The sequence below is a fragment of the Osmia bicornis genome, chromosome 12, assembly GCF_907164935.1.
Source record: "Osmia bicornis bicornis chromosome 12, iOsmBic2.1, whole genome shotgun sequence".
Classification (NCBI taxonomy): Eukaryota; Metazoa; Arthropoda; class Insecta; order Hymenoptera; family Megachilidae; genus Osmia; species Osmia bicornis.
Window position 1 is genome coordinate 7416257 of NC_060227.1, and position 70144 is coordinate 7486400.

The 70144-nt window shown below is 42.9% G+C and overlaps 6 protein-coding genes across 16 annotated transcripts; 3 read left to right on the top strand and 3 right to left on the bottom strand.

Moving 5' to 3' along the window:
- The first annotated feature begins 9731 nt into the window (after nucleotides 1–9731).
- On the top strand, nucleotides 9732–29128 carry LOC114878025 (MDS1 and EVI1 complex locus protein EVI1-A-like). Its single transcript, XM_029191361.2, has 2 exons — nucleotides 9732–11011; nucleotides 23529–29128. The coding sequence occupies exon 2, from the start codon at nucleotides 23581–23583 to the stop codon at nucleotides 24925–24927; it is 1347 nt and encodes a 448-aa protein (XP_029047194.1). The 5' UTR covers nucleotides 9732–11011; nucleotides 23529–23580; the 3' UTR covers nucleotides 24928–29128.
- A 1450-nt stretch (nucleotides 29129–30578) lies between these two features.
- On the bottom strand, nucleotides 30579–34293 carry LOC114878024 (polypeptide N-acetylgalactosaminyltransferase 3-like). 2 transcript variants are annotated; one of them, XM_029191360.2, is made up of 12 exons: nucleotides 34220–34293; nucleotides 33616–33942; nucleotides 33125–33418; nucleotides 32885–32994; nucleotides 32642–32822; nucleotides 32409–32578; nucleotides 32167–32334; nucleotides 31979–32078; nucleotides 31501–31910; nucleotides 31295–31437; nucleotides 30953–31219; nucleotides 30579–30892 (listed from the first exon to the last, which is right to left on the bottom strand). In XM_029191360.2, exons 3-12 carry the CDS (start codon nucleotides 33259–33261, stop codon nucleotides 30764–30766), a joined length of 1815 nt encoding a protein of 604 aa, XP_029047193.1. In that variant the 5' UTR covers nucleotides 33262–33418; nucleotides 33616–33942; nucleotides 34220–34293; the 3' UTR covers nucleotides 30579–30763. The 2 variants fall into 2 exon arrangements, with proteins under 2 accessions (XP_029047193.1, XP_029047192.1); XM_029191359.2 differs by having other exon boundaries at nucleotides 34062–34245.
- Nucleotides 34287–39916, top strand: LOC114878022 (protein transport protein Sec31A). 7 transcript variants are annotated; one of them, XM_029191351.2, is made up of 15 exons: nucleotides 34287–34371; nucleotides 34492–34583; nucleotides 34893–35105; nucleotides 35184–35604; nucleotides 35675–35920; nucleotides 35992–36285; nucleotides 36388–36756; nucleotides 36843–36960; nucleotides 37046–37351; nucleotides 37433–38562; nucleotides 38691–38786; nucleotides 39089–39163; nucleotides 39233–39484; nucleotides 39550–39621; nucleotides 39692–39916. In XM_029191351.2, exons 3-15 carry the CDS (start codon nucleotides 34903–34905, stop codon nucleotides 39878–39880), a joined length of 3771 nt encoding a protein of 1256 aa, XP_029047184.2. In that variant the 5' UTR covers nucleotides 34287–34371; nucleotides 34492–34583; nucleotides 34893–34902; the 3' UTR covers nucleotides 39881–39916. The 7 variants fall into 7 exon arrangements, with proteins under 7 accessions (XP_029047184.2, XP_046144277.1, XP_029047182.2 ...); XM_029191349.2 differs by having other exon boundaries at nucleotides 34325–34415; XM_029191350.2 differs by having other exon boundaries at nucleotides 34327–34415; nucleotides 34492–34542.
- Nucleotides 39917–40306: 390 nt separating this feature from the next.
- Nucleotides 40307–42860, bottom strand: LOC114878023 (integrator complex subunit 10). Of its 3 annotated transcripts, none has more exons than XM_029191356.2 (8): nucleotides 42592–42860; nucleotides 42444–42511; nucleotides 42117–42360; nucleotides 41539–42046; nucleotides 41144–41460; nucleotides 40899–41063; nucleotides 40566–40824; nucleotides 40307–40497 (listed from the first exon to the last, which is right to left on the bottom strand). In XM_029191356.2, exons 1-8 carry the CDS (start codon nucleotides 42745–42747, stop codon nucleotides 40331–40333), a joined length of 1884 nt encoding a protein of 627 aa, XP_029047189.1. In that variant the 5' UTR covers nucleotides 42748–42860; the 3' UTR covers nucleotides 40307–40330. The 3 variants fall into 3 exon arrangements, with proteins under 3 accessions (XP_029047189.1, XP_029047190.1, XP_029047191.1); XM_029191357.2 differs by having other exon boundaries at nucleotides 42117–42343; nucleotides 42592–42614; XM_029191358.2 differs by lacking the exon at nucleotides 42592–42860 and having other exon boundaries at nucleotides 42117–42353.
- Nucleotides 42861–42952: 92 nt separating this feature from the next.
- On the top strand, nucleotides 42953–48284 carry LOC114878026 (PHAF1 protein CG7083). Of its 2 annotated transcripts, none has more exons than XM_029191362.2 (8): nucleotides 42953–43607; nucleotides 44135–44217; nucleotides 44303–44530; nucleotides 44610–44822; nucleotides 44909–45058; nucleotides 45154–45318; nucleotides 45391–45567; nucleotides 45697–48284. In XM_029191362.2, the coding sequence occupies exons 1-8, from the start codon at nucleotides 43544–43546 to the stop codon at nucleotides 45892–45894; spliced, it is 1278 nt and encodes a 425-aa protein (XP_029047195.1). In that variant the 5' UTR covers nucleotides 42953–43543; the 3' UTR covers nucleotides 45895–48284. The 2 variants fall into 2 exon arrangements, with proteins under 2 accessions (XP_029047195.1, XP_029047196.1); XM_029191363.2 differs by lacking the exon at nucleotides 42953–43607 and adding an exon at nucleotides 43620–44018.
- A 1421-nt stretch (nucleotides 48285–49705) lies between these two features.
- On the bottom strand, nucleotides 49706–51124 carry LOC114878029 (dual specificity protein phosphatase CDC14A-like). The gene is made up of 6 exons (XM_046288165.1): nucleotides 51058–51124; nucleotides 50791–50992; nucleotides 50479–50726; nucleotides 50143–50404; nucleotides 49952–50081; nucleotides 49706–49888 (listed from the first exon to the last, which is right to left on the bottom strand). Exons 1-6 carry the CDS (start codon nucleotides 51122–51124, stop codon nucleotides 49706–49708), a joined length of 1092 nt encoding a protein of 363 aa, XP_046144121.1.
- Nucleotides 51125–70144: the final 19020 nt, after the last annotated feature.

Consider the following 70144-nt stretch of genomic DNA (forward strand, 5'->3'; position numbering starts at 1 on the left):
ATATTACTATCGAATAAGATATTGTATTTCTTTCTGCCACTAAAGTCAAAGGAAACGTATGCATCGCGGGGTTAAAAGGCAGCTCTGGTATCGATATTCCACTCGAGAATCGATGTCAATGCACGAGCTCGGGTTCGAACATTAATTTATCGCGGCACGCGATTACTTTCTCGGCTCGTTGTTTATTCGCCGCTGAAAGTCGCGGCTCGTCGACGCCTCACCGAATAAATTCCGACCGTGTAGGCAGAAGCCAGTTTCAATTGTCGCCTCTTCTCGACCGGTCAACGAACGACGAGGAAAGTCGACGAAATTGCAGTGAGAAGGAGAGAAAGGAGAAGCATGGACGAAGCTCTGGCAGAGTGCGACGTGTTGCGATCCAATTAAGCCCGACGACGAATTCGCGAATAAATCTCTCCGAGAAAACAGCCACTTTCTGCTCGCCGCGTATAATAATTCGGCACTGTCGGTCAGCTTCTTGTTAACGATTTCACGTCCTGCACCCACCTACGTCTCTGTTGTTCGTGAAATTGCCGGAGTCTTTGGGTGTAACGACCGTCGTGAATGTGGAACGACATAAGATTTGCGAATAAATCTTCGGTATTTTTGACGAAATATATCTCTGTATATCTCAAACGAAGTTCTTGACTCAAGGGATATCTCAAAAACGTGCTAATTACCCGGAACTGCGATTCACCCTAATTACTTGGAATTGGTCACAGGTGCCATTGAGTAGCAGAGCTCGAGACAAATTCCTTTATTTAAATGAAATTAAAAGGAATTGGAAAGATGCCGATAAGTTGGTAGCGAGGTTTGCGATCGAGGATCGAGAGGCAACGGTGGATCTGGATGCCTGCATCCGCGAGCGACGTGGAGCGAATAGTAGGGCGTGGGGTGGCTGACTACTCCTCGGGTCTAGATCGGTGCCGCAAGGTGGTCTCAGGTGGGGAGTTAACGGCGCAGTGTCGGCAGGAAAGGGAGGGAGCGACGACTTAGAAAGTGAAACTGAAAACGCCAAGTCGGATGCGAGAGGACCCCACCCTGGCGTGGTCTACTCGCACACGTACACACGGACGCGGACGTTCTGACGCGATCTTACCGTTCGTGCAAAAATTCCCGCACACCGGTACCAGCGCCACTGGAGATTGGAAATTTTGCAAAAGTTCAGATTTCCGCCACGCATGCTTCCTGTTGGCTCAAGCGTTGACTTTGTTCACTGATTATCGAGTAAACTTCGAATTTCATCGATCGAAGGAATAGGAAGACTAGTTTAGCGGTAAAAAGTAGCGTAGCGAAAGGGTTAAAGAGAGCTGCGGCGAACGGCAGGATCGATGGAAAAAAGGGACAAAGGATGACGAGTGGAAGGAGGCGACGAAAAAGCAAAAAACTCTTCCCCTTCACTTTTCCCCGCGGCCGAGGTACGACCAGAAGAACCTAGTCTACCCATACGAAAGCAGAAAATCGGCGACTCGACTTCGTCCTCGAAGGAGTAGGTGTACCAGGACACGTCGTCGCGCGAACAGACCATTCAGGAAGGAGGGGAGATGTTAGAAAGTAAAACCGAAGAGTTAAACTTCCACCGACGGCGAACCCCACCCTGATGAAGCGGCGCTCCGCTCCTGTTGCACTCCGCCACACAACACACACATGGCAGCTAAGCTGTTTCTCTCCCATACAGACACGTGCACGCTTGATTAGCGAGCGACTAGCTGGCAGGCATCCGTGGAAATGTGGTGCAGCTCGCGGACGATTCTCAAGAGCAAAGTAAAAGTGGAACGGCTCGAACCGAGTCGCCAGCTTTTTTCCGCAACGTGAAAAGAAGCATCTTCCCGTTCCTTTTTTACTTCTTCGGCAACTCGAGATGCCGAAAGGGAAACTGCTGGTTGAAAGTATCTTTACCGATCAGAGCTTCTCTATTACATTTATTATCGAGCAAAATTGTTTGAAATGGCCTGCGAATTCAGGGATTCGTTAACCCTTTCATTATGCAACGCGGCATATCAAATGGTAGCTGCGTGTTAAGGGTGACTGTAATCACTCGGTAGGTACTAATCACATACGAAACGGTAATAAAGGAGAGTCGAAAACTCTCTCTTTTCTGAAAATGCAAAGCTGGAAGAACTGGAGGCTACGCTCTTCCTCGTTCCCGAAGAGAAACACAGCGTTCGGAGGGATAATTAAGAGGGTATCGAGCCGGGCGTCGAGGTATCGATGGTAACCACGAAACAACGTATTTACGAGTACATCTGTTTATCCTGTTAAGGCGTATCGAGGCATTCCTGCGTGAACGAACCGGGACGATCCCTGGTAGCGGACTGCCCTGTGCAGCTGGGATAATGGGTCACCGCTTTCGCACTGGCACACCTGCGTTCCCTCGCTTTCTTACCTTTCCGTTTAATTTCCTGCGACTCGTAATCCTCGAACCGCAAATTATCCCAGGACACGCGTTTGTGAAATTCGCAAGGACAAGAGCAATCCGAATCGTGAATCGTTCGTTAAAATGGCAGCTTGTGTTCGTCGATTAGAGTACAGGACGCATTAGTGAAATTTGTTCGGGAGGAAGGACAAGACGAATCGTTTCTGTATAAGCGTTGTGGAATTAATTAGCTTGTGTACTGTTGGTCGTAGCGGCAATAAACCCTTTTCTCGCGCCCACGTCTCGATTCAGGAGGAGCTATGAGAACGCTGAACCGTATCTCACGCGTCTTCCACCTCCCACAAGTACTATCTTGTACCAGACATTTAGCGCCCATTGAGAAACATCGCGGACGATGCTGCGCCCTCCCGCCTTCGTTTGCCAACATGCGGTTAACCGCTTCCTAGGGATGTCTCTTCAACCTTCCATGCTTCTACGTTGAGGAACGAACTTTCTTTTTCGATTCTCTGCGATCTCGTGTCTGTTTTGACGATAATTAAACAAACGATTCGTCAGGTTTCGATGGAAGATGATCCCCCCATGATAGCGAACGTTGACTTCAGGCTATTGCAACGATATCGTCCGTTCACCGAATGGTAGAACAACTTAGCCAGAGGACAAGGCTTCCCACGGCATAAAAAGCGAGGATTCTCCTGTCCCGTAAACGGTTCGGATGTTCCCTTGGCCCATAAATGGCGCGGCACAGTAGTGGCGGCAAACGGAGAGGTTCGTATCAGCAACAGGCATCTCAGGCACCGTGTACCTACCGATGTGTTCTTACACGTGTGGGAAGAATGTGGAATATCGCGAATGGAATGAAGCAACCCGGGACACGCCGCTTGTAATGCTCGTTCGACCGTGCGCTCTCGAGCGCGAACGTACACGCTCTTACACCGGGCCCGTATATACTCGTCGATGTGCTCGATTGCGCGTGTAACCGTATAATGACCGAGAACAAAACGCCGCGAATTACCGCCGCGTATCACCTTCTTAAAGCGGATTCTTCCGCCAGTATCGTTCGCTCCTTAAGTTAGGAAGGCACCCGAATCGATTTCCCTATAGATACCGAGAATCCGTCCGAAATTGAGGGAACCACTACCTATCGTTCCGAGATCTTCAAGATGCCACTCCCCTTTTCCTTTTTAAGAGGGTAGTGTGATGAATAGAACGACAGGTACTGAGTGACGATGACTGAAAAGACTGTTAGACGGCACGATAATCACCGGTGTGTCCCAAGAGGGAACGTGGTGACACGTGGTGAATTTCTCGGTAACGCGCATCCGTCGAAACAATCAAACGTGCCCACTGATTCGTTCGTACCTGTTTACAATGCTGCAAAATAAGACCAACTACGTGGGACTCGGGTAATTACATAGAGGAGTACCTCCGTTCGTTCATATACTTTGCGTAATCGGCCGTCCCGAATTACTTTGAGATTAACATTCTTCGCGATGGTCGTACCGTTTGTTTCCAGGCAACCTCTTAATCCCGTTGAGGATACTTCGCATGCCAGAACAATAATTTCCGGCCGAGTGAAACGAAAATACATTGTAATTTGCTATTCTATTAACATTCCTATCGGTAATAAATACCTCTAAACATCGCGCGGCTTGTTATTAATGAAATTATCGATTCTCTAGCTAAAATTGAAACACTGATGATAACGTGTTTTGAAATCAATCATTCGAGGTAACCATTGGTAGGAAAAAGTTTTTGGATGACCTAATGGTAGCTGGACATCGTGACCAAGGCTGACGTCATCTGTATCGATCGAAAGCGATCGAATATCGCAATAATTACGGTCGATTCGTAATCGAGCCAGTCGATCTAGACACGCCGACTGAACAGAGAGGAAGAAGGAAACCGGTCAAAGAGTGAAACCGTCTCGATCGACCAATAGAAAAGATACAGATTAACGAAATTAGAATCAAGATCAAATAGAACAGTCGTTAGACGAGATTAGATGATCTAGTAGCACGTGGACGAGCTTTGTCGAAAGGTAAAAGAAGACTCTCTCTCTGTTCTCTTGGAAAGGAGACTTCTACTACACTTCTTTTCTACGATGGTTGTTGCTCAACCAAGCAATACCGCGAAAGATTTTGTCGTTTTCTTCTTCTCGAGCGATCGATCCGAGCGAAAATAATTCGCTTGTCCAGGAAGTTCCAGCTACGCTTGCGTAACTACGAAAACTTCGGATCTGTCGACATTCCTTCCTTCACTTAGGTCCTCGGTAAATTGCATGAAAGGAATTTTTTGTGGACTTGAATTGCTCTGCTAGAGTTTACTTTCATATTCCTCGAGATAGAATCTCGGATACCTATTACCAGTGTCCCGATATTAATGGGAGAACAATGAACGAACATCGTGTACTTAAATTCTTCCTCGAATTGCTCGAAATTCGAAGTTTAGATCGAACTATTAAACACGTTGTCGACGGGGAGCTAATTAAAATTCTTCGGTAGAGAGAAAGGCCGTAGAGCAGCCAGTGGCCCAGTTATGATCGAGAGCAAAAGAGAGGTTATTACCAAATGCGATCAGCAGATTAGGCGTGCGTGAAGTGGGTGGGTACACCGGAGGCATCCAGTTTCTTTCAATTGCGCCATCCCGAGAGCTTTCAAGGACCCTCCGGGCTGACCATCGAATACCAGACGTGGAAAGCGATAATTTCGCCTGGCCATTTCACATTTCGCGGCCTAAACGAGCCGCTAATGGAAAACAAGAATTCGTGGAGAAATAAAAAAAAATATTGCACCTTTAGAGTTCTACGACACGCGATTGTCTATCCGTCGTGTCAGCATCCGAAAGACCGCGAGCAGAACGGCATACCTTTGGTGCGGCGATCGAGTCGCGACATTGCAAAACCGATAGATCGCGAGGCACACGATATATCGGGCGTATATCAGGTACCGTTGCGGCCTCGCGACGTACCTGGACGCCAATGTAAAATGTGAAACCAGAGACGCACCCTATTCCGTAGGAAAAACAATACCGTTTTATATGTAAATCTACACCGCTGGTGTGCACCGAGTTGTCGACGACTATCGTCACATCGTCCTCCGCGATAAACTTGGACAAAGTTCCAAGTCGAAGTTCAGCAAGTTGATCAGCGAGTTGATCACCGAGCAGCTGGTAATTTGCTGAATAGAAACACTCGGTTGATTCACCGATCGGAATCTAGAGAGCGCGTTCCCTTGCCAAATTGGTCAAACGTATCACTTTGTAGCAGAGTTTCAATGTACCATTGGTATCGAATCTGATGATTAGAAAATGTAACAGTTGTATTCCGAGTAATTGCAATTTTTACGACTCGGCGGTCAGGTTAATTCCCTCGAATGATAACAGAATTATCGCTTCATTCAATGACCGTAATTAACGATAACGGGAGGTACTGTTAAACGGCCAGAGGCGATCGTGCAAAAAAAAGAAAGAAAAGAAGAAATGCATTACGTGCAACAGGCGTTACGTGGACGCAACCATGCGCTTTCGTGCACGCGCGCGTGCATGCATGTACCCGCACTTCTGGTGGCGGAATGATAGATCAACCGTCTCGATACCGATCTCGGGCCGAGAAAAGGGTCCGGAACCTGGTGCACGCTGCTACACCGCCTCGCGAAACCTTTCTCCCGTTCTCTTGAACGATATTTCAATGTAACGTTTGATACGTTATCAATTACCCGCACCTTTCTCGCCTTACGTCACGCGAATTTGCCAGATTTTTTTTTTCAACCTCTCGTATTTCACTGCTTGCTTTACCAATCGCCTTGACAATGTTCCACGAAGATTCCGCCAGCTGGTTAATCCTCCAATGACAAATCACCCGTAACTTTATTATAAAAATCTTCATTTGTTCCTGTAACTTTGACTCCCGGCATTTTTTCTGCGCCGAAGAAAAAGGTTGAAAATAAAACTGATAAAAGATTCTGATTGATGATGCAGTAGCTGTTGGAACAGCTTCTTACGCTTCTCCTTCCACGACGAATAAGAAGAAAAAAGAGGTGTCACCCGATGCGTGTTCCTGTTCATGTTCATAATAAACACGTTCACGTGACGATAATGGATCGCAAGAAAAAAAAAAAGAGAGAGAAGAAAAAGAGGTGAGACGATGTGCTCGATGTACCAAAGAAACGCTCGAAGGAAATAAGGTTCTCCGCGAACGACGTAACAAGCTGTGATTCATTTTTCTGCCGCGGTTGGCCTTTGAGATCGAGATCCCTATCGAGGATGGTTCGGTCCGATGCATCACTGCGCTCCGGTGCAGCGCGTGTGCACGCACGCGCTCGTGACCACGCGGCTTGGGTAGATGTTCATCTCGCTGACAGCTACGTAGGCATACATTATGCGTGTCCATATGCACCGCCGCGCTGCATAAGCGCCAACTGCTCCTCCCACTGAAAATGCATCATCGTTGCACTGACCAATCGAAAGGAAACGGTGCTAGTTTTCCCCCTACCGTCACGCGTCGACGACATCGCGACGCGTCGTGAATTACGCTCACCATCGAGCCGAAAACGCTGTTCGAGCAAGAATTGAAAAAAAAAAAAAAGAAAATGAAGTCAAGCGTCAATCGGGCATAGCTCGAACGATTAAACAACAGAATTTCCTTCGCTCTGGTCGCGAGGTGTTTTCGCAACGATCCAGGATCTACAAAAGTCGAAGTCGTGCGACCAGTCAGACCCAGGCCAGGGTCTGGACCAAGATTAAAACGGTTAACTAACGATGCCGTTAAAGGAAGATTTAGAGCGAGCGTTCTAACAAGGTGGCGCGAAAATGCGCAACACTGTGGACGAGATTCGAGGATCGACTATAAAGAGGATCGGGACGCATCGACGATGGAACACCGACAAACTGTTACGATATCCGGATTGGTACATCGAGATTTCGTTCGGTCGATTCCACGATGCCTCGAAGCTTTCAGCGCGGGAAATGTCTCGAACTGTTCGGCACCTTACTGTCCCAATTTGTAATTTTGCTCCAGGACGCGTTTAACCTATTTGGTACCCACCCAGTGAAACCATGGATTTTTTTTTCAAGAACATTGATTCCCTGTTGAAATCACGAGTGAGCTTCCGGTGTTGGACGCTATCAATGGGTTCTTTCACTTCGATCAGCCTCGTGGGCCTTTCGTCGCGACAACGACGCGTCGCGGTGCAGCATCGCGCCGATACTCCGGCGAGTAGGCGTCTAATGATGGGTTCTCACCGCGTGCACGCGTCCGTCCCGTGTCAATCCCGCGGGAAGTGTCATCGTACAGAATAGAATGCGAAAGGGAAGAATCCGTCGCGACACACGTTGGTCGCGAATTCCGACCCACCTTTCGTCAGCGTGAACTATCACGAAAGATCTTCGACTGGCATCAGCAGGATACGATAATACAAAAAATTGCAAAATTTCTTCTCTACCTACGACGAGTATTTAAAGTTTCCTAAGTGCTCCGAATGTCTGAGATGTACGAGGGAAGATAGAAAGGATATTTGCTCTCGTTGACGACGTAACGATTAGAAACTTAACGAAGAAATGATTCGAGAGGAAGATAGAAAGAAAGAGCGAATTGTCTCTTCGTTCAGCGAACGAAAGGTCGCAAAAAAACGTCACGAAAGCATGAAGTAGGGAGAGAAGGGTCTTCGAGAGTGGCTCACGTTTCTCGGGCCCCCCTCGTTTTTTCTTTTTCTTTTTTTTTTTTCATTCTTTTAATCTGACCGTAACGCTCTGACCAGGTAACTGTGTCAGGACTGCTGTGCCCGAGATCACCGTCGGCGGTGATGGTTGCGCAACAAGGCGGAGCGAAGCAGATCCACGAGGATCCGATGATCTAAGGTCTCGAGGCGTATATACCTACACTGCCTCCTCGATTTACCCGTCGTACTTAGTTTCTCGGGCGTCTCGAGCAACCTAAAGCTAAGAAGCTAACCAGAGATTGACCCAGAAAGTCAGAAGTTGGAGATAATGTTTCCTCCAAATATGGCGGTGCAAGGATGAGTAATTCACGCACGATTCACCTTCCTTTATTCCTTTATTTATTTATCGTACAATTTACACTTTGATTGAATAATGAGAAAACTAACTTAAGGAAACGTGAAAAGTTCTCTTAAATCTATTACTAATCTGCTAATTTACTAGTAATTTACTACTAATCTACTAGTCTACTAATAAAAAAATCTACTGAAGGTAGAAGAACGGGAATGAAACGGTAACGAGTTGGCCCGGTCCTAGGACAACCGGATCAAGGTCTAAGATCCAAGAACCGGCGTGGCAGTCAAACATCCTGTGGTGGGGCAGTGATACAGTTGCGAAGGTGAATTAGTGACCTACAGTCGAGGAATAAAACGAGGAATAAATACACTTCTTCTGTGATCTTAGAAAAACAGGTATGAAAATAATGATTGATCCAGGAAACGAAGTGACGTGACGCGAGGATGGACGGAAAAAAGGAAGACGATCCCTGCACGATCGAGGTGGGGTGTCGGTACAGTTGCAAAGGTGAATTAGTTGGCCGAGAGGTTACACCGGGATTAACGACACAGAAGAAGAGATAGCCGAGCGTTACTCCCGACTCCTCTCTAGGATATACACCGTTTGGTGGGAGGATTCCGGTGTGTCAGTGTCCACCAGGTAGGAGTGGTGCACCAACACTAGATCCACGATTCATCTCTGTCTCTCCCGCGCGTCTCCCTTGGCGGTGAGCACAGTGAGGGAAGGAGAACGTCGAGGAGGAACCTAGTAGAGGAAACGATGGAAGTTAGAAGGAGAACTGGCGGCTGCCGCTATAGCAAAAGGAAGAAGACGCGAGGAACAAGGGGTGGGAGAGAGAGAGGATCGTGAGAGACGAAAGACGGGGATGGAGAGGGCAGGTCGCGTGCCGGCATGGTGCTACTCCCGTAGCTGAAAGAGAGGAGAGCACTTACCTTCCCGACGCCACGTCTCTCACGGTTAACCCTAAAAGGACCCCCTGCATATTTTACCGACATTTCAAATCTATCATATGTTTGTCACATCATTTTTTTATTTAGATTCAATGACAAAAGATAGATTCGGAATTTCCTGGAATCCTCAGTTTCCTTAAGAACTAGTCATGAACAGCTGACGAGACACGACAAAGTTCGGTCATCCAGGGAAACATCATCCTACCTGGACCGCAGCAACGATCCACCCAGGCTACGACACCGGCGAACGTCCACCGTGTGTACCTCCTGGTTCACCTACCTACCTACCTACCTACTTACCAACCTACCCGCCATCCTACGGGTTCAGTCTCCCCGCCCAGTCCACCGTATACCCTTCTCCTCTCTCTTTCTCTTCTTCTTCTTCTTGTTCTTCATCTTCTTCTTCATCTTCTTCTTCCTATCTGTTGGTCTACTTACCTCTCCGTCCCTCTACCGTCGATCACCTTTTTCTCCCTTACTCCGTTCCTGTTCATCATTATCCAACCAACGATAGCACACCGTGCTCTTCTCTTCAGTTCAGTTGGCGCGACGCAGCTTTACTCACCGATACACTCGGCTTACTCACCACCGTCGTGCACAGCCTCTCGTCGTCGCGTCTTGCCGCGCCTCGCTTCGCCACGACTTCTCCCCGTTACCCGCCTCGCAGATCCACGACTCGCAGCGAGTCGCGTCTCTCGAGAGCGTTCGCTGATATTCCGCTTCGTCCACGAGGCAACCCGACGGGGGGGATATCACACGCCTCGAGAGAGGACCTGGACAAGGAGCACCAAACGATCGCCGGACGGTGCTGAGCAACGTGCTTCACTCCTTCCGTTCCTCCTCCGTGCTGAGCCAAAGAAACGACCAGTCAGCACCCGACTGTCCTGTCGACACGACACGCGATCCATCAGGACACCACGAGATCGTCCTCCCTTCGTCGGTGTAACGACGTCCGAGGACCTTCGAACGTCAAACACAGGATACTAGCACGGTTGGTGAACTTGGTGAACCGGTGAAGATCGAATCGATCGTCGCGTGCTACCGTTCCCCACCTCTTCATCCACGTCTTCGACGACGCGACGGTCTTAACTGGAAGGACGATATCTAGTCAAAGGGATTCCTTCGAAGGATTATCTCGCGTCCATTCAGTGATCCGAAGAAGAGTCGCGTGACACGCGTCGCGAACACGTGGTCGCCACGAGGCACACCGCTGAAAGCCACAGTCCCGTCGCGACACCTCTTCAGGATGTTCAATCGGACGTTTCGTTCAGGATATCGGTAGGAACACGATCCTAGCCGTGGATCGATGAACGAAGAGGAAGAAGAAGAAGAAGAGTGCTCGAGTGTGAGGAATAGTGTGCTGTTGTTGAAATCCAGAGTGAATCTTACAGTTTCCATTCTTCGCCCTTTCTTTCATCTACTTCTTCTACTTCTCTCTTATCTATGACTGACTGACTCTTCTCTTTCTATCCCTTGCGTGGTATCGTAACGTGGTGAACTCGTAACGGTGGCACGTGACCGAGATTGAAAAAGAAAATATAAAGGAAAACGGAAAAACGAGTTCGAGAAAGGAGGAAAAAGAAGAAAGGAAAGAACGGAACAGGTGGGAAAGTGAGAACCGTTCGACGCAAGTGCGACTACCAACCCCCGACTTCAAGGTCGTGGAATGACGCATAAGGTAAATCGATTTTCTTTTTCTTCAAAGGGTTCGAGCGTTAGCACGAGCGCCGCCTCTGAATATTTATGAAGCCGCCACCGCCGTCGCCGCCGTGTGAATCGAGAGGCGACCACGAAGAAAACGTGGCTACCTGAAATTGATTGAGACGTTTCGTCGGCTTCCCTCGTACGGTTACCTGTCGATGAAATCTCGCTTCGTACTCCTTCCTCCCTGTGTTAACAGGAGAACTTCCGTTCCCCCAAGTAGTCCGGTTTAACCCTCCGCAGACGATCGCGCATGCATCTGCTACCATGTCAGGGATACGAACACTCATATGTGCGACCAACGAATTTTTACCTCTCTTTGCCCAACGAAAGATTAACGAATCGAGTAGAAATTGATAAATAATTTAAAAATTCCAATTTACAGGTGCATGTCTGTGATTTATACAAGTCGTTTTCAAACCGTTGCTTCTCTTTAAATCCGGATTAGCCTGCATGTAGAAAAGGACGAATAACGAATAGGTGTATGAATTGTAAAATAGAAACGAGCGAGGCTTTCCCTGGACAAGAAGACTCGCGATCGTCTAATTCGCCCGGAACCAGTTTCAAAGTCGCGCTTGCGATCCCGTTTCAAAAATAAGCATCGCCCACGCTCATCCTTATATCACCGAACGGTTCGTTCTGCCGCTCAAGCAACGAGACATCGCGAAAGCTATGTTCCCGCCGCGATGCCCGCCGTGTTTCCTCGTTCATAAATTTACGCGCCTCCGGACTGGACGAGCGACTGCGCCCATTCGTGCCACCTCTAGATAACCTCGCGCTAGCTGATCCGACGTAAATGAGACTGGAAAGCTTGCCAACAACTCTTGTAATTTCTAGAAAATCACTCTTTGTTTGTTGCTTAGACTCCGACATAGAAATTTACCTCGTCTCCAGGTTGACCAGCGCAAGTGATAATATCCGAATCTAGTGCGCCATGCGGCAATCACTATTATCGTGAAGATTATGGATTAGTTTTTTAACAATTAACTAGGCACGTTAAATATAAAATCTAGTTACGACTAGTTTTCCAATCGATAGAAGGGAATTCGGATTATCGATGCGTCATTACATAATAATGATCTCGTCGAATAGAACGAATCTCAAAATAATTGCCACTATCGTGTTTTGTAAATACAAGACCATTAACCGCGCGTATCTTGAAATTAATAGCTCTTGCACGATGATAAACTTTTTTTTTTAATATCGTGTTGCCGTTCTGGTACCGCTTTGAAAGGTTGAAAAAAAATGGAGAAAGCCTTTCGGAATCGTTCGATATTATCGGTGTGTCGCGTCAAAGGTATGGAAAAGGCGTTATTGAGAATCGAGCGTGGCAATCACACGGTTCGCGGAAGATTCTCATGAACGAGGCAGGAATATTCGTGGGTGCCGCATAAATCTCTGCAAGTCGGTCGTCTGTCCGCTCTTAACGATCCAATGATTAAATGCCATGAATTCCCCGAACCGAGATACATTATTCATAGAGAAACAGGCCGGTTCGATAGTGCACGCAGCACTTACGGTTCCGAGGGTGCAGCAACGTTAACAGTTAATTGATAACAGGTAAGCCAACGGCGAGGCGCCTGGATTTTTGTTGCCGGGACCACGCCGATCGAAATAGACCGACAAGACCGTTAACGGTCGCGCGAAACCAATAGGATTGGCCTTCTATCTGCCTCTTTCTCTTCGTCTCTTTCGTACGCGCTCCATTATTTTCTTTATTTTCGTCGATCGATCCGCGCCACGCCATTAACGATTCCTTAGCGACCGTCTTTTCTATCGGTGTAATAATTCACCGACGACCGTTGGCCGGCATTTTTCTCACCCGGACCCGGTCTGTAATTTACACTGGCACTTCGTACAATTAACGCTCAGGCCAGAGATAAACTCGAGATCGAGGGCGGCGTTAATGAAACCGGCCGATTTATTATCGAGTTAAGTAGCATAACCCATTGATAAACATTGTTGCAATGTTTTCAGATAAATTTACATTACCTTTTTATTAACCGGTCGAAAGGATCGAATGTAGCAAGCCGCGCCGGTGTCAAGTGGTGCAGTTGCGCGAACTACTGCAGGTCGCTTCCTCTTTTTTTTTCTCGATTGCCCAACGATCGCGATGCGTAGACGTGTACCGACGTTATTTGAATACGGCCACTATTACGAGAATGGGAAGCACGACAATCATGAGAGACTCCCAGACGTTCGAACAATGTCCTCGCCAGCGGAGATCCTCGCCTCTGAACTGGCGCAAACCGCAATAAAACGGTTCCTGAACGACAATACCGTCGCCGAACACTGTCTTTCAGGTCTCTCTGCCTTGTCATCGTGTTGCGTTATTATCATCCGTTCGTTTGGAAATTGTCGCAAAACACCGGTCTGTCTTTCCAAACTGCATCGCGTGAAACGAAAAACGTTTCTTACGTCTGAGTTATAATTGACCTGACCACTAGCCGTTCCAGGATTAATAGAGCGTACGAATATTCCTGATTCGTATCGGTATCGATGCGTCGCGTCGTCGGATTCCTGATAGGAGACAGGACTAACTGTGGAAAACTATCAAAGAAGTAATCGGATTCCGGTAATCTTAGAAAAACGCGAAACTTCTTCTATCGTGTAGGTATCCAGCGATACCATTAGAATTTATTAAACATTAACCTGATGGAGCAGTAAAGCCGTGCAACGAACCGTAATCCGGACGAATCGCGTTTAACGAGAATTTATACGTTGTTTTTCTAAAATGTCGTTGTCGGTTGTAAAATGTAAATTGGAGCCGGCGCGAGGCGGAAGGAGAAAGAGATGCTCGGTGGCATAAAGCTTGCTGCGTGGGCACGCGTACCGACCTCGTCTATTTATACGTCTCTCGCGTACAATGGGTCTCGTTGCTTTCGAATTAAATTCGAGCAGCGTACCGCAATGCCATTGTTAAGTTCATCGTCGTCACGGTGATCCCACCTATCGTAGACGACCGACGCACACCCACTTTTTTCACCGGGAAAAATTCGCTCCGAGGACGAGAGCGCATCGTCGCGGAATCGATTTTCCGCGTCATCTCGATTAAACGTCGGATTTTCGATATCTCACCGAGGGTTGGACTGCTTTTACTTTCGGGGAAGCTTAAGCACGCGTTCGAGATCGTCCACGGCGATAGGTGAGAAAAGAAACGAACGATTTATAAACTGGTTTATATAGAAGTGAACGGGCGTGACACGTGTACGGCGTGGTTCGCTGAAAGATCGTTCGGTGCCGGGAGCCGAGGCTACGAGCGTGTCATTTTTACGAGCACGGTGCAATCGTCGGACATTACCATGGGCATGCAATTTTTTCCGTTTCCTTTTTTCCTCGCGGCTTGATTTACAACCAGCGTAAGAAACAGAATCGATGCGGTGCGATAGAATAGCGCGCTGGGCACCTCTTCCTGGTCCGTCAAAATGATCTTACGTCGTCGCGGATGATTATCCTCGGCGAGATCGCTAATGGTCTTTACTAATGAAAGATAAAATAAACCGAAACGTGAAAGCTTGTGGAATCTGATTACCATCCATGAAAGGGAAATCTGTTGGTTCCAAGGTGGAAACGAATGAAACAAATGCGATCTGCAATCGAATCCGTCCTTGATCGTTTTCGCGAAACAAGCATTCCGATGTTCGGCGATTTCGGTAGCTTCGATTTCAGGCCACAGTCTACATTCGTGACGTAAGAATGTTAATCGAGATGGCCGTAACGCGACGGATAACGCAAAAACATACATTACGCGAGGTTATTTTGCTCGCTGTTCTCTCGCCTCGAATCTTCGTGAAAGCGTTTCCACTCGATATAATTAACCAGCGACACGTAATTAATTGCATGATTTAATATCGACCAGGACCTGTTACAGTGCCTTTATATTAATTTCATTACGCATCGACTTTAACGAGCCGCGTGCTGAATTTACGCTTCTCTCACCGCCCATCCGATATACATGGTGTCTTTCGAAAATACGATCTTCTTAACTCTTTTGTTCACGAATACGCCTTTGTTTCTTTCTCTGGTGGTTCTCACTAGCAACACAGATGGTTCTCCAAACTTGGACCTTTTGATTAATCATACAAGTATGACCAAGTTCGGATTGGAAGGATGACTAGATGCACGCAAAACAGTCTAGGACGAACTTTGAATCGACCATGTCCGTAGAGTGTACTCTTTACACCGTAAAGAAATAAATTAGCAATTCCTAAGCGGACAACGGGCAGGAACAATTTATTCGTCCATCCACGTTCATTATCCTTCGACACGCAGCTGTTCGAACACGGCTGACGATGCAACAAACGCACGTGCATCAATCTGTTCGATCGTGTCGTATCGTCGAAGGTTACGCACGTGTGTAGATTTCAGTCGTGCGGATCGTAAGCAGACAGTAGGTTTGGAAACGAGCGAGGAGTAGATAGTGCCGTGTAGTCGGACGGATAGTAAGTAGAATAGGACGAATCGAAAGCGGATTGACAAGTGGATCTATAGCGAATAAAACGTACCAAAGTCCGCTAGATATCCACTTCTCTCGCGATTCGAAACTAAACTCATCGTCTTACGATCCGAGCCATTTCAAACGAAAGAGTCTCTGATAATTGGCGGAACAAAATAGGTAGCAAGAAAAGAGATTAAATCCAAACAAGAATACCGAAGATCGAAGAAGGAAAGAACGACGAAGTGGTAGTTTCCTGGAATTCCGTGAATTCTCGCGGGGAATCCTTTCATTTATGGTTGTTCCGCAAATGACTGGCTACCGATGGCCTTGAAAGGACGCTGGAACACTATTTGGATCCAAGTAGCCGAGCAATTTGTAGTCCGATCGCGTGGCTGTTACAGAAACCGTCCAGCTTCCCGGAACGCCAAATTTCGTTTCTCGCGCGTGAAGCAATCGGCGTCGCTCGAGGCGAATCGTTTCGATTTTCCTCGTTTCTCTTCGGAAACGCATCGAAACGGAAGCCAACGATGCCATCGTTCGCTGTCTTCTGCGAATCGGCCGGGAACGATTATCGTTCGACGAGAAAACGCGTGCCAAAGATCGCGTTACGACATCAGGCGGATCGGATCGGATCGGATCGACTACGAAGAAAGACGAAACGGTACAACGTTCGCGTCACTTCGTGGAAAGTTGGTGAACCCCGATATTCAAGCAGGCCCTGGCCAATACCTCGTTCACAAATATATACAACGATCAGGCACGAAATCAGGAATAGATTTTCATGAATTTTCCTTCGATGCGGTTGTTGGCCAGCCGTTGGCCTGATTCTCTCCTACTCTTCTTTCTCTTTACGTAGCCGCATCGATGGATACTCGAAGTTGCAATTTTCGATCTTGCGAATTTGCAAGAATACTCGAAAGACTTCTCGGAGCGTGCAACGGTATGCAAATTTCAAATCTGAATCGAAATTACTCAACGGGTAATTAGTGATGGGTAAATGGCGGATGTTTATTCATTTATAACATACGCAAGAAATATGCAAATTATACGGTACGCAAGAAAATGTAATAAATTCTTCGACAGCGTAAAAAGATAATACTTTAAGTCACTCGAAGAGAGAAAATGTTTGATAAAAACGTGTATTTGCATAAGCGTTTGCAGCTTATCCATCAGTGACTACGCATAGGATAATTTTAATTCCGAACTCAGATTTGCATACTATCGCATGCTCTACATTCTCAAGAATTACCGATATTTGAAGTGTTTCCAGACTTTCTCCATAAATTTATATTCGAAGTATTTGATAGTTGATCGTCGCGATTCTTTCCTCGGTGTCTCGTCTCTGTCGTTATCTTGTCGCGAGCGTCCATCCCTCGGCCTCACCGCGCGGTGCCGTCTTCGACCGTTTTCTCATGAAATATTCACGTTGTACGGAACGAAATCATCGTTTGTTAGTCAACCGCTCCTCCTCCCTCTTCTCCTCGTCTCGTTCGTCCCCTTTTCTCTTCGATCGGTTCGCAGACGATGCGAGAAATCGCCTCATCGGCCACATCCCTGGCACATTTCTTTCCTCCCGTTTATCGCTGACACAGAGAAGGGTCATTCGTTCGGTTCACGTGTACGCGACAGAAGGAAGGAAGTCGTGTTCCTATTCTTCGTTAGATGACGCGATAGATAAACGACACGTGGATTTACCATAAACGGGTTTCACGTAATCGAGAAAACGGTAGCTTATTGATCTACTTTGTTGAAAATCGTTTACTGTTAACCGAACGCTGCTAAGTATAGTACTTTTAAGTGGTAGGTACTTGGGTTGGAGAATGAAAGTACGATAGCTCGGTGAACGCGTTAACAGTGCGATCGGTATAAAGACTGGAAAGTAGATCGAGAAGATTGAATTTAGGGCAAATAGGAGGTTGGAGGAGTCATCGGTTACGCAACAGTACGATTTACAGCACTCCAATTACGAGCATCGTTCTGGGGCAAGCTGGTTTGCCCCAGGTGGCCCACCGCGAACGATTACGATTAATCAAAACGACGAGATCATTATTTGATCGAATCCACACGGTGCCTGCGCCACGGAGGCTAATATCGTTCGACGCATTAATTAAAAGTCACTTTCTAATACGTCGAATTGAATTACACCGGTTCATCGATCGTTGCGTGCCATCGCGCACAGGCGTTCCCCGTTGCGTCTATTTTCTGTCCTGTCGCCCGACTTGTTTTCTCATCTGCCACAGATTTCACTCCTTTTAAATCATACTCGTCTGTTACGGCCAGGGAAGGTGTTCTCTCGTGCTCAATTTTCGTCTCTGTTACGGCTCTGCGTTCACAATAGGAACAGGTAAAGAAGAGCCGGCTGAAAATAGTAACCGACCTCGCAACCCGAATCGAATGTTCCGTCCGGAAAGTCGGCGACTCACGGTAACCTCTGGAACCTGTATCTACTCGTAATTATATTAGAACCATTATCGATAACTGTCCACGACTCTTATCGTAACGATCAATTGATTCGCAGAAAAAATAAAAAGTAATGCATAACAAGGTGCATCGGATATTCTTTCAAAGAAATGACAAAAAACCTTTTAACATAGTTCGATATGCATATCAGAGGGCAAGAGATAGAAAGATCAAGATGAACAAACAATGCCAGTGGATAAAAAATAATGGCGAGTAGTAGATCGATCGATCGCGTTGTAAGAATCGGTTTCGTAAAACTCGGACGTCCGCCAGCGGGCATTTTCGAATGGTTCGAACCGTAGAAAATGATCATGGCCTGCTCGAATCGGCGTGTCTAACGGCAAAGCGAACCGTTTGATGTCTTTGTTTCGACGAACCCTTCCTCCATTTGCCGCGCCTTTCTCTTCCTCGGCTTGGCTTCCTTGCAAACGCAATACTTGGAACAATTTTCCGATATTCATTGAGAATTGCCCTCTTTCGACACAGTTGTTAGAATTTTATTAAGCAAACTAACGAATAAACCGCTTCTTTTTTCTCTTTTCTTTCTAACGAAATGAAATTCATCTCCCGCTGTTCTGCAATCGGCAAAGAACTTTAGCAAGATTCAAGTTTGACTGATTAAAAGGAGTCACTTTCTTTTCCCGTCCCTTCTTCGAATCATTCTTCTGTTATCGCGTAATTTGCAGACAAATGGCTGTTACTGTTACCAGACGCGGCCTAAACGCGTTGCGTTGTGAGAAAAATTCTCAGCCCACCATTGTCCGGGCCTCGATCTAACGTCTATAAATGGCATAATCTTCTTCCGGCGTGGATGAGAAATATTTAGCGAATTTCAGACGATTAACATTCCGCTTGAAATGGGGCTACCTCGACGAGAAAGTGGTCGACGATGTTCTGCAAATTGTACACATCATTTTTCGTCTTTTCGCGATACACTTTGTTAGTTTTGTGTAATATTTTCCACTTTCTTTTGATCGCAAGTGAAACAGTAATATGAAATCTGAGACGGTATCGCGGTGAGAGTATGCAGCGAAATTCCAACTGCGCACCGATAGCTGAAGTTTTCATAGGGAAACGCCTGCAACGAGCCGCCGTTTATCTAAATCATAGAGATACTATGGAGGAAACGAAGGAACGTTATCTCATAGCAGGAATACTGAAATATGGCCAAGCGTTTCGTCTGAAATTCTCCAAATCGTTACGCTGGAATATCCTCGACGAGGAATCGCCAATGAGTCGGCTCTCGGTGCACTTTGCGTTTTTCTACAATTCGAGCCAGCAAATTCTCGAGTAGGAAATTATCTGCAAACTACTTTGTATCACGGTTTCGTTTCACCCAGACCAATCGAGCTTACTCTGCGGATTAATTAGACGTAAACATATAACGAACGAAACGATACGGTTCGGAATGCTAATACAAATTTAATAAAGTGTTTTATGAATTTATTTTTATTAAACTCCGTAGTAAATACATTGCGTTACGTTCGTAGACGCTATGAAATAAAGATTGGAAAGCGTTCGAAGTGTAGAAAATATTATTATCCAGAATAGGTTTCGAGAGGAATCACGGATGATACGTTGCTTCCTTGGAAGAAGAATTGCGGTCATCGCTGACAGCATTGTCTTCCTTCGATCCTAATTGGCAAACGCCTATTAGGGTCACAAAGTCCGTAAAAGTACCGGAAACCAACTGGAAACCTTCTTAATTTGTTCGTCGCGATCCAAACGAAGAGATTGGCTGGCCGGTCGATCGGCTTAGCGAAGCGCGTTACGACTGCGTTTCCAAGGAACTGGAACAATAAAAGGAAGAAATCACTTTTCCTTTCGTCGCAACGCGTCTTTTAAACCCCACGTAGATGATGCCTCGAATATTTTCCTGTTCTGATGAAATATTTTTAGTATTCGAGAACTGTTTAAAAGATCTCCGTTCTAATGGCGTCTAACGAAAGAACAGTTTCAACTGCAAGCGAACACTTTCTCGACTCGGGCCAATTTGTTCGCAGATTAGTCTCGACTTATTTATCCTAACCGTCTTTCATCCATCAATTTAAGGCCCGTGGGTGAACACCGAGCGAGATAATTACCGTTTCATGGAAAAGAAGAAACTCGATGGTGCTCGGGTAATGTTTCGTTAACGAACACGTTCCCTTTCTCTCTCCTTTCTCCGAAATACGATTGCAAGGTTACCGAAGAGCGAAGGAAACGCGTGGGTGCAACGGATCGAACGTTAAGAAACAGTTTCATCGTAGCTTTTATGTCGTCGAAGCGATATCATAAATAATGGACCGGGTAGCAGCCAAGACGAAACCCTGTCGACAAATTAATTCTGCCAGAACGGACATTGGCCGATGCAAGTATCGGTAAATAAGAAGCTCGATGAATAATGAACGATGTCGTACGTCAGGCCGAATGAAAGTAACATTGAAAACGATTAAGCGGCACAGGAACCGTACTACTCCGCGTTCTACCGCTTTACCACCTTTCACCGACCCTTCCCGGCCATTGTTTATTGTTGTCCATTACCCTGTGAACTTTTTTTTCCTCCAACGATCTCCTACAACATCGTTCGTTCTTTTATTTCCATCCACGATATCGATAGAAGCCTCGTTAAGTGCATCTCGGGATCCATTCAATTAGCTATAATTTACCTTGAGAAATAATAAGGAATCATCGAAGATTCTATCGAAATTTCCTTCAGATTTATCGTTGCTTTCGATCTGTCGACCAACTCTGTGCCGCCAGTAAGCTAATTACGATATTACCAAGGCGTCGAAGTAATTATAGCGAGGACAAGGGAGCCCAAAATTTGCCTGCTCTCTCGTCGCACACGTGGAGCAATATTTTCGTGTCGCGCGAGCCGTATGAATTCAGCAACGAGTTTTACTTTATCTCCGACACAGCGGTGCTTAAAGCGGCGCGAGTCGTAATTAAATGCCGGCACCTCTTGGCCCCCTTATCGGCAGCAACGATCATGCCTCATACGGAGTCCGGTGCAACGAGGAAGCCTTTCTTCTTCTTTTTCTTCTTTTTCGACCGTGTCTCTTCTTGCGAACACGAAGAAACGAAAAGGCAGGTTGCCGGAGAGGATCAAGATCTTACGAAGAGAGGGAGAAACAATTTTAACTCTTTCTTTTCTACATAGTCACAAACTGGTAGATGGAAGTTTGTTTCTTTCCCTTTTTTCATTTTTTGCCATGTGGCAATCGACGCGTTAAAGTCCTCGGTTCTCGTCGCTGCAAAGTGCAGCCGCAATCGTTTGACCGACAATGCATATTCGTCGAAGGAAAGTGGCACGCGCTCGAGTTAATTGCGCAAAGAGGATCATCGTGCGAGTCGCAATCACGAGATAATAGCAGTCCGAGGGCGAACAATAAAATAGCTCGTTAAGCATTGAATTTGAATATTTCACGCGACTACACAGGACACACCTCTATGTTACACCTTCTTGACGATTAAAAGACAAAAAGAAGAGAAACCGTTGCGTCATGCGAAAAAGAAACAATTGAAATCTTCTCTGTGGCCGAGGAGCAGACCAATGACGTGGCTCGTTCGGGTAACAATCAATTTCATGAAAAACTTTACACTACTCTGACGATTGCTCAAATTTCGCGCTCAACGATGCGGCCCTGTAGGCGCACTTACGGTAGGTACCCGTAGGTGAATGTCGGGAGAGAAATCATACCGGCAAGGACGACAGAGCGAGTGCGACGGAGGGTGAAAGAGAAAGAGAGTGTAAAAGAAAAAAAAAGAAGAAAAGAGAGACAAACCACGCCCGAGACTCATCCTGACTTTCTAGAAACCGAAAACTGGATCGTGGCTGGCAGCCGTGGATCTTGGCCGATCTCCGGAGACGTCGTTCGAGCTTGATTCACGTAACAGATGTCAGTCTTTAAGGATCGTGTGCTCCGCCTTTCCTTCTTCTTATTTCATCCAACGTTCCAAGGAGCCGGCTACCGTTTCCCGAGGACATTACTCACCGAGTCGTTCGGAGAAACTCCGCCAAACTCGGCAGATAAAACGTCGCGTCGTCTGGAAACGAAATTCTTTGAACACCGTTCGCGATCGTGTTACCGGAAATCCGTGCAAAGAACGTTCGTCGCTGTCGATCAACGGCTGGTCAGCTCGTTAAATCGAAACGAAAAGATTTGCTCGTAAAGGCTGCGTTGTTTACTCTGAAAAATCTGATTAGCACACGCGAGTTTCTCTTTGATACGGACCATCGAAGGGGAACAAGGGAAAGTACGATATGTAAATCGAACTTAAATCGAGCACATCTAGACCGATGACAACGGTGTCCCATCGCTTTCGTCGATCCAAACGGAAAAAGAGGATAAAGTCCATCCGTTGTTGTCGTTAGGGATGCGAAATTGATACCTTTCGCGCTGTCCATCAATGACGGTGAAATTCTGGTAATAATCCCTCTGGTATTATTATCCGTTCGTTTCTCTTTTTACACGCAATGACAGGTCAACACAGATCCATAAGTTTTTTAACATTTCCATTTAATTCTGTATCATCGAATAACGCTCGATACACTTTCGATTCTCTTGGTCGCGTTCTCTTCTCCACTCTCGTAATTAACGCTTTTCACTATTGTCGGTCGCGACGAGCTTTTTGCTTTTGCTCCTTTTACGTTGAAACGGGGTTCTTGCTCCTCTGCGAACTCCTCCTTTTCCCCCCATGTGCCCCTTCTCTCGTTGCTATTCCTGTCGCGAACGGATTTCTCTTTCATCGGAACTGGACAACCAGCTGAGGATTAGCTTGTTCGGTAACTGGATCGACTCGCGTGAAAACGACACCGGCTGTGAAAGGATTCCACGATTTCTCGAATTGACGGGAGCTTCCTTTATCAAGAAATTCCCTCTCCGTGGTCGACGCGAACGCGAAGATGGAGCGAATTCGGCGAAAAGAAGCCGCGTCGATGTCACGCGCCAGTGGAGATTTCAACGCGCGCATAAGCGATGCTTCGCCCGCTCGGTGATTTCAACGCCCGATAAGAGTGCATTAATGAGACAACTTGTCCCCGCGATGCGTTATTAATGCCTCGCACTTTCCAATAATCGCTGTTCAAGTTTTCGGTTATTTGTCGGATTATAATCTTTGCAAAAAGAGGAGATACGGTTTTCGCGCGAGTAGGTATGTGTGAAATGAAACTAAAATACGTGTGTAATACCATTCATTTATTCGACGATTGAAATCGTACAAACGAAAGTGTTATATTTTACATTCACGATTAACACTTAACGCGTTGTGCCCTTGAAAACAAGTGGTATTATAAACTCGACTACGTGTTTTAACATAGCCTAGTCTCACGTCAAAGCATAAAAATGCGAGCAGTCCGAGAGATTAATTTCTACGGCTTCTGAAATCGTCGCCTCCGGCTAAAAAAAAAAAGATTCGTCGCTTCGTGCGACTTGACGCCCGATGATCCATCGAATCTTATTTCGTTCGGCTCTTCTGTCTCGGGTTTATCTATAGGAATTATTTGCGAAAGCAATCGCGTTACCTATTGTCTATCAAATCGGATTAAACCATAAGAAATGTGAATATTAAAGTTGGGTAATTATCATGGCGTGAATTGATATTCTCGTTTCAGATCATCCCGTGCGACGAGCAGGAGCAAGGCCAAGGGTGACAGCGGCGGTGTGATGAGCGGATATCTCGGTAACATCACCCTGCCCCCAACGTTGTTGCACGACCCGAAGTATCCTCCAGCCATGCGGGAGAAGGACTCGAGTCCAAGAAAAATGCCGGGCCATATCAGCCCAAAGCAGGCGAGCATTTACCCGCTGAGCGTTCGCGTGTCAGACGTCGAAGAATTGCCGTACGACTTGAGCCATGGTCACGGCCGCGGTCTATCGAGTCCCACGAACCAGCAGCAACACCAGCAACAACCCCATATGAGTCCCGCGGCTAGGCCGCCTCAGACACACCATCAGGACGATCTCGACTGTGAGCCGTTGGATCTGCGCGTCGATCACAAGAAGGAAAGGCTGACGGACGAAAATCAGAACGAGATAGAGGTTCTGAATCAAAACAGTCTCGGTAACAGTATCCCTTACCACACAGTCCTGTTCCCCCAACACCATGCCGTCCATCCGTTGGTCTTGGAAGCCATGTACCGATCGCATCACCATACCTCCCCCGTTCCTGACCTACCGAAGATCCAAGTTCGAGCTCTGCCGACGATGGTACCTCTACCACCGAACAGATTCCCATCCACCACCTCGTCCACCTCACCCTCCTCGTCGCAGACCGTTCCCAGAGTACCCAGTCCTTCGAGTGGTCCTCAGCATCCTCAACAGCAGCAAAGCCATTCGAGCCAACAGCAACAGCCACCGCAACCAGCGTCCAGCCTTCCACCTTACTCCATCAGCGTACAAGCCGGCCTGAAACCCAAGGACAGATACTCGTGCAAATTCTGTGGCAAAGTTTTTCCTAGATCGGCCAATCTAACCCGACACCTGAGGACGCACACCGGCGAACAACCGTACAAGTGTAAATACTGCGAGAGATCGTTCAGCATCTCCAGCAATCTCCAGAGACACGTCAGGAATATCCACAACAAGGAGAAACCGTTCAAGTGTCCGCTCTGCGAACGATGCTTCGGTCAACAGACCAATCTCGACAGACATCTGAAGAAACACGACGCGGATGGACCAACGATACTGGACGAGGTCAGATCAAGGTACCATGGACAGCTGCCAAGGGCGGACGAGTCGTATTTCGAGGAGATTCGCAGTTTCATGGGCAAGATCACGTCGCAGAGACAAGGGATACCTTACTTCCCTGGTCTACTCGGACACGGGGGGGACGAGTTCAGGAACGACAAGCAGCAACTCCAGCTGGAAGAGAAGAGAGGCGATTCTTCCTACTTTAGCGACAGGGACAACCTGAGCTCGAGGTCGAGCAGCACCACCAGCAGGCCTGAAAGTGTACAAGAAGAACAGAGGGAGGTCAATTCACCGCCTATGTCGCCCGGGAACAACACCTGAGTCCTGGCAGATCGATGTTCCCAAACGTGCTACCATGAACACTTAAACCTATCCCCCGAGAGACAGAATTATTTTTATACGATACACCTTGTCGTTCTATGCGATTCTCGCATCTTGAAGCTAGGATTTAGCGAATTAGGAACCGGGTGCCTTTAAAGTACGTGCCTAATAATGTTCTCTAAGATCGAAGTTTGCGGATCTCGATTGCACAGAGGACGAGACTCGACCTTAAGTGCCGATATTTTTTAGTTTTACTTTTACCATCGCCGTTCGTGATTCGAAAAGTAAGGTAAGTTTTACGTAGGGTGACTTTAAGAAACGGGTCTAAGGCTTCGAAGGTTTGGACCCTTTTTTCAACATTCTGTATAATCGAGCTGTTCATTTCGCGTGGTAGATCATTTCGAAGGGAAGTTTCTTAACGCGCAGGCTGTCGAAATGTCATCGTAAATACCGATTACTGATTCTTCGTTAAAGAACGTCTTATTCAATCGCGTTCGCTGCTGGAACGAAGATCGGCACAATCGCTACGGGGAAAAGAAGCCGGCGTGGAAAACAAAAACGGTCAGAAGGAAAAGATCGATCGAATTTAATGCGATTCGTTCCAGCGGCAAAGAAGCATTGAAAACGATGCTTCTCGATTTTACGATCTAGAAAGCGAACTTCAACCACTCCATCGCCTCGAAGCTAATCCGCGGCATCGATCGGTGAACCGCCAATGATGGATAATAAAATAGAAATCGGTGGGCGGATCCGTGCGGCTGTCAATCGACGGTCGACAGGTCTAGGAATTGTCCTCTACGAGGAAAGACAGGAAATTCGACGGTTCAGACACGAATCATTAAGTTTTTCATCGAGGTAACCAGGAGGTGCCTTGAGAATCCCGGGACCATTTTAACAGGCTATGAAATCGCGAAGGAAACAACATTTTTATTTGTTTCTCTTTTAAAATCGAAATGAAAGTAGCTACAGAAGCAAGGAAAATGATTGCAAATGGCAGCGAGTACATGGGAAACGCGTTCACCCGGGGAATCTATAAGTTGACATGGAAAAGTGGCGTACTTCCTGCCGATGATGATTAGCAAAAAGAAGGGAACGAAAGGCGTCATCAGTAAGATCCCACACGTCGACGATATATACCCTTCTCATTTCCTGCGGACGATCGCTGAAAACTCTACCCGGGGCGAAACGATCTAATCACCTTCCGCTGTTGCGAATTCACCGGTACTTTCTAATCGGTAAGCTACCAACTAACATCCACGCGAGCCAGAGTTACTTCGACCTTGAGCCGAAGTGGTTCACTTCGATTAATTATACCCGATCTAGATCGGCATCGACAGCAACATCGATCGACCGTTCGAAAATTGATACCGGATGATTACATAGCCTGCGAACAGTTATGTACCCCGTTCGAAGTACATCAAGGTAAAAGATAGCCTACAATTTCTTCAGATAGAAACTCGTTAACGAATCATCCACGACCGTAGTCCTTAAAACGAAGTTTAAACGCGATTTTCGAAGATCGATCGAGGGCTCCGATCGATCGACGCTATCTCGGAGGAAGTATGTTTCCTTCTCGCTGTAGCCGAGCTCCGTTAGGCTTCGTTTCATGCTTCTACCGAGGCTCTCTCGGCTTGGCTCCTTTATTGCGTTTCACTTTCGCGATGAGCTTGCCCGTGCGATCGGGGCGTGGCAAAAGTGTAACGCAACAGAGGTCCGAGGCCATCTCGTCGACCGGGATCGTGTGTATACATGTATATGCGTGCCTCTGTTCAACGAGGCACAAGTTGGCCGCCACGAACAAGAAGAGAGAGGAGATGTATCCGAGATCTATATATCGTCGTCGAGAGCTTAGTCACACCTCGCCACGTCCTCGTTGCTGCATCGATCTCCTTACGAAATCGGTAACTCTCTTAAAATGGATTTCGTGAACCGATCGATTCTACTGATCGCTGATGCACATGTTGATGCACCTCGATCGACGACCAAACCGTCTGCGCGCCTTCTTCTCCCTGTGGTTTTCGGTCGTTTTCACAGTTGCGGTTTACTCTTCGAAATAAATTTGAATCTTTCATCTCCATCATCCGGCTTTTTTCGCTCGTTTTCATTACCATGCAGTCACTGACAGGATATCATGGAACGTTGTATCGAAAGTTTCCTCATGGACGTCATTTTTCGATGATTTTATCGATTCGAACGCACTACCCAGGTTTCCTTTATATCGATACACCTATCAAGGTCGCGGCTTTTCGTGCGCAAATCTAGCTCTCATATAATTTACAAGAACATTCGAAACTAGAAAGCGCAAACTGTTTCTCACGCGTGGATCATCGTTCAATGGGACTCCTTGGGAACGAATACGGCCAACCCCAACCATCGATGGTCGAACGCGTTTACCAAGGTCAAGAGGAGATCTCCCTCGGGCCTGGGTGTAAACACCGTCCGCCTGCACCTGCGCTACTTGCAGTGAATGTACAAGGTAGAAAGTACCGATAAATTGCCGCCTAATATCGTGACGGCGTACCACGATCGGATGGCTCTTGCGCTTCTTACTTTCTTGGATTCAACAGGCGACTTTTAGTTTTCCTTATCCCCTAATCGTGCCGAAATCTCTTCTTGAGATCGACTTTTTTCAGAAAATAAAATTCATGCGAAACGGACAGGTTGCAAAACAACGCACGGAAATTCAAATCGCGTGTTCGTGGAAGTGTTCGCAATCGGAAACGAGGAATATCGTTCTGAAAATGATACCAGGATACGAAAGGTCGACTTTCGATAGAAAAGATCCAAGTCTCTATAATTTCCGCGCTAGTCAGTTGACCAGTTTCATTGCGAAAAAGAAATTTCTCGAGGGGACGATTCTCACCGTCGCGTCGTCCGCGCGACATTTTTCGATCTCATCTCGTTCCAGTTTGCACGCGTGATTTCACTCGTGCTCGCTAACGGACAGCTCGAAAACAATTCCAATTGCGACAGCCTGCTGCGAAAAGAAACTGAAAGTCCAAAAGGAAATTTTCGTTCTCCTTTTTTTCTTTTCTTCTGCCACACGAGTCACTTTGTACATACGCGATTTGGCGGTTGCTCGTGTTACGAATAATAACGTTAGCGTGATACAGGCTGTTCCAAGTTTTTCTTTTCATACCGTTCGCGTAATATGGCTGAAAGAAACATGGGACATTTTGTACGATATACACAGGTGTACCTATAGCTGCTAGAATTCGAAACGAGGCTCAATTTAGTTAGTCCAAGTTGTCGCGGATGTATTAGTTCTCCAAGCAACGACGAGTTCTCTAATCAGTGGTGCTGTCAAATTTTCGAAAAACTTCGATGCTTCAAGTCAAATTTCCCCACTGGCTTAATGGTGTCGAACTCGTCAGGGTTTAAAGCATGGAAGGCAGCTAATCCCGCGAATAAAGCGTGCAATTACAACGCGGAGGTCTCGATCCTCACGCAACGAATAGTCAGCCGCGCGCGCGCGAGGTGTACCAAGCGGATTGTAAAAAGTACATTTAATTTTTATACGTAGCAATATACATACACACAAACAGGCAGAAACATAGAGATCTATATGCAGATGATTATTGAAGAAAATAATACAGATAATATATATATATATATATATATACACATGTATGTATTTGTAAACCTTACCACGATTGTGATTTCACCGAGGTTACCGAGTTAATACGTATTCTATCTACTGTTTAGCCAGAAACGCGGCGAAGCTACGATGCGCTCGTTACCTTTTTCTTCTTTTCCGTAAAACCGCTAGCTCGTAAGTGTACGCACATGACCAAGCTCAGTTCGACCCGTAGGGTTCTTTCTATTTCCTTTTCATTTCTTTCTCTTTGTCTCCTTTTACATAGTCAAATTTCAAGTGGGCCAAGTGCCCGGTATCGTCGTCGCATCGAAAACATATCCTCTTTCTCCTTTTTTCTTCTTTTCTTTTTACAGAGATTACACGTTTATCGTAAGAACGACAGGATGATCTCGTCGCAAAGATGAAATTCGTTCGTCGAGAGGCAGGATTTCTTGATCGCGAACGATTCCCTTTCCTATTTTTGTATTTACAGGTAAATCCACTCTGTTTAGCCCCCCCGTAGTCGCGCGTCCTGTAGTATAGTGGTGACTGTATATATGTTCATATGTAATATTCGATTTGAGAAAAATATATATATATATATATGTATGTACACATACGAACATACAGAAACGAAAGAACGTACGCGTGATAATTTATTTGAAAGATGGTCTCGTTGTATCCGTGCTTTACTTTCTCCGCTCCCTCGTTAGATTCCTTCCATCAATCACTGTGAAACCTTTCATTAACCGATAGACTTAGCGCTATTAACGCGGATAAATTCTTTCTGGTGTAGTGTAATTATCGAGCCTTCCTGGCGAGGCCCGCGAGACTCGGAATTTCTGTTTCGAAGGAAGATGTGCCGGTTTCCAGAAGCTGCTACCTTTCTGTCCCCTTCTTTCGCGGGAAAAGCAACCGCAATTAATGTGAGAAACGGTAGATTGACCAGGGTCATAGACGTGTGAGAACCGGAACACGCACTGGACTAAGGACGTGACCGCGTGGACAAACGGCGAATTTAGATAATTCCACGATTAGTTTGTTCCAATTAAATCTTTTTATTACGAAAAACCATTACCCTGACTCTTCATCTAACACTGTCGAGTCTTGAGTTTCTTTCGATATTGATTTCTTCTTCCTCAAAGAAGATTGATAAATTGTTAAAATACATAGATGCAAACTCGTGGCTGGTTTTTACGATCGATATAAATCATTTTTCATTTCAAGCCAGTTCTTTTCAAGCTAACGAAAAAACAGTGCAGAATTTTCTACGCTTCTGATCTTTAATCCGAGTCCTCCCTTTATTATCGCCGAGGAAGACGTTTTTTCACCGTCATCCTCACGATCTCGGAAGTTTTTGTCCGCTCATTGCCAATCGAGAATATTCATCGAGTCTATAATTATAATACCTGTTATTTAGACTCGTGCTCGAGTTCTTTTGCAAATCTGATAAATAAAAAAAAAAGGTAGCTAAATGTCGATTGAATTCCAAAGATGATCAGACGAGTTTGCCTGGACGGATCCAGAAGATTCATCGTCGACCACTCGCGTGGCTTTTCTGCTCGTCAAACGATACCGATCCATAAATAAAGGCTCACTCATCTTAGCCAAACTTGGCCTGGAGGTGATCGAATACCGAACGAACAGAGAGACTAGGCCGCTTCTTGGCCTCGTCGAGGACGTGACTTTGACCCAGATTATCGGTAAAGTACGCCGGTCGGACGGTAGGCAGGAATTCAAATTGTATCAATCGAAATAAAGTTTGCGTATTCTTTTATATTTTTCATCAACGCGCGAAAGGGCTGACGATTTCTAATCAGAAGCTTTGAATCGAGTTTATTTTTCAGGGACCTGGTTGAACACATTTCAACGACGACGCAACCTTGATGACGGTAAAGATGATTCGTCACGTGTAACCTTAAGAACTCGGTGAGTCATCAACTGTGAGCAGCATCTTCTCCGGAATTAACTTACTACCCACTTAGGAAATGTCTACATTTGTCTAAAAAAATGTAAGCGATGCGGCGTACACCAAAGTGAAGGATGAAGTGATTTCATATAATTAAGTACCACATTTTCTTTTTGTAAGTAATGGTGAATTTATTTACAAACGATTACATATTTGCACGAAATACTGGCGCGTGCACAAAAGTGCAAAATCCAGGTAAAAAGAGATTCAAAAAATATACATACAACCTTTTTACATCTTCACTGGTTAAGATTTGATTACAAGGAATATCAAAAAATGAATTAATAATACTATTTCCACGGAATGGATTCAAGTAACCATTTTTGTTCGATGTTTTTTGTACAGGCTGCTATCACAGGACCCTCGTCGTTACTCGACTCCAGACACATTCCGGTAGATGTATGTAAAAATGTCTTTGTCTGAAAGCAATATCATAATCGTACATCATGCTTAAACACGTAAAGAAAAAATAAACATACTCGTTCGTCGTATTGCCAATTTTGCCTATTATGACCGCTGCAAGCCATTATTTTAACCCTTGGTGTCTTGTGCTGAGTGTCATGATCAGGCGCGTCCAAGCAGACGCTTTCGTCTGTCATTATAATCCCACTTTTTGACATCACAAACATCTGACTAAGCGCCGGTCGTAGGATACACGACTCAAGAAGCGCGTATCCCGAAGGTTGCGAATACGTCCCTTTTGCAGTTGGTCGCATAATACACTTCTTCGTTGAAACGTGTACGATCTAGGACAAAAAAGTTTTATGGATCATTCTTCAACATAATTTAACAAGTAAGTCCATAATTATAATATATTTCACCCTTCCAAAAAAACGATCACTTTTTGGAAAAAAGTGTTCGGGCCACACGTTATCCAAGTACCATTCGAAACTTTTACATTGCAATCTTTTACGTAACGCCAGTCTAGCTCGTATTGGTTGTTTGTCCCTTAATCTAGACGCCTCTGAAACATAAACGGACGCGTCAATAAGAGTGAGCTGTTAATTACCAAGCTATCCTCAATTACCTGCATTAAACTTAAAATAAAATTCCGCCCATTCATCCATCCAAACTAAAGCCACTCTAGCAAGATTTCCGTACAGTATTTCCCCGACACCGCCTGGGAACGTATAGGGGGATGATTTTCGAAACAGATGACCGACATGGGAACATGGAGCAATTTCAATACTGCCACCGCATTGCCATACGCGAAATGACATTTCCAAATTTTCACCGCCCCAGATCTTCATCTGTTCATCGTAACTACCGAGTTCGAAGAAATAATCTCTGTTCATGGAAAATAAACCTCCAGCCATCGCGGGCGTTCTAAATGGTTCAAAAATGTTGTCGCGCCTCTCTTTCAGCAATCGACCATTTAGCGTTAACCAGCGGAAATGTAAATCCCAATTAAATGCACCCCAATGCAATTCGAAAGATCTACAATTTTATGTGAATACATGATCTTGTGGATGAGCACGATTGATGTTTTGATGAACCACACTTACCGAGTGTAGCTAAAAGTTTCATCGTTTATGATGTCGATAACAGGGGATACTACCCTCGTTCTATTCTTTGAAACCGCTTCGAGTAGAGGCTCCAACCACCCTGAAATGTTCAAATAAATATCAGAATTATAGGTGCTACTGGATAATAAGTATTATGATGACATTTAAAAAAAGAAGAGCTTACCTACCAACCGTGCATTCGCAATGGGCATCCAAGAATGTGAGAACTTCACCTTTAGCCTCATTTGCCCCCAGAAGTCTCGCATTCACTAAACCTATACGTTTTCTAGACCGCAGAACTTTGGTGGGGACCCGTAAATTCTTGACATGTTTATCTAACTCATGTTTTAAAAACTCTAATAAAAAAGCACATAAAATAAATTACTTTTATGGAAGGTAAGGTACACACTACATAAATCATCTTTATTACCTCTATCACTGTTATCATCTACGAGAATTATTTCCTCCAATAAATGCCTCGGTGATCTATTAATAACACTGTATACGGTTCTAAGTAACGTACTCCAAGCTTCGTTATGGAAGACGATAATTATCGATGTTTTGCGTAAATCACTCAAATTTGCATATCGTGGGATGCACCTACAATAGAGAAATTAGCTGCAGTCGGTACCGACGGTAGATATAGTAACAATCTAACGTTACCCTTTGCGTCTAACGTCGGGTAAGGACCGATTTAAAGGTATTCTATCGCTGGCCATCAAATTAAAACGGTTGATTTGGAAGAGCTGTTGCATTTGGTAAAAGTCTTTTGCCGGAACGAGAACCGGGCTTCCATTCTTCCCCTCAGACGGCCGTGGATTAAACATGTTTTTATTAATGAGATCTAAAAGGAAGACATACGATGAGACTGAATATACAAACACGATCTATTCTTTTGTAATATACCTTTCGTAATATTTGGGACTTTCAAAGGGTCCACGGAGTCTCCAATGTAATGACCTACTACCACATGTATTCCACGACGATCTATGTAATCCCTTTGATTATCCAAAAGCCTACAAAACATTTTATCGATGTATCTACTTTCACTAAATGGGAGATCTACTTTACTGACTGATGCAACAAGTAATGACGGAATTCCATAGGAATTATTTCAAGAAAGTTTTTGCTTTCACGTTCACTTACCGAAGTGAAACGTAATCATCTCGAGAATCTTCAGTCTCCCGTCTTTTCCATGGCCAAACAAAAAATATTCCCATCAACAGAACGATCGAAAGAGCGATCGTCCACGCGCGGCATGATCTCCTCAATCGTGGCCACATCGTGATCCTCGTCGAACTTAACTAATTTTGAAAATAATCCCGGTTTATCTCATTATGGAATAATTAGCCGTTATCGTTGAAGCCGGACTTCCGTTATCTCACGGTCCTCACTACGGGTCATCGTGAGAAAATAAAAAGTTCCGAGATCCACCTTGAACTGGAAGAAGTTTCAAGAGCCATTTAGTATTGTCATATTATTTATCATAAGAAATTCATGTTTAATTTATCGTGTTTAATTTACAATTTACATGAAATGATAAAAATTACAGAGCTTTGCAACCTCGTTTACAGGTAAGAATAGTGTGGAACAAATCCACGAGATTTCTGAAGTTTATAATTAAGTTTATGATTTACCTGAATCACACCATGGGTGCCATGGATAATTCCAGGTATTTTACGAAAAATATCTGGAACGTCTTTTTAACGAAAAATATTATTTCGCAATTGCTTTATCCTATTGAAGTGCTATTGAATCAGACAATGCACAAAAATCACTCAGTTCACACTCCCATAGATCCGGTAACTGGAATAAACTCCAAGAACTTAGGATGCTATGAATGAGACAGTGCTATGTCAAGATAATCCGTAGCCTTGTAAAATGAATGAAACTTTATAATGATTATTAACTAAATAAACTTCGGTAGGCATCTCATGTTCATCTCTGATTGTTCTTTCAAATATCTATAAAACAACACATAAGAATAAAATTAGTCGTACAACTACATACAGTCAATTGAAGTGCTATATATGATAATATGTAATATACACATATAATATTTGTATACAGAGGTTAGTCGAACCTGTCACGTAGCTTTTTATGATTTGCTTAAAAGAATCGATCTAATTAAGTCAAGCATTTAATAAGGAGGAAGTTCTAGCAGCACCTCACTTGAGACAATTATAAGCTTCACTTATATACCATAATTATTATCAGAAAATACGTAATAGAAGATCATACCAAGTGGGAGAAGCATTTTCCTTCTTTTTCTCATTACTTGAAGAAAACACATCATCTGAGCAGACCTTATTAATGTATCACAAATACCGAAGAGGTCAGCACCATTCCTAACGTACGGTTCGCCAATTCGCCACGTTGGAAGAAGTTGACGGGTAGCTACTGCTTGTTTGACATTAGGGACTGTGTTTTGTAAACTGTAATTAGTTACTATTAATTGAATATAATAAGGTGAGGAAATGTTACTCGGGTGAATAATGTATTTCTTATTTTAGTTACAACCCAGGCCAGGAGATATACGTAACACGTGTTACGATTTGATAGCAGTAGGTCGCTGAACTTTCGAATCAAGAGCAACATAATTATAGTATTATCACTTGCAATTACAAACTTTATACTATAATAAGATTGCCTTTTTTTTCAAAATTCATATTCAGATTTATACACATTTGAACATATTAGTCTCTGCGATAAGTATGTTCTGAAGGAAGCATATGACATCATGTACATACCTTGAAATTTATTTTTAATACTGTTTTAAAATATTATGTTCCTGTCAATTACAATTTTGGTGAACATAAATATGTATCATGTTTTATCATTATTGAGTATCATTTTCTTATTTTATACAATAATTCTGATATGTTTCTTTTAAATAAAGTAATTTATTTTCCAGTACACCCAAGATGAAGGTAAAAGAGTTGCTCAAGACTGTCAATGTAGCATGGTCACCAGCAGCTCAACATCCCATATTATTAGCTGCAGGAACTGCAGCCCAACAACTTGATGCAAGTTTTAACACATCTGCTAGCTTAGATTTATACTCATTGAATCTGCAACAACCAGGATATGATTTGGAATTAAAAGCTAGTGTTGCAAGTGACCATAGGTTGGAAATGGTTCTTTTGTACACATGAGAATATTATTAATCTATTGATGAAGTCTTACATGTCTATATCAATTTCAGATTTCATAAAATAATATGGGGTTCATACGGTAATAATCCAGCTGGCATAATTGTTGGAGGCTGTGATTATGGCATGATAAAGATTTATTCAGCTGCAAAAATGCTAGCTAATGATAGTAACTATTTAATAAGCAGTCCAGATAGACATACTGGTCCAGTCAGAGCACTTGACTTTAATCCTTTCCAAGCAAATTTATTAGCAACAGGTGCAACAGAAAGTGAAATTTATATATGGGATATTGTTAATACAACCACTCCAATGACTCCTGGGTCTAGAAGTCAGCCATTAGAGGATGTGCAACATATTGCATGGAACAAGCAAGTGCAACACATTCTTGCTTCCACATTTTCTCAACGTTGTGTCATATGGGATCTAAGAAAAAATGAACCTATAATCAAATTAACAGATGCAAATTCAAAAGTAATTTCATTTGTATATGTTTTTTATTTTTAATACATGTAGTTTCTATAATTAACTGTTATAAATTAAGGTAAGGTGGAAAGTGGTCCAGTGGCATCCAGATGTTGCAACACAGTTGTGCCTGGCATCAGAGGATGATCAGGCCCCTGTAATTGAATTATGGGATTTGAGGTTTGCAACATCACCTTTAAAAATGTTCCAAAATCATCAACGTGGAGTTTTATCAATTGCATGGAATCCACATGATCCAGACTTGCTTTTAAGCTGTGCCAAAGACAACAGAATATTGTGCTGGAATCCTAATTCCGATGCACCTGTACGTTTATTAGTAACACTTTCATGTTTAATGGTAATGAATGAATTCAACTAATTTATTTTTTTATGTAGAATGGAGAAGTGATTTGTGAATTAGCACAAACGAATCAATGGAATTTTGACGTTTCGTGGTGTCCGAGGCATCCAGGATTAGTAGTGGGAACCAGTTTCGACGGTCATGCAGCAGTTTATTCCTTATTAGGTGGACAACAACAGTTGTCTGTAGAAACGTCCAACAAAATTGTAGACTCTTTTCCCGGAATGGATCCTTTTACACAACCACCTTCTGCAGTCCAGGCAGAACCCGCGGTTGTATTGACAAAGGCTCCAAAATGGTTAAAAAGGCCATTTGGCTCATCCTTTGGAGTAAGTGTCTGTTTTTGAATTATGTAATAATTCATTTTTTCCAAATCGTAATAGAGTATTAAATCGGTGATTCTTTTCATAAAAACAGTAAACTTTTTTTAGTTTGGTGGGAAGTTGATAATATTTGAAAATGGACCTATAGATCCCAATCTACCTCCAAATTCAAATAGGAAAGTCATCATATCACAAGTAGTCACGCAACCGGATTTAATCCAACGTTCAAACGAACTGGAGGAAGTTCTTAAAACTGAGCAATACAGTGATTACTGTAAAGGCAAGGTCGATCAAACTGATGATGTACATAGAAAAAAGATATGGAATTGTGTGGGTGCATATTTTGGTGAAAATGTGACAAAAGATATATTAAACTTACTGGGATATGATATAGAAACGATGAATAACAAATTAAATCAGTACATACCTCAAGATGAGATCAGCAACATTACCGAAGGTGTTGGTAACTTGAATAATGTACGTATCATTTTATGTTTTTAACGTACTTTTAATAAATCATAAAACATGTTTGGTATATCGTAAAATATAATTTGTTTGTTTAGGTAGCTAATGGAAATGTTGTTGATGGATGTGCGGCATTTGATGCCATCGCGCAAGAGAGCAAGAAAACAACCGCGGATGCGCTCAGAAATAATAATATCGAAATAAACGTATCTGATGGTAATTTTTACAACATAGTTTCGGATGTTCTAAATTTTTATTATAATGCTATTAATAATTAATGTTTGGATTTGTTGTGTTATAGATGAGGATGGGCTTATAACTCAAGCAATCCTCTTAGGGAACATTGAAGCCGCTGTGTCTTTGTGTTTTGCAAATAAAAGGTACGCAGATGCAGTCATTCTTTCAATGGCTGCTGGACCCGACTTGTTAGCACGTACCCAGTACAGATACTTTTCAGAACATTCGGGTGCTCTTAATTCTCTTATCAATTCATTAGTTAGCGAAAATTGGGCTGAGGTGATTAAAAATGCCAATATAAATTGCTGGAAAGAAGTATTGATCGGAATATTTACTCATTCTAATCCACAAGAGCGCTCTACGTTATGCGGTATGCATTAAATAACACGTTGCGTGATGATTGAAAATAAATATCTGACTTCTAATACTCTCAATTTCTTCAATACTACAGATATGCTCGGAGACCGATTAGCATCGTCTGATGATCCAGCGCTTGAAGAACAAGCTCAGATCTGCTACATTTGTTCTGGTAATTTGAATAAAATGATTGAATCATCCAACGCTGAAATTCAAGAAGTCGTTGAATTGGTAGTTTTAATGCAAAAAGCTTTGGAAACGCAGGGTATTAGAGACGTACAAATAGAAGGGAAGATTGCAAATGTTTTATCTCAGTATGCCGAAATGTTAGCGGCAGAAGGTGATCTCGATGCTGCACTGAATTATCTTGGAAACAGTCAAGATGAAAATGTTATGATGTTAAAAGATCGTCTATGCAGAGCCTTAGGCTACATTCAGGAATCGAAAGTCGTGCCGAAAGCGCCAGCGGTACAAAATTATTACGATCGAACAAGAAGACCTATGCAGGTTGCACAAAATCCACTACACGCTGCAACGCAACAAGCAAGACCTTTCTTCGATTCGAATGTTGCCCCTACAAAACAATCTTTCGTGCCACCTCCAAACCAATTTAATACCCAGCAGCAACAACAACAACCTTTCGGAATATCTCCACTCCAACCTCATGTACAATCTATGCAATACGATCAAATGCCCAACACTTACACTTCGTCAGCTATGACTCAACCACCTCCTCCACCACCTCCTACAACTGGATCAAGCGGAATAGGATCTCGACCGCCCAGTGTTGGGCCTCAAACAAGATCGAAATACTTAATAGATCCATCTGTGAAATCTCCTTCAACATACGGACAATCTGGTTTCCCTCAGCAAACATCGATGTACAATAGTCAACAACAGGTTTCTCCGTTGCAAGGCTACCCTGCGCCGAACGTGTACCAGCCTCAAATACCTGTTCCTACAAATGCATATCCTGGACAAAACTTCCCGACTATGCCAAAAGAACCTGAACCCTTTAAACCAATTCAGCCAAGCGTATTAACGCCAATGCAGAATCCGCCACAGGGTCAAATTTATGAACCAATTAAGACCCAACCGCTTCCACAGACTTCAATGTATGGAAACGAGAATCAACCACCACCGGTCGATCGTTCGATCGCTTATCAGCTACCACCGCAACCTGCCGGATGGAACGACCCACCAGCTGCAAAATCCAGAATGCAGGTAAATTGTTTTTATATTTTTAATACATTATCATATACCGGATTACTTGTTCAAATAAAGTTAAAGACTGATAACGTAAACTTTACCAAGTTTATATTTATATATGTATGTACGTTCAAATAATATAGCCAGTACTGGCATTATGCAACAAAAATGAAATGTCTGCGGAACATGCCGGTACCCGGAAATGGAAAGAAAAACATTCGAAGAATGTGAATACGAAGGTAGACAAATACAAGAAATTGAGTGCTGTTTTTTACTGTATCATAATTGCTGTTTATTTTTGAGCAAGATGTATTCATTCCCTTGATATCGTATATTAGAATTTTATTCAGTCTATCACGAATAACATCATAGTTTCGTGTGATTTTAAATTAACCAATACCACGGTGTGAAGTACAGCTTCAAACAAACATTGGTGTCGTGTAAATGTTATATTTTACTACACAGACATTGCTAATTTTATCGTTATGATTAAAAATATAATGTGTTATGTGTAAGCATAACAATTTAATATTTTGTACAGTCAAAGCCAGACTACCAGACTCAGAATCCAATTTTGCATCCATTGAGGGGTGCTATGCCTCAATCAGAACCAAATGTAAGTATAATAGTATTATCGTTTTACAAAACTATAAAATTTCTGTTCTTTTCTGATTGATCTTTTTAGGTTTCACAGCAAGAAAAATATTATCCTGAAACGCAAGTACCTTACAATCCACAGCAATATACTCAGAATATTCAGAACGTTCAAAATATCGGCGCTCAGTTTGCCAAACCAATGGAACCTGTGCAACCTGCAGCAATGGCCAGAGCACCAGAGCCAGAGAAACCAAAACCACCGATACCGGAGCAACATGTGCACTTAAAAACAGTATTTGATGAATTAAAAAATCAGTGCTTCGAGAATGCGAAGAATCCAGTAAGTTTACACACTTTTTATAAACTATATAATAAACAACTTTATTTATTTTTTTATTACCGTAGCAAATTAAAAGGAAAATAGAAGATGTATCTAAGAAACTTGAAGTTTTATATGATTGCCTTAGAGAAAATAAGGTAAACATCTGATTTCTTTATACTGTCATTTTCAGTATTAAAATACATTAAATAAACTTGCATTTTACAGTTATCCCAAAACACATTGCAAGGACTACATCAAATATCACAGATGGTACAAAGCGGAAATTATACCGGATGTTTAGATCTTCATACACAATTAGTATCAGGTCCAGATTTCAGTCAAATATCTTCTTTTATGCCTGGAATTAAAGTATTATTGCTAAGTGCCCTTCAACTAAATGTCTATATTAGATAGAATGCAATATACAAAATCGGTAATATTTACATTTAATCATTTTTATAATTTGAAATTTTTATAATCCTTAACATCCTTATTAAATGAGATATTCGCGTTAAATTAACTTTCCACGATATTCAGTGCAGTATGAATAGTCGTAACTACTTACATATGAACTTTATGACTTCATCGTACAATAAAAAAAAAAACATAAAGTTTATATATTCTACAACTAAAAATGGCTTATCTCTGTACATCTAAGAAATTCGTTATAAAAAGCATGTAAAAAAATAGAAAAACTATATTTGAGCAGAGAAGACGTTAATATGTTCTCGCAAACTGTTAATTGAATTTTGTTCTTTTAACCAATATGTGTACATAAAATATTAAAGTTGGCTTTAAAAAATCACGTGTATATTTTTAAATAAAAAAAGTTATATTAAATTTGTTATTAAAAATCAGAAAAATTTATTGAATAATTAAACTGTGTAGAATAGCAGCTTTTTCATTAATAATAAACTTTTGTAATAATTCATCTAATGGATCGATTCCATCACGTGCTGCTTGCCGACGCATTGCTTGTTTCACTTCTTCGCGTACACCTTTGTCAGCTCCACGGGTAGTTATACGTCGATCTATAATATTTTTGTAAAAATATAATAAGTTTAACTTTTCAATAGCTGATATACCTAAAATAACATACTTTGCAATACTCCCGATCCTGAGGCTATATCTAGAGATACACCACCCCCATGTTCCGTCCAGAGGTATGTCAATTCTTCTAAAATATCTACACATATAATATACGCCTGAAATAATGGATATGAAAATGATCCACGATTGATGATTCTTTCCGTAATTGTAGATAAGGTACTAGCTTCCTGAGGCCAATCGATTTGCATCAATACCAATACATGTCCTATGGCCAAGTCTCCAACACCGCCAGGTAATGAAAAATTTTCCTGGAGTAATCGGTATGTATAAATGTACGATCAAAATCGACACACTTTTAACTACAGTTGTATGTGTCAGTTACCTTCATCGCTAAAAGAAGTAATCTGCAGCAATATTGAATGATGGGAAAACGCGCAATTGTTAAATAATGCAAATGCCTTGCACATGGAACAGTTAAATTATGGGATACTTTTCCACTTACTGAAGGCAATGTACTAACTGCTAAAACTATGTACTCTAACATTCCCTGAAAAAATAACATATATTTAAAATTATTTTATCAGGAACAACAGACACGATGTAAGAATATGAAAACAGGTAATGTACCTTATAATCTTTTAAGAAAAAACATGTACTTGCTAAACGAAGATGAGCAGATAAACTACCTGCTTCTTGAGATAATCTTGCTAATACTTCATGATGTAAACCTTTGTACATAGCTAAATCTGTTAGAAAGAAATTGAGCCATGAATCTAAACGAAGCTGTTGGTTTAATTTTCCTACTTCTCTTTGCAAATAATCATTGCTATGTAACAAATCCCATAATTTCACAGCTGATGCTAAACCATTACCACCGTACTCGCTGTCGCTGGTTACTACAATACCTCCATTGTCTTCCCTTTTACGTTTTTTTAATTTTGGTTCTAGATATAATACATACAGTCAAAATTATATACATATGGGTAAAAAAGAAAGTACTGCAAATTCAGTCATTATCTTACCTGCAGATGAATGTACACACTCTCTAAATGCCTCTACTAAACAGTACATGGTATCATCATTATTTATAAGCGTATTATGTTCATTTAATATTCGTAACAAAACTACAATAGTACACATCAACAATTGTCTAACTACTAATTCTTCGCATAAATTTGTTGAATGTACAACTGCATATTGATGCAGTCTCTCGCAATATACATCTCGATTCCAAGGCATTGAAAACAAACTACTCAGTTCCCATCCCAATTTCTTTCCAATTAATTCTACAACTTGAAACAATCTATCCCATGGATGCTGAATTTGACTGTCCTGTGGTTGTTGTATGTATGCCAAATAAAATTCTACTGCTTTACAGAGTAATCTTAAACATAATCTTGGGTTTAATTCAACTGGTGCAGTACCAAGGAGTGGTAATGCATCACAAGCCAATAGCTTTCTGAAACCATTCACTGCACGCCCTGGATGACTGTGCTTCTCTGCAGTGAGAAGAGTTTCTACTAACCGTACCTGAAAATGTAACATTACTAAGGAGCAACTAATGCAAATGTTGAAAAACCTATTAAATAAAGATACTTACTCCATGAGTAGCAATAGTTTGAGGGAACCTACGTAGTAACAATAACAATAATTTACAATGTTCCATTGTATCCTCACTGTGATCAGCTGTCATAACAAGCAATCTATGCTGTAGCTCTTGAGGTATGTGTTGGAACATCTGACATAAAAATTCTGCTTCAGAATCACATTGTTCCATACGTAGACAAGTTGTTACTGTTTCTATTTCCTTCCATATATCTCGATCATCTGGAAAATTCTGAAATCTATTCTCATATTTAAACAAATGTTTACATATGTGTGAAAAATGTATATTTTTAATATTGCCTAGATGAGTATTTCCACCTACATTTCACTGAAACATTTAGCTGCTTCTTTCACATTTTTTGAAAGCTTTTCAATCCGATATGCTTCGAACTGTTAAACGAAACAATATAATTAATTTTTGAATGAATTTCTTAAACATTAATAACGTCGAACATTAAGTCAATATTAACCTGAACTTTAGCACTATGAGGGAATAAAGATCTAGCTGTAATTAGCCAGGATTTAGCCGCATAAATATCAACCGGTAATGCATCTTTTGCGCGCATAATTAAATAATCTTCTTTAGATAATTGATTATTATCAGTGGTGGATGGTTTTTCCAACATTTTTTAAAACATTAATATTTGTATGTAGAGACAAAGGTATCTCGCACAGATTTGTAAATAGTATCTACTGCTAGCAGTCAGTGACTATAGATTGCTATAGATCCAACAAGACTAGAAATGCCTTGTTTTCAAGGGGTCTTGAATTTGTGGAACGAACGCCATCTGCTTTAAAATCTATCTGTTTAACCCTATCTGTTTAAAAATTTGTTTGTCAACGGCCTTTAGCCACTTAGGACATACCGGTACCCGTAAGATCACCGAAGTCAAGCTAAGCGGGCACGATTCTCGCCAAAGATTGGTGACCGTGTGCTGTTGGCAAATGAATAAGCGGAAAGCGGATAATGAATAATGAAACGAATAAGGCAATGCAATGTAAAAAAAAAGTAATGGAAATAATTGACAAAAAGTTCGTTGGGCAAAAGAGGGGCTAATAAAAGCACCTGGACTCAAATGTTCCCGCTGGTTACCTTGACCGACGGAGTAGCTTGTTCCGCGACATCTTTAAAATAGAGCATGAAGTATTTCGTTTAACATACTATATTCATGTAATTAAACAGGGCTGATGATCTTTATGATTTTACTTATTCTGCGGTAAGTATCAGCTGTTCGGTGACAGTTTGCCAGCCGTAGTAGAGTGTTGAGGTTTATTGTTTGGAAAGCAATATGGCTATCTGGTGATTAGTAACAGTGCGATACGTAGACAAAAGAACAACGCAGTTCTCATGATATTTGGAGACGCGTTGTGCGTTCATTTCTAGTTGGTTTAAGTAAGAAAAAACAAGAGAATCGTAGTAAAATGTTGGAACTCGAGGTGGTTCCCGAGAGATCCCTCGGTTGCGAACAGTGGGAATTTATTTTAGGCAAGTGACGAAACCACTCGCGTTGTATCGCGGCTATGTCGTATTACGCATAATTTTCCAACAATTAAATTATTCCGAATGATCGGCAAATTGATCGATGATCCTCGAAACTTCGTTTCACAATGCCTAACACGTCTTATTGATGTTGCCGTCACCCGACTGTATTCGTAGCACCCTATTTCGTTCTATTTGTAAACACCTCGTTTGACAATCGCGCGTAAACAAAGAAAATGGAGCTTGTTATGAATATTTTGTTGCTCATTATGTAATTGTTTACAACTATTCCCTGATTGTTGAGGCTCTTACTGTTGGTATATCAATTATCAGGCTGGTAATTGATCAGAGATAAAAGCTGAAATAAAATATATTTTTTAAATAATGTATGAATTTTATAAAAATTAAGAAATTATGGTAAAACACTTATTAATATGTACATAGTTTAAAATAATGCATAAATATCAAGAAAAAAATGATGTAGTTGTACAATACCGAAGAGATATACTTCTTTAATGAAATTTTTATTTCAGGGATGCATTTTTCTCAATCTGTGTCAATAATACAATCCCAAGTGGGCATTATAAGGGGAGTGCAAGTACTTTATAGTGATAGTGTAAGTATCAATGTAAATTTTATTAGATACGTATTATTGTATTCTGTACTTTTATATAACTAATACTGAATAATATGTGTTACAGAATCCTTTAGATGTAGATTTAGTAATAAACTTACCTCATGATGGCGTTCGGCTTATATTTGATCCTGTGGTGCAAAGGCTCAAAATAATTGAAATTTATAATATGAAATTAGTTAAACTTAAATACTGTGGTTTACCATTCAATTCACCAGAGGTTTTGCCATCTATTGAACAGATTGAGCATTCGTTTGGAGCAACCCACCCTGGTGTTTATGATAGTGACAAACAAGTACATATTTGTTTCAATGAGAATTTTTCAGAAATCTCAAAAATAAAATACTAGCAAAGGGACTGCATATTATTTTTAGGTATTTGTATTAAACTTTAGAGGACTATCATTCTACTTTCCCATTGACTCAAAGTTCCAACCTGGATATGCACATGGACTGGGATCATTGCAATTTCCAAATGGAACATCGCCGCTTGTGGCGAAAACAGCCATTTATGTGGGTAATATGGGGGCTGGAATGGGATGCGACGAACATAATTTAAAGACACCACCACCACCTCCGCTACCTCTCGTAATTATTTTTTGTTGGTGTTATAGTTTAGGCGATACGCATATGTACAGATACAAGATTGACGCTATATAATCATCTTTTACTAGGTCTGTTATCATAACAACCTGTATTTAGAAAAGGCAGATGTTATGAGAGACAAAACGCGTACCCGGGGTCTCAGACTGCATCTCTTTACAGAAGGTAGCTCTGTAACAAGGGTATTACTAGAGCCAAAGAAACGCTGCTTAACAAAAGAGGTCACTTATTATATTTGCAAAATTTTCAGATTGTTGTTCTTTAAACTCGTCGCTTAATTCTTTTCATTTCTGTGTAATGTGTACTGTTATTATAGGTGTTATTTGGCGACACTTGTGAAGACGTGCTGAGCGCTTTGGGAGCACCGTCGCGAGTATTTTTTAAAGCCGAGGACAAGATGCGTATTCATAGTCCTCACGCGCACAAACGCGATAAAATAAGGCGGTCAGATTTCTTTTACAACTATTTTACCTTAGGACTGGTAAATACTTTTCGTCTAAATAAATATTCTGTATTTCACAAGCTGGAGTTATGTACTCAAAAATACTTTTAGGATGTTTTATTCGATGCCAAAACCCAGTGTGTTAAAAAATTTGTATTACACACAAATTACCCAGGGCATTATAATTTTAATATGTACCATCGTTGCGAGTTCTCTTTAACTTTGCCACCGGAAAATAATTCCACCGAATCGGGAAAGTTGATTGATGTTTCCCCTTCTCCAGTTACGGTAAGATATGTTTCCCTCTTTCATATTTTAATCAACGAATATCCATTAACAAACCTTACAGTGAACAGAAACTTAGAGATAAATACTTGATAATTGATAATGTACTTTTAATAACCGTTCATTCTATAGATCACTGCCTATACTAAATGGGATAGAATAAGTGAGCAATTGAAGGCAAGCGCCCGACCAGTTGTGTTGAATCGTGCTTCTTCGACGAATACAACAAATCCGTTTGGATGTACCTTTTGTTACGGTATACGCGACGCGATCGTCGAAGTCATGGCGAATCAACATATTGCAAGTGTAACTCTGTATAGAGCGGTGTGACATCGATAATTTACACGATATGGTGCATTATAAAACGCTCTTTGAAGGGCAAACAAGGGAATAACGTTGAGAAGATGAACACACACTCAAAACAAGAAAAAAGAAAAAATAGACAAGTTTTAACGTCACAGCAATTGCATAATAACATCTACTTAAAAAAAGACTGTATAATCAAATAGGAATATCAAGAGTGATGCGTGTTAAACACCGAGACAGTTTTTTTTCTAACACTAATGTATACACTGAGAAACAAAGATGTTAGGTAAAATTACATATTTACCGAGGATGCAATGCAGCGTGAAAAGCTCAGAATCCAAAACGATATCATTTTGAATATCAAATACTGTTGCTTGTAACATTTTACATATTTTCCTTGAATTTATCGATCAAGGAAGTAAAAAAGTAAAAATGCAAAAAATATGAAAAAAAAAACTGCAAAAAGACGATCAACTAAGGGGTACAAGTGTCTGCAATATTCAATAATATCATATTTAATATACCGTTTTTATCTTTGGTTATAAGTTTTAAGTATAGTTAAAGAAAACACACAAAAAAAAACACAACACAGTCTTACATGAGCGATCAATATTGTAATATCTGAGCTCGATAACAATAAAAAGAAAAGAATAAAAAAAAAAAAGGAAAGTAGTTCCAGACGATTAATAAGAATTTTGATAGTTGTGGATAAATCTACGATGATTGTAACGGTTAATAATCATAAAATATAATAATGTGCTTAGTGCAAGTAAAGAATTAACTTTCGTAAAAGAAAATTTTGTAACGCGTGTTTAGATGTAATGGAAAGTGGAGACAAAAGAAAAGAAACAATGAATGATGATGCAGAAATGATTGAATATAGAGTTGACGATGCATCATGCATAATGTTGTTGTGCATAAACGTAAAAATGTGGATCATAGTAATGTTAGATACACTTCACGTTCATTTCTCAGCAACATAGTAACGAATTGTATCTTAAAAGGGGATTAACGAAACGATAAACGTTTATTGAATAATAAGAACCGCGTATATCATCAGTTCAGGAGGAATTAAACTCATGGCCTGTTTTATACACTCCTATTTATCAAACTCTGATCATTGTGATACGCGAGATTTCGATGCCAGATTATTATTACTAATTACTTCTTTTTGCATTAACACAAAAAAAAGAACGGAGTTATGATGTTTAGTTAATAATTACTTTCTTATATTTCTGTGCTATTAGATAATATTTGCGGTATAAGTATGCTCGCAAAATTGGATTTGTCTTTGATGTGTTAGTCGTTAACAATTGAATCTGCCACCATAAATCTGCTGCAAAGCAGGTAATCACAATACCTCACGGAAAGTTTTTTTTTCTTTTTCTTTTTCCTACAAATTCGATTGAATTTCACTTCGATGTTACATAGCACAATCGTATACCCTATCTTGAAACTGTTCCCATTAACTATAGGGTATAAAATACATATGTTTTATGTATCGTATAAACTTCGATAGTTAATAATCTACAGCAATTATAAGATCTATAACGAGTAATAATCGTAAATTATAAATAACGAACGACCATTCAATGGAACGTGAGATACCAGCGATAATTACTTTGATTAACACTTTTTACTGCACAGGTTTATGGCAAACTTTCCTCATATATTTAACTAGGTACAAATTTGTGGTTCATGTTTTATAAAAAACATATAAGTCCTTGTCAATTTTTCTATTTTACTTCTTTCCTTGAACGACAAATTATCATGTCTGCTTAAAGGTTGAAGTTTCAATGCCAAATGAAATTATTGCATCAAGGGCTCGCGATTAGCAAAGAAAAACAAAATTAAACAAGAATGTTAATCGACGCATAAATGTACAAAACTTGAGAGAGGCAGGTGCTTGTGTAATTAATTCAAGCATTCTACCTGCTTTTGTTTCTCAAAATCCTGTTTTTGCTGAAATACCTCCTATTTGTCGACGCTATGTCAAAATGTTCTACGTGGAAATTACTTTTTAAATAAATATATAGAGTATAGAATAATTTGAACAGGTTTCACTGAAATTTATTGCATACTATTTTTTTTTTTTTTGTTTTTTTTCTTCTAATCAATCGTGATAGTTGTAATGATAATCAGTGAGTTGTTCAAAAATTATATTCTCTATATAATTATTGTAATAATTCTCCTGGAGAAAATCTCTCTCTATTTAGTTTATACTAAATGAATCATTTTGTAACGAATGGATTATAAAATTATGTAAAACGATTTTGTATAAATCATTCTTCTTCCGAAGCTCTGACTTTAACAGTCCTTATGTACTTTTTTAAACAAATTATTCTTGATTACAATTAAAGTGGTATTCACTTTGAACACCTCTATGAACGCAATAAAATAGTAAATTCTCTTTTGTTACAGTTTACCTGTTTTATTTCCTTTTACGCGCGTTGTTCGAGTCATCTGGTCTGTACCCAATATGATTTTTCGGTCTCGAGTCCGTGTTCGTAAATAGCCTGTGTCGATTCAGCTTGATTTCGTTCAATCGGTCTCCTTGTGTTATGATATTTGCATCGTTGCTCCGATATCCTCGCGGTTCCTTCTCTGAATCATCCGATCCTCTGATATTTCGGAATTTTCCTGGATAAAAAAACTTAAAGAGTAAAAATGTTGTTTTATAACGTGCACATCTAATATCTTTGCCATTAAACTTAGATTTCTTCAGTTATACATACATATCGAAAATGAGTTTATTTGAAACACTTTATAATATAAAGTTATTAAGAGTAAAATTCCTTAATTAACAAATAGTATTAGATTCTGCTATTGTATTTTTATTGTATAGAGTATGGGATTTGATTTAAATAGTGATCGATAATGACTTCCTGCGCAGCTATCGATATTTCTGAAGTTGGCAGTAGTTGATATGAAACTAATAACCTAAATAACTGATTTTCTTCAGAAATAAAAGCTACAGAAACTTAAAAGTAGAAGAAAAGTAAATGTATATGAATTTTTTCTTTACTTTTTATAAACAATTATCAGGAAATTTAATTTTGTAGGTGAAACACGATAAATCGCAATCGATTAGCGTTTGAGCTAGGATGCGCGCGCAGTTTCCTGGTTAATTTGGCGCGCAATAGTACAGTGCACGTGTAGCGTCGTTCCGTTAATTGTGACTTTTACATATTATTATTTGCATAAACATCGAGACAGTGCCAAAATGATGCTTCTAATCATCGCCAAGTTAGTGGTATGTACAAAGATATAATAATCAATAAGTTTTTTGTATTCACAGACGAAATATTACATGATAGCATACTATGGGTTAAGCGGTTAATGTATCTACAATGTGTCATCAATAACTCGCTAATATTTCGACAAATCCATAAAAATTTGTACTTTTAATATGATTTACGACTGAATTCGAAGTTTTTATTCGTGAATTTAACTATTAGGTTAACAATTACTTGAATCAGATTCTCACCTAAAATTTTCGTAAGCTTCATTTTACTCCTCTTCTCGATCGGTGGACTATCGTATTTGTTAGCTTCTGAAAAATCAAAGATCGATAACATTCGTGATTAAATCGGGCAAATTCTTAAATATTCAACATGTTGCAGGGGTTGCAAGAGAAAATCCTCACCAGTGCATCCAATTTCGGAGGAGTAAGATATTTGTTTCTCCACTGGATTTGTAATCGAGTATATTCCATACTTGTGGTGCAGTATTACGTCACCATCGCCATAGTACTTCAATCTGGTGTAACCAGTACAGGTATTTAATCAAATCAATAACAATATCATCTAAACAGCTTTGTACTTGTAAATTTAAGTTACTTGTACTGTTGGCCAGTATTCAATAAATTTTTCTCCATATTTTCCAACCATGATTGTTGGTGTCCAATCACGGAACCGGGTCTACAAATTCTCGTCCAAGCGATAGCCTCTCTAGCGGACATTTTGTAATGCTTTATCAAATACGCGGCAATTAGCGAACCTGTTCTTCCTAACCCAGCCTAGATTTGCAATAAATTAAGAATCAGAATAGTCATAAGTTACGCTCGCATAATGAAATTTACTTTGCAATGAATCGCTATTGGTCCTGTAGTATTTTCACTGAGCTGAAGGAATTCGTTGAGAATTCTTCTAGGGGGAACCGTACCGTCCGGCATAAACATATCGTAATGTTTTATTCCCGCCTCGGTGAACCTAGCTCAAAAAATATAATATAATAATTCAATAAAATTCAGAAGAATATTATAATATATACCTGGATGCATCATAAGACTTCTTATTCAATCTGACCACTGCAATCACTCCGTTCTTTAAAAAATAATCAATGTAACATTCGGGTGGATGATAAGGGGTGCCTGGTTCTGTGCTTGGCCCAACAAAAGCAAGAAACTTTTGCGGTACTATCCAACTTAAATCACCGTTTCTTATATCCTCGTATTTCTCGTATTCGTTTACATCGAAGTCATTAAAATTGAAAAATCCAAACGAGGCTGCTTTCTGGAGCGCGTTCAGACAATCTACTCATAACGAAAACACTGAGATTAATTAATTAATATAATTGCAAAGAAAGGAGAATGTTGAATTTCATTACCTAATAAATGAATGTTGTAAATGGCGGGCCCCATAGAAGCATCTCGAAATGGTTTTAGAGGAACATCACCCCCCGTGAAGAGGCTGTTGTAAGCCTCTTTGGGGGTTTTATTTAAGTACAACAAGGCGTAGGATGTGATTAGGTAAGCGGCATTTGTTCTCTTCTGATCTCGTTGCGAGGTGTAATGCACGATTTGTCTATGTTGGTTTACCGAACTTTCGAGCTTTTTGTTCACCTTACAGCAGTATCTGTGGACGATATCCTTTTAACAGAAAATCTATGATTATAAAGTTTCCAAAGGAGTAAGTTTACCTGTACAAACAGGCAATGTTCAAGGGACCAAAATCGTTGTAAAAGTTATTATAAATTAGCTCGTGATCGATGCTGAAAAAACTAATACTCGAAGTACTTTTTACATCTTTTCGACCATTGTTTAACGTTGCAAAATACAGTTTGTCTTTGATATATTCGCAAACATGAATGACATCTGGGTGTTTGTAAACTGTGGTTATATCTGAAAGCAAAGTTGAATAAGGTTAGGCGATGAAATTTGTGTTTCGATCTCTTGGTAAAAAGTACCTTCTGGATTGAAATTTCGGATGTCACAAATGTTTCGATTTTTCGTGAACCCAGAGTCTTTTTGCATAGTGAAAAGGTGACGAAGCTTTAGTTACATACTTGAAACAATTTTCATGTTACAACAGGATCAAATCTTCCCTTCGATTTACCCTAATTTAGCTAATTGCCAAATTTGTGATCTCATGATTGACACATCGATCGATGCGTCCGTCAGGTCTGAGCGTTTTTCAGATGTTTTTTTTTTCAGGGAAACTATATAATTGGATAGATTCACTTTCAGTGACTAAATAACTCATGTATTGTTTCAGGGATCGATAACAACGAAAGAGAAGGCCATCTACGCGATGGATCATCGATCAAGGACCGAGGTACTTCAGGATCAAGGATGCAGGTAAATCGAAAAATCATTGACAACGAGACGTGCTGCGAACGGTGAGTCAGATATTTTGAATTACTATCGCTTTATGCATGATTATGAAGGATCGTGGAAACTAGAATAAAAACGAGAGAAATAAAATTAGGAAACGTTGCGGTAGAATAATCTCGTGGAGGCGTTCCACGATTTGTACTCGATTTTCCTCGAGACGTTGCACGCATCGATTGCACGGGAATCGATCATTTACAGCCGGTCACAGTCGATACTTTCTTCTGAATCGGGAGCCTATAACAGAGAGGCGTATTTCGTGTCGAGCAGGTTGCATAAACCGCGCCTCCGTCCTCTGGTACAATTTGCGATTGCACCGGGAAGTACTTTAACATGCAACGTGAGGCTTAACCGGTAAAACAAGCAACTGATCGGTATTTACGATTCAAGAGAAATCTTTCTCGGGACAGGAGGCGGTGTTCTGTCTATCCGTCTGTGCATCCACTCCTTGCGTCCGTCAATCCGTTATAATTTCTCCGTTAATAGAATCCGAGATTTCGTAGCGAACCGTGCGACGCATTCGAAATCCGTCTCACCTCATCGTTTCTCTCTTGCCCCTCTGTTCTTCTTCCTTTTCATCTTTCTCCGGTGCTTTCTTTTTCCACTCTCCTTCGAAATCTGTGTTTCTTCGGTTCTTCCTTCATTTCCATCGCATCGTTGGCGTTTCGTGAATGATTTTAGAAATAGAAACGATCGATGCGAGTGAAACATTTTTCCAAGAGGAGGGAATTGTATTCAATTGATGTAGAAATTTCCAAGGAAGCGTTGATCGATATCATCAAAAATTCAGACAGCTCGCGAAAGGGAATTCCTGTCGTTCGATGAGTCGTTTGTTCGAAAAATTTCCTGAAGGTGTTATTCGCTTATGGTTGATTCGCGACCAACATCCTCTGCGGTCGTCTTCGTGTGAGGCACGAAGATCCGCTCATTGTTTCTCTAATGCATATTGACTATTAACAGCGAGCCAATGTTCCTTATACGCGAGGATATAACTACGTCACGTCCTTATTCGATGGACGTCGTCTGATCGGCTACGTTCATCTTCGAGCCGAGTCCATATTCGGCTCACCCACCCACCGCACAATGCCAGCCGCATTCATAAAGCGGCTTACCAGTTTGGCGATCAATCGAATCGATTCGTATCGAATCGAGGCAATTGATACGCCGCGCGGACGCAAAATCGGAATCTAGTTGTCGGTATTCAACGGCCTCATCCAAGCCGGTAACGTTAGCCGAGATACTCGGCCTTAAAATAGATCCTCAACGATACTCGTTGGAAACGTAATTAGCCGTCTACAGAAGTCGTTTAGCATTGTTTCCTTTTTCCAATTTTATCCGGGGGTTGAAATTTGCATCAGTCGGAAGTGAATTGGGCGCATAAACTCATTTAAAGCTCGGAGAGGCAAAAGCAAGCGAAGAAATGATGGAGGTCACTTTTCACCTGGAAAACGTGGAATCGAACAAAGTCGAGTGAAGAGGCAGCGATTGGAATGTCCGCCGCGAAAGCATCGAGCTCTCCTATTCCCCGGCCCGATAATTTGGACGTTGCACAGCGTGTCGTGGCGAAGTAACTGGCACATACACACCGCCACCGAAATACCGGCGTACAAGAGAGCTACCAGAGGAACGTGTACGGGGACACGAAGAGTACGTGTTCTGCGAGTGAGAGGCGATCGAGGGATAGATGCTCGGGAGCGTATGCTTCTGCTTCCGCGTGGACGGGCAATCGCCTTTGAGGAGCGCCCGCGCGATCACCAACCCCTCCACCAACGTAATTTATCCTTTACACCCGCTTATTAATGCTACTTGACATTTTTAATTACTCGATTAGCTCGAATCTGTGGTATCGATCACTGGTGACCGACACCAGCTGAGGGTGGCAAATATTAATAATGACATCGGTATCGTCGTACGTATATTGCCAGCATTGAAAGCATCGAATTTCTGTGTTACGTCTGCTATCAAGTTAACAATCGTCCGGATATTTATGAAGGATAATGTATTACGCGTCGAGGAAAGCTGTTCGCTCGAGCCACGCCACGGAACTCTCTCAGTCTTCTCCTCTCGTCTCTCTGGATGACCGGGGCCGATACACCCATGAGCATTCGAATCACGACGACGAAGCGGGCACGTAACAATTTCTGTTCTTGGGACTGGAGCCACTGGATGGATCGAGTCGATCCTTCCAGTTGGCCGTGTTGCACATCCGTGCTGCTGTCCCGTCTCGGACACGCGCGTTTTCGATCTTCCTTGTCGCCCGAGGAACGACCCCACCTTGGCACAGCTTTCTTCTTCTACCCTCCTTCTACGAGCTATTCGATGGAACTCGATCTCCAACTCTCTGTTCGCAACATTATTTCACGCGTAAGGGATGAAGATTGTTAAGGTATTCGAGGACCTAGTCTGTACAGGTTGGATCTATTACGCGCATCATGCAGATGCAAGGATTTATCGGTACGCGAGAAGTGAAATTTATGCGATATTCAACTGGACGTTTTAATTTATCGCGATTCTACGTGATTCCTGTCCTTTCTTCAGGAATTTATCTTCGTAACGCAGACTCCAGGGGTCGACTGCTGGGTCAGGAAGTTCAGAATTTTGCTTTTCTTCTAGACAGAGTTGTTCACGAACAGGGTGAATAGAATGTATCGTAGGTATCGCTGTCTAACGACATTAACCCTTCAACAATGTAGAATTCCAACAATGTTGAATTTATGGAAATATGAAATAGAAAATTGAATTAAAATTCGGACTCTCTTCATGGTCCGCCGTCCGAGGGTTAGGTTCGAGCGAGTACACGATAGAACAGCAATTTTCCAAATGATACCCCTTTCATCCCTCTGAAGATCGAAAACGAAGAGACGCGACAAAAGATGTATCAGTTTCTTGGGAACGTTTTGCGACAAGGTTCGCCGTTCCGAGAAAAGCATTGGTCGTTTCCCCGTTAGGTTCCCGGGTCCCGTGTCCCGTCGGGTCAACGTGTCCCAGGTTTCAATCGTCGATGACGATATTTCACCATTCGAGCGTCGCGGTGATCATGGTGCAAGATTTAAGTCTTGATTCACCGGGACGGGCATTGATACCCGGATCATGTACACGCTGAATTCTTATGCTAATGCGAGAAAGGAGCCGAGAAGACAATACATCCACATCCACACGGTGGTACGCTCTCCCGCATCTGTATACACTCTGCGTCCCGTATTCTGTATTCTGTCAAGTGAATTAATACAATCACGAGGACCGCCGGGTGATTTTAGATGCGGTGAGATCGTGATCGCCTCTTCGCTCCGCTCCGCGCCACGCTTTATTGAGCTTTCTCAATCGGGAAAACACGAAGATCATCGTGACCTTGGAGAGTACATTTTCCAATCGTACAATCAAAGGATCCATCACCTCCTTGCATTAATAGTACAATTAAAGTTGAACTTGGGAGTTCTATTTTCGTTTCCAATCCTAGGAACCATTCGTCTGTTCTCAGTGATCCAACGAGGTGTCCATAAACCGTCTTCTTCTTCGCGCGAATGTAATCGTCATTGGCCCGAGAGTCCTTTAATAACTCATCATACATATGCGAAAAACATTGCGCATAAGTTTCTTTTACGTGATTGATTTATTGAGTCGTTCGTTAAGAAAGTCATCGTACAAGCAACAGTCTCCGCGTGCCCCTTCCCCGTTCTTTCTCTGTAGCACACGTGGACGCTGCTTCCGGTTCGCCTGGTACCCGAACATTACGGTATCGACAACTTCCGGTCATCACTGCGAACCGCCATTCCGTCCGGCGATCTTTTGAACCGAATACATATCTAAATCTACCGTGGCACGTATTTAGATAACGTGTGCTCCTTTTCTTTTTTTCGAGCCTCGTTGATAGCGGAAATGGCGCTGGTAGGGCAACAAGAATCGCTGAATATTTGTCGAGATTCAATCTAGCTGTTAGGTCTAGATTATTTCTCTCATTTAACTTTTTTAGTTTATTTGTCAAAGATAGAGCTGACGATGGTCTTTCAGTCGGACGATCCGCTCGGTTCGGGAAAATTACTGGTATCTGGAGTAGCTTTTCTTTTTCCACGATTGACCATTGACGCAGAAGAGAGAACAGTAGTTAAGAGCACACGATGTAACGGTCGTTCTGCCTGGCCAGGGTGGATGAGTGTAGCATTTCCCGTATTGCCATCGTAACTCGCGACTACCATCCGCAAAATGACAACTGCTAAACAATGGATAGAGGTTCTCGATCATCGACTCGAGGAATTTCGACTTTCTATCGATTCCATGAAAGGAACTAGCTTTACACGCTCGCCTTATTTGTGCCTGTTAATCGTCATAATTTTTGCAAAAATCCCTCAATTAAGATAACACCCTTTAAATGCATCATTCAAAAATAATGGCCCTTAATTGATCCATTAATTTTTTGGATCCCCAAGTGTTTCCAATTAATTTTCTATCTCTTCTCTGGGAAAAAGAAACGAAAATTTCGAGAGAGAACCACTGTGTTACTCAGAGAATCGAGATGGTTACCAATAATAGTTGCGACGTTAATCAGACTATATAAAATGATATATTTCTCGTCGAGAAACAGGCACAGAGAAAATTATTGTGAATTGCAGTGTCAGTAACGGAGCCATGCCTCGATTTCATAATCAGAGAAACTAGAAAATATTTTTCATTTTTATCAACCAAGTTTTTTTAAACAATTCTTCGTTAAAAAAAATTGTTAAAAAAAAGAGAATGGTAACGAATTTATCAGCCAAGTTTTCCCTCATTTTGCTACCTCTCCGGCAGATGTCGCGGGCTTTCCTTAAATTCTTCAATGTATTTTATTCGAAATTGTTTGAAAAATTGTTACTACCAAAGTGCATACACATTGGCGAACTGTTGACTCAGAAACGATTTATATTCAGCACCGAACGTCGTATCGTCCGCGTCCATTATCTCATCATCGATTTCGTTTGATGTTACATCCTAGCGTTACAAGACCGATAACGCTGCACGCTCGCGTTACTCGAGAGTTATCAATAATTTCTGTAAGATTCAATAGAATACAGGTGCAAAAGATAGCTTTTGATTGCTGTAGCAATGAAAATTAATTACCTCTCGAGTAATTTAAGAAGACAATTTAGCAGATGAAAAATTTTACCAATCTACGGAAACAGTTTCGAATAAAAGGTGTGCATGCCTATCTATCGTTCGACGAAAGGAATTACGTTGACGGTGAAGAGTTAAGATCGATTTAACGGAGCAATCGGTAAGGAAATGATTATCATCTCGAACGAACGTTCGGCAGACGAGTGGCCGTCGTGCCGTCTAGAAGAGGGAAACCGTAGAAGGTGGGAAACCTCTCTGGTTCTCCCAACTGCGAGCTAGGAATTAGCATTGCTTCTCTGGCATCTCTTCTCCGTCTGTCTCCTCACCGTCTTTTGCTCCGCTTCCTCTTCTCCTCGAGCGGAAAAAACGTTTTCTCTCTCGGGGGAAAAAAAAAACGCCCCGCTTCCCGCGATTCTATCTTCCCTCTTTCGACCCGCTTACCTCAGCCTTCATCGCGTTTATCCGTTGAAAGCTGAATAATTTTCCAGCCATCCACATCGTGCATGCAATCTTTTTCCTTTAAGTGGAAAATTTGTTCGTGTATTTTATAACAAGTCACTCGTGAAAAAGGATCAGTTTACATTTGTTCGAAAGAGTTTCATCGATAAGAAAAATATCACTTCAAGTAACGAAATTAATCGTGGATTTTAAAGCTGAAGAGGACGTCCAGTTTGTCGGTCTCTTCATCCGATTAAGCCCCACCAGACCAACTATTCCGCACCGCTAATCCATCTCTCTGTTGCCCTTTCGTTTCTCCCAGAAACGTGTTCTTTCCGTTTTCTCAATTTCCCTTTCTCGATGCTAGACACCTGTATCGGCGTAGGAGCGATCAATGAAGTAAGGTGGCTTTTACGAAATTCAAGGAAATCCAGCTTTCGAACGTTCACGTAGACCGGCTTACTTGCAATTAGTCTCGCGTGTAAATAAATGCGTGAAACGCGTCTAATCGTGTAACCGTCGATCACTCGGTTACCCCGTACACCTGCACGCGGCGCGTTACCTTTCGAAGACGCATCGGATTCATCGCTATGTAATACGTAATGCGAATTTCACCGAGTTTCGTGTCCCCTTTGCGCTTCTTTTCTTGCCCGAGACTGCGACACGCCACGCATTGGGAGCAGCGACGATCGGACGATAGATTCACCTCGGAACGCTATCTTCTTCCGAAATTTCTTCGATATTTCGATTTTTTGGAAATTAATTTTGTTCGAGGGTTAAAATTGAGAAAGATAAATCGGTTAGTTTCGCAAAGTAATCGATGGTACTCGTACCATGGAGAAATATTCGATGGTAACCCCAGTGGCACGTGTGCAGCCGGGCAAAAGCAGGAAATTCGTCGGAGGGATCGGAAGGTTTGGTCGATACGAATTCGTACGATCGAAATTTCGGTTAATCGAGCGGGCATACGTGGCCGGTGTTGGTGCAGACCCTGTAGCAAGAGAGGTAGACGTATGCACGCACGCATGCAGGCAGGCAGGCAGGCAGGCACCGCACGCACGCACGCACGCTGGTACGGGCGAGGGGACAGACCGACAGAGATAAAGAGCACTTCCGGAGGCGCACGGGGAGACCAAGGTCCGCGTATCTGTTGCTGCTGGCAAGGAGAGGCAGGAGAACCCGCGGGAGAGTCACACCTGAGTGCCCACGCTTCCTCTTATCCGTACCCTCCCCGTCTCTCCCTCGTTCTCCAGTTGTCTCTCCCGGTCGGCGCCCCTCCGTTGCTCGCCACCGCTCCGCTCTTATCGAAGCCCTCTTCGTCGTTTCATGGGCTACTCCCCGTCCCTGGGGTACATTATCTCTCCTTTCTCTCTCTCTTCTCTTCTCTTTTTTTCTTTCTTTCCTGCCTCTCCTTCCTTCTGTTTCCCCCTCGTGCTCGCAAATGCCGTACTCCATCTCGTTCTACTCGGTAACCTGGCCTACGAACCCGGTACATATAATACTGGTTGAAATTGGTCACCGTGAACAACCACGTAGGGATTATCTCGAGGGCGCGGCTTCTATTCGCCTTATCATCGGAATCGCGAAATGTCAGTGAAAATTTTCAGCGTAGATCACCGACGATCTGCGGATGTTGAAACATCCCTTCTTACCTTATTATTGCTTCGCGAAGTGTACGCGATCGATGATACGTCATACGCGCCTTATAACGCTTTAATATAATCAACGTAGATAGGAAGATAAAGGTGGCGGCGTCGGGGCAAGGTTACCTATCGATAGTTGATCCAGGGAGGCATGTGCTCGATCATCTCTTACTAATCGTCCTATGACAAGGGGGGAGGCAGCTTGTAACAACTGAATTAATAGGTGGCGAGCTATTGCGTGGCACGTTCGCATGCCTTTGCGTATGTACCTATATCACGCAATCTTATCGAATCGAACTGATAAGCGCGCGTATTTTGGCACGTATAACACGACAGATCGATGGATCATCTTCGTTCAACAAATTATCTACTCGAAACACGGCAAGCTAAATTGAAATGTCGCTGTTAATCCTTCGGAAGGGTTAAACGAATAACGTTAAAAAGAAACGGCGCAGGGATATCGTGCTATTTATTATTACGGGCAAAACTAACAGGGAACCGTAACATTTCCATGATTCGTCACGGTTACTTCTCACGATTCACTTTCTACGCTCTTCTCACGCCCTGACACGTTTTAAATTCCGCCTGGCCGTCCGGCGAGCCGATCCCGAAAACGGTCTCGATTCTCATTTCGAAAGCAGATAATCTTTACTCCGCCAGTCGTCGTGCGTTCGTGGCGGTTAAAAGAGAAGCAGGAAAATTCACCGCGCATACATATACATGTGAATCGGCTTCAATTTAACCGTGGACATTCAGGGAAACGTAATCCTCGCTCGATTCTCGATTCTCGATTCCGAATCCGTCGTCGAGGAGGAAAGGTCTCGAGAAACAATGAAGAAGAAACGAGGTAGCGTGTAAGAACCGATGAAGGGACAAATAGACAGACAGACAGACGGACAGGTTGTTACGATCCGAGTGGGGGAGAGGGAAAAGACAGAATTTGATGGAATATAAACTTCTCATCCTCCGTTCTCCAACTTCTCCGGACGTAGTTCTCCTTAATCGAAGGAGGATGTGGAGTCGGTTAAGCCGAAGTCAGTCAGTCAGTTTCATTTGAACGTCAGCTGCCCGGATGTCTCCCCCATCTGTGGGACTCGTGTTGCAGGGAACAGAGGCACCCATGTGAGACACCTTCTCCTCCGTGCTCACTCACTCGTCTGCTCGCTCAGGTGGACCTACACACCGGTTTCCACGTGTGTGCGGGGTTTAATGCGCGCGTATCTCCACGGACGTGGATACATCTGGACGAGAAACGCATCTGCGAATCCTATGCTTCGCCTGTTTCGCGAAAATTTCTTAGATCTACAGAAAATATGGGTCTCGTTAGCTTCACCCTTACCAGTCTCGATAAGGAGATAAGTGGAAACTTTTCACGGCTGGAAGTATAATTTCGCTTCGGAATAAGTTTAGCACGAGGGAAAATCTGGATGATTCTACGTTCAGAGGAACTGTAGAAATATCAAAGGGAATATCTTGTAACTCTCTCGTCGAGAAGAGTGGAATAAAGTCGCTGCACCGAGCTCGAAACTCAGCTTCTAAGGCTTCAAACACTTTCCCAAGCGCTTGCATCACCTGTCGCGACTTAACAATTGACTTTTTAACGTTGCCAAGCGTCCGTTCGATCGAAGTTTTCTGAATTCCATCGCGTTCCCTCGTTTCCAAACGCTGTAAAGGAAACGCGTTTCTTCCCGCCCCTCTCTCCTTTCGTATTCATTAACTCGACGCTTCGAGAAGACTTGGACGGGGTCCGTTGATGAGTTTTTAGGATGGCCGTTAAAGAGGATGAATAATTCACGCGTGGACGGTATAGGTGAAAAGGTCAGTAATCAAGGGTCATCCGACGCATAATCAGGCCGTTTGTTTATTCGATCTCGGGACTGTATCAGCCGGCTAGAACGATCGAATACATATGCATTTTAATTCGGCGACCGAACGCGACCACGGTTTATGCTCGATGAACAGTGAAAACCATGGCTGTTTTTTGCGTTTCGCACGCGTGTCTTCGTCATCTCAACTCGATGCAACGTCAATTTCACACCGGTTCTCCCCTCGATTCCTCCCTTAATTATCCATACCAAGGATTATACTGCATTAAGAAGAATACCCACCTTTATTCCGACGCTTTGCATTTTTTATGCCCTCTTACTTACGTCCGCTTATAGGAAGTCGTGCGTCATTGTAAGATCACGGTGATACAATATTTGAGTAAAACGGGAGCGCGAAGGCGATTGGAGAATAAATTTCGTTGAAAGTTATGGAATGAAATTATGGAGCAGAAGCGAAGGTGCAGGTTGCCGTGCCGATCGATTAACAAATGCATTTTCAACCACTACTTTCGCCAATAATTCACACTTCTCTGCAACATTTTGCCAAATTTCACGCTATACTTGCGCGTGGTTACACTGTAACTTTGCATGCTAGACAGCCGACGAATTTATGGACGATTCGGACGGCAATTACCGTGGACGTCCGCGTCGTTATTACTCTTTACGTTAATTGCCATTCATTTGTTGCCTATTTTAAAGGTGCGACGAAATATGGGGACATTATTTTAATTGTGTCGGATCAGTAATTCTGGCCTTTCCACTCGATTATTGAACGTTACATAATTGAACGATGTATTGCATTTACAGGGTGTCTTGTTTGAATCCGTTCGAGCAGTTGTAAAACTTAACATTAATATCGTAAGAACGTGATTTTTCGCCCTTTTTAGTTGTTTAATAAAATTTCGCTCGGTCACAGTTGTTAATGAAACGTCAAGGTTGCATTATACATACGTATGTTAATTTTTGTAATTACGAAAATGTGTTGATGTCTGCGAGGATAGTCGAAGCGTGCAAGAGTACGATACAAAAAATAAGTGACCGTGCACATCTGTCGGTGTTCTAGAGAAAATTTCGCGGGTTTGGCGATTTTTCGAACGTTTCGCGTTCTCTGTTACACGTGGCACGGAAATATTAGCGCCGCATCCGTTTTCCAAGAAGCGTTCTCGTATTATAACGGCGACAACTTGCTTCGATGACACCGGTGCAAATATAGCAGATCGCGTATCACAAAAGGCAAGTTGATAAAACGAGAAGCATAACTTCTCCACGGAAGATATTCATCGCGCGCTAACCGTGTCGCGCTTGAAATTCTTCGACGTTCTCTTCGAAAATTTCACCTGATTTTATATCGGTATCAGAAACGGCGAGAGTAGAATAATTTTCATTAAAAAATCTGAATTATCGGTAAAGGAACAAATACGAAAGAAAGTGCATAGATGCATCGCTGAGAGTACAGCAGGTTGTGGAACGGTCGCGGAAGATGAAGGAAAGAGGGAAACTTTATAAGAAACGCTTCCGGATGTGGGAATTCTAATCTTGATCAATTCTCGTGGCGAGATAACCGACTTAACGCATTCGTGCGTTCGCTGAGAAGTTATGGAAATGTTGCCTTCCGACCGCTTGACACCAACGTCCTCTTTTATTCTGACATTAGATCAAGTTGTAGAATTAATTATTAGACACTCGATGAATTTACCAATTATCCGTTACCTCCCTCGAACGGTTGGAGCGCGAAAATGGTAACAGAAGATCTATATCGGGTATACATAAATAATCGAACGGCCTATCGAGTTCGGTTTTTCACGGAAACTCGGTATAGAACGATGGCGTCTGAATCGCGTGATAGCATCCGAGAACATTGAACTCTAAACGATGGCTGAGGAAAGACAAAAGTTTCCTAGCCTCCGCTTCACAGACACCTTTGCCTTACAATTTCCCAGCCGGCAAGTAGTAACGTCGATTCTTCGTTCCGTCTGCCGCTTACTTTCTATATTCTCGATTTCTTCCGAAACGAACCACGTCGATCGCATTTCTCATTAATTAACATTCAATGCAACATAGCGCGCGTTGGTTACTCGGGCCTTGGATGGACTTCTCGTTTCTGCCGTCAGCCATTTCGAGCGATCATTTTCAAACGATGTTGCAATTGCTGATTCGTCGAGAGATACGTTTGTTCAAGAGCAACCGGCGTACAGGGTGATGATGATTAATCGTGTATTTTATGTTAGCACTTTAGGGCGCGAATGTGGGACTCGAAGCGGGAAACCCGGCTCGCTTGATATATATTTTTTGAATCGGTCGAATTTTTTTTCTTTTTTCATTTTTCAAATGCGAAACGATTCCGTGTAGCGGAAAGGAATGGTTACGTTACGGGTAATTTCAGCGCGTACAGAAGAAAAATCTCCATATACGACGAACGGGGAAAGAGTACTCCCCTCGATGGCGCAATCGCGTCTGTCTAATCGTTAATGTGGGAGCTGAAGAAGGTTGAGAAACGGAGTGATGTTTAAATGGTCGCCACAAAGTGGTTCGTACGCGTTCAGCATCGCCCACGTTGGGGTAAGGAAAGTGAGCGGAAGACAGGTGAACGCAGGTGAGCAACCAGACTGTGGAGAGGATGTGCACGCGGCTGAAACTGAGGAATCGACTTGCCCGAGGCTAGATTACTCGACTCCGCAAGATGCTTCACCGAGTCTATGCACATCTTTATCCACCGGCGTACTAAATGTTCCTACGTTCAAACCTACGAAACGTAAAATTCGAAAGTGATGAAGTCATTAGAAATCTAAATAATAACAGTAATCTAGAATCCTCTTACGAGAGGTTAACAGCGAATGATTGTGCATCCAGACGATTTTCTGATAAAATCAACTCGTTAGGAGGAACAATCAAGCTTCCTAGTCGAAATGTTAAGACGATACGAGTTAAAGAGCTTCTAATGAACGCTGTAAAAGCAATAACGCTTAGCTCGCAAACGACCCATTAACAGATACCTCAAACGTTCTCAGAAATTCTCCTAATAACTTTTCTCTGTCACGAATCGATATAAAAATATCGAATGCCACGAAATATACGGCAGTGGATACGCGAGGCGGAGGCAAAACCGCAAAGAACCGCAACGAAATACACACTCGGTCGTGCAGGGAGTATTCCTGGTAATAGAGGCGACCTTTTAGCATCGAAAGGAAGGCTTCGAAAGTAACGTTGTCATCGGGCTCGAAAAATGGCGTAGAGGAAGCGGCCGCAAGAGAGTGTTCGACCGCCATCGGCCAGGGGATGCATCAACATCAACGCTCACGTATACACACGGAGAGAAAAGAGTTGCGTGTTTGCGGGTGGTGCAGAGCACAACGAGAGGGAGAGAAATAGAGCACCCTTTCGCTCGTCCCTGGGGCTTCACGGGGGCGCGGGGCTGTCCCGTGGCTGCGGTTCCCGGAAATGGGTGGCTGGCTAGGACGCCACGGAAGGAACACGCGTGAACACGAGTAGAAATAGAAATTCTACGACGATCTGCATCGATTCCTTTAAACGATCTCGAGTACTACACGTAACGTAGTTCATTCAAGGATGAAACTCGCGAGGACGTTCTATCTAATTGTCGAGAGCCGTTATTTATTCATGGTCTAAGCGACGTTCGTGAAACTTCCTCCATGATGGGAACATGCAACGTCAAAGTTTACTTTGTAAATATACAGGTTGAGAGAAAAAGAATCGAAGATTTTAGGATGTTCCCGCCGTTCAATTAATTCCAGTTAATTCATAGGAAGTAGTCGTGCTGGAATCAAGTAGCATAGGAAAATCGTAGAGCAAAGGAGATACCGTGAAACGTATCGGAGGGGTTGGTGTCCGGCGGTGGTTGTCAGAAAAAAAGAAGAACGAAACGGGTGGATGGCGGTGGCGTGACTGGGTTCGGAGGGGATGGTGTGCTGGTGCTACTGCTGCTGGCGTCGCTGTCGGTCGGGGAGGGTCGGTAGGAAGGGTGGGACAGGTGGAGAGCAACTCTCCACCGGTGACGTTTTAGCTCATGCGGAGGTAAAGGCGGCAACAGCAGAGGCGAGGTATTGACCGGTTGCCTCCCTAGCGGTAGCTTAGCAACCGTTTGTAGCCAACACACCTATGAAACCTTGGAGATCTGACTTTAGCCTACGGGCCACCCGTCCACCCACGCGGCCACCTCTTTCTCCCCCTTGAATCAGATTCCCCGGGTTCGTGGAAGAAGCGAACGCTCGATCATTAAGGCTTCCTCGCAAGTTCTCGCATTCGTACCTCCGCCCACGTCACGAATCTGCTTCCCCCCTGACGACAGGGTAGGCCAGATGGTTATTACCACCATCGAATCATCCTCGTGTCAGTCGAAATTCTACTCTCACCGATCGGACTGTTTGCGTTGATGATCTTACGTTAATCGCTGGATTGGATGAATTTTCAAAGGAACATTTCGGATTTCTTCGAAAATTATTATCGATCCGACCAGAGGGAGAATTATCAAACGTTAATCGAAAGGGAGGAAGAGGATGGAAACGATGGTTATCCGGGATCAGAAGCACACACTGCGGCAGACAGTAGCCGACAACGACGACGGCTCGTTGGATGAGTAATAAATTGGTCAATCGAGGGTGTGGTTACGGCTGGAACTAGCCCAGGTTGCCAGGCTACGAAACCACCTACCTCGGATCCTCGTCGCCACACTGGCGAACTTTGAGTCCTCCTTTGTCACGTTTCCTACTACGCGAGCTTGCAAATAATTTTTTTTTTTTTTCTCTACGATCATCGATAAAACAGACATTCGTTTCCTTCTTCGAAATATATACAAGTAGTTCATCGTCAGTTCGAATCTCCGAAACGAAGCCATTGGTCACCGCATCAGCTTCCAGAGCAATCGAAACCCTACGAAACGAGACCTAATCTTCGCTAAGAGAATAAGAACATAAGCCCGTTCCGCCGCAGAAACGGACGGTCGAGTGGTTCCCAAATTTTTCAGAACGTAATATTACGTCGACCGAGTCGATCCCTCCAGCCGAGTTTAAATCGGTATCTGCGCCGTTACTTCACGTGCACCCACGATAGCTATACGTGTAGTTTCGACGAGCAGGTGTGGGTGTACAGCACGTAGGTATAGGCGACCATTATCCATAGCACATCCAATATGGTCCTCCTCGGGCTGGGAGTAAAATCAACCAGCCAGTCAGCCAGCCAGCCAGCCAACCAGCCAGCCGATCAATAACCGGGGACCTCGCCAGCTCCACGAGCTGTCTTCCGTCGAGTACACACCTTTCATGGAAATTGCGTTAACGTTGGCGTTCACCTGAGAAATCCGCCGCGACCGATTGTCTGGAAAGACCATCGTCCTCGTAATCGTGTCCATTGTTCGGCCGCGAGATGACGACGGGAACGGGAATCGAGGCTAGCCTCGGATGTAACGGGGGACCAATTGGCATTTGCGTAACTGGGCGTCGTTGAAAACTGCTCTTAAGGTCTTATCGAATGGGAAATTAGCGGGCTCGTTGCGAAACTCCCTTTTCTACGCGCGCGTCTTTTTGGTTTAGCCATTTTACCCGGTTTGGTAATTCGCATCGAGCTGTGCCTGCGCATTGTTCGGCAGGGAACGTTGAATTAATTCTTGCAAATCGTTGAAATTTTCTAAACGTTATTCGTATTCTTGGAAATATCCGTTGTTAGTTCTCGTCGCGATAACGATCGTCGAGGATCCAGCGTCTCTTCCTCTGTCTCGTGATCACGTAATCCTGTGTACACACAATTGTGATTTCATTAGCGACGATCGGTGGACAGGGAAGCGAGGGGAATGATTTAAATAGACGCCGTTAGTCATCGAAAAGTGACAAAGGTACACTTTAGAACAGTAGCAGAGGCTGCTGATGATCTTGGAAGCAGCAATGCGTAACGGCCACCGACAGTCCTCTCCATTGTTCCGCCTGTTGAATAAACACTAATACTGCTAACCCACGCTCTTGAAAGATACTACACCAGTTCCCACGATTCGCGAACACGCGAATTCAAGGTACCAGGCCGCGTTCTCCGTTCTGTCTTTGATTACAGGGATCTCGCATGACGCTACCACATCCGAGATCCGAGACCGCGTCGCGTCGTAATCAGTCTCCGAAGGAAATATGTTTTTCCCTAATTCGACGCCGGACATACGAGAATAGGTCGCCATTTAAACGTTTCGTGCAATTCATTCGGTTGCACTGTGTCATTCCCGGGCTTGCATGCGGAAATTTAATTGCACGATGCCTTACCGGGGAGTCCTGCAATCTGTGCGGGGGCCGTTTTCTCGTTTCAAACATGTCGCGATAAATTGACCGAATTTCTATGGTATTCGACTCGATAGATCGTTGACGAAAAATCATTTTCGTAAGAAAAGCTGCGATGCCATGAAGACTCCGCGTTTCGACTCGTGACCGGCACGACTCATTAACGACATTCCACGTTGTTGTCTGACTCATCGACAATACCTTAGGCTCATACAACTCTGCATACCTGAACACAGAAGCTCGTATTGTGATTTCGATCTCACGGAGCCGATAGGCTGCCTTTAATTACCCTTCGAACGGATAACTGTAATAAGCAATATTGTGATTCTAAGAATGCTTCTTGTCGATGTTGCCTCCTCATCTGTGCCATTGTTTCAGAGTTTGACAATTTTAACGTCTTCCCAGTTGATACGAAAGGGTAACGCGAGTCCACGGTCCGCGCTCGACGCAGCTCATCTTCTTCATCGTTCTTTTCTTTTTTCGCGACTCGAACTGTAGTAGGCCGAATAACAGGATATACGGTGTCCGATGAACATCCTACAGTCTGCGTCTCTACCCGTTATCGACCAACCAGTGGACACGTTTGCACGCCGATAGCTGCACGCTTCGTTTCGATACACTGTGAGATAGTGTGGGTGGTCACCTACACGCAGGAAGAAAAATGTGACACTCGAATGTGTGTGTGTCGCTCTTGGAACACCTTGAAACTAGCTAGAAAACTGGAGCTAACTGTTTCAAATTTGGCGATGATCTCGTTAGCGTGGATTAATCGTATCTTCGAAAGAAGGAAAATCTTTGTTTCTGATATTGTATAATCGTTTGGACGTCTCGTCATCGAGGAAAGTTACCGTTTCACGGTACAGCAACGTAGCAGAAAGAACAAAGGAACACTTTTGCCGCGGACAGAGCGAATGCTCGTAAGCCCCCTCGGTTTTCTCTCCTCTTGAAATTAAAAAGCATCTTCGAACCGTGACAGAACGCGGCCTGAACGAGCTCGAAAACAAAGATTTCTAAGTTTCATCAAGGTGTTCGTGCGCGTACCACCTCGGTTTGCACGAGTCAAAACAGTGGAATCATCTTGTAAATCGCACGCAACGAGCATCGTTGTAACTTGATAAGCTTAGAAAACGTTTCCTCCATACGCGCCCCGAGATCAATAATTTTTCCTTTTCCTGGATTCTAACTTTCCTCGCGATTGAATTATTCATTTTGGGAAAGCAAATACTTTCTTCATAAATAATTGAATTATTCAACGTGTTCCGTAGTCTTATATCATACCGGTGATGGGAAAAAAAAAATTAGGGAAACCTTTTCGTTTGTATCTCCCCTCTGAAAAAAAAAAAAAAGATGACTCTAAACCGTGACAAAGTAACATGATGAACTATATACAGGGACAATAGGTCGGCGGCCGAGTGGTACCGGCCTATTAGAGGGATGCTGTTCTGACATTTTAACAGTCTGGCATTTTGCCTCTCCCCTATACAATTTCCTATCTGATCATCGTAGCCCGTTATTAGAACATTTCCCGCCTTTCCGCACGATGTAATGCCGTCATCTCCGCTCCCCTTCCTGTCCCTGTATGTGTGCACTTCCCACACTCGGTTTCGGTGGCAGGCGCGTGCCAAAACCACCGTCTCGACACGAAACTCGGTCCCCTGGATAGAATTGCACTCTTCCACCGCGTCCAGCTTGTCATTTTCATCGTTGTATCAAATATTTGCCGTCTAGGTATCTGGTGGCCGAGGTAGTGTATTAATTGCTCGTCCAGGATAATCGTTTTCGTGCCGGTCCAATTTGTTGGAGTGGACCGTGGATTGTTTATTTCTTAAACGAACCGATAGAATTGAATTTCGGTAAAAAACATTTTTTAAAAATGAAGCAGCGTATCGTAAGGTGGTTCGTTCGCATCATCCGCTCGGTACTCTTCTCAGAGTCAGCTGTCTTCTGAGTACCCATACCTTCGATGACGATAATAAATATCCATTAATGCGGTCGTGGCGAGAAGGGGGAATAGTTATCGCATCGCGAGCTACACGGGCAGATGACTCGAGGAAGGTCCAGCTGCCTTCGATCAGTAGGTTATTGTCAGTTCCATCCGCCGCACCGCGGCGGCCGAAGATGTGGACGCATATGGGTTGCCTTAAAAAAAAAAGAAAGAATAACCACGCGCGAGATGCTCGAAGCGATCAACCTTACTCCTCGTGTAATTTATCACCTATAATTGATACAAACTTGTAAGCTGATTCCATTAAGCCGGATATTATAAACCTTTGAAGTAGGTACGCGAGAAAGTTGGCGATCGTTTCAATTAACTCGGCATATATCAAAAATATTATCACGACTGGAAAATGTCTGATCACGAGCGCATCGGTGGGAAACTCATGGCGAATGGAAACTAAGATATCTTGTCGCCGATATGCATCTCGTTGTGCATTGCGCGCGGCCCAACTAAAAGGCAGCACCGATCGTTCTTGAAGCAGCAGGTGACATCCATGAATTTAAACGGACCTTCGCAGCCCATGAAAGGAACAGATGAGAGATGCGATCTTTATCTCCTCGCTCGAGCAGAACTTGATGTTGCGCGAAGAAAACGCGGTTCGGAAGGTCAACCGCGTAAGACGTTAAAGGGTTGAATATTTGAAAGACCGAAGAGATCCGTCATTGGGACGCCGGTGCGAAAGTAAAAGTGAATAATTGTCTGAAAATATCTGCGGACGTATCTGGGTTAAGAGAACGCCGATGAGTCTGCACGAGAAGAAGTTAGGCCGCTCGGCCGCCTGCTTCTTCGTCTCTTGGTGCAACGGTGATAAAAAAATTTTACGCAAGGATCTTCATCCGAGCAAGCATTGTTGGCTCAGCTGGCAGGTGCTACCCTTCATGCAACGGGATGAATACCGCGATATATACAACTCGAGAGAGCTGACTTACAACACAAGCGCAACGCAGGTCCCCGCATCTGCAAGATGGTCGTCGCGACGTTATATCGCGTTCGCAGATGCAACCTTTCCATCTTGACATCCCTCGTTTCCACTTTTTCAACCTTTCCAGCGAGCCTCATTGTCTTTCGCGCCTCGTTATCGATGCATTGTTATCAGACCGCGGATGTTTATGCATTTATAACATGCCAGAACGGGAAACGATAGATACCAAAAAAAGAAATTTTTGAAAGATTGTATATTCTATCTTTTAAGAAGAAATCTGAAATATCTCGGAACTGATATATACCGTTCGTGCTATCAGTCTGAAAATTTTCCAGCCGTGAGCTGCAGATAAATCCGAGATCGATTAAGCAGATCGATCAAAGGTTCGGTGTTATGATCGATCAAGAAACATCCGGCAGGGAACGATAGAGAATCGATATTGATAATGGATACTCGAATGTCTGTAAGATTCGTTCTT

Excerpts from the sequence above, each read along its gene's own strand:
- LOC114878024 (XM_029191360.2), bottom strand. The coding sequence starts at position 33,261 with ATGTGGCCACGATTGAGGAGATCATGCCGCGCGTGGACGATCGCTCTT. Across the intron at positions 32,335-32,408 it reads AGATGATAACAGTGATAGAG|AGTTTTTAAAACATGAGTTA; the intron begins GTAATAAAGATG and ends CTTTTTTATTAG. Across the intron at positions 31,911-31,978 it reads GAAACTTTTAGCTACACTCG|ATCTTTCGAATTGCATTGGG; the intron begins GTAAGTGTGGTT and ends ATAAAATTGTAG.
- LOC114878026 (XM_029191362.2), top strand. The coding sequence starts at position 43,544 with ATGTTGGAACTCGAGGTGGTTCCCGAGAGATCCCTCGGTTGCGAACAG. Across the intron at positions 45,059-45,153 it reads AACGCTGCTTAACAAAAGAG|GTGTTATTTGGCGACACTTG; the intron begins GTCACTTATTAT and ends CTGTTATTATAG. Across the intron at positions 45,319-45,390 it reads ACTATTTTACCTTAGGACTG|GATGTTTTATTCGATGCCAA; the intron begins GTAAATACTTTT and ends AAATACTTTTAG.
- LOC114878022 (XM_029191351.2), top strand. The coding sequence starts at position 34,903 with ATGAAGGTAAAAGAGTTGCTCAAGACTGTCAATGTAGCATGGTCACCA. Across the intron at positions 35,921-35,991 it reads ATCCTAATTCCGATGCACCT|AATGGAGAAGTGATTTGTGA; the intron begins GTACGTTTATTA and ends TTTTTTATGTAG. Across the intron at positions 36,961-37,045 it reads CGAAATAAACGTATCTGATG|ATGAGGATGGGCTTATAACT; the intron begins GTAATTTTTACA and ends GTTGTGTTATAG.
- LOC114878025 (XM_029191361.2), top strand. The coding sequence starts at position 23,581 with ATGAGCGGATATCTCGGTAACATCACCCTGCCCCCAACGTTGTTGCAC.
- LOC114878029 (XM_046288165.1), bottom strand. The coding sequence starts at position 51,124 with ATGCAAAAAGACTCTGGGTTCACGAAAAATCGAAACATTTGTGACATC. Across the intron at positions 50,727-50,790 it reads AACATTGCCTGTTTGTACAG|ATACTGCTGTAAGGTGAACA; the intron begins GTAAACTTACTC and ends TATCGTCCACAG. Across the intron at positions 50,082-50,142 it reads AAGTCTTATGATGCATCCAG|GTTCACCGAGGCGGGAATAA; the intron begins GTATATATTATA and ends TTTTTGAGCTAG.
- LOC114878023 (XM_029191356.2), bottom strand. The coding sequence starts at position 42,747 with ATGTTGGAAAAACCATCCACCACTGATAATAATCAATTATCTAAAGAA. Across the intron at positions 41,461-41,538 it reads GTGTGTACATTCATCTGCAG|AACCAAAATTAAAAAAACGT; the intron begins GTAAGATAATGA and ends TATTATATCTAG. Across the intron at positions 41,064-41,143 it reads TTTTCTTAAAAGATTATAAG|GGAATGTTAGAGTACATAGT; the intron begins GTACATTACCTG and ends TTATTTTTTCAG.